The sequence below is a fragment of the Panthera pardus genome, unplaced genomic scaffold, assembly GCF_024362965.1.
Source record: "Panthera pardus isolate Hobbes unplaced genomic scaffold, ASM2436296v1 HiC_scaffold_2, whole genome shotgun sequence".
Taxonomy (NCBI): domain Eukaryota; kingdom Metazoa; phylum Chordata; class Mammalia; order Carnivora; family Felidae; genus Panthera; species Panthera pardus.
This window is the reverse complement of record NW_026526765.1, coordinates 4,915,086-4,984,624: the sequence shown is the minus strand read 5'-3', so window position 1 is coordinate 4,984,624 and position 69,539 is coordinate 4,915,086. Positions and strand designations below refer to the sequence as shown.

At 51.0% G+C, this 69,539-nt stretch overlaps 2 protein-coding genes and 1 long non-coding RNA gene across 4 annotated transcripts in view; 2 read left to right on the top strand and 1 right to left on the bottom strand.

Annotated features, from left to right (window-relative positions):
* Positions 1-7,622, top strand: part of LOC109267839 (uncharacterized) — an 11,487-nt gene extending 3,865 nt beyond the window's left edge. The window contains exons 2-4 of one of the 2 annotated variants that reach the window (XR_008423651.1): positions 4,148-4,354; positions 6,139-6,729; positions 7,532-7,622. This is a non-coding gene — a long non-coding RNA (uncharacterized LOC109267839). Of the gene's footprint in view, positions 1-4,147; positions 4,355-6,138; positions 7,489-7,531 lie in introns of those variants that run through there. The other variant, XR_008423650.1, reaches the window with a different exon arrangement.
* A 4,070-nt stretch (positions 7,623-11,692) lies between these two features.
* Positions 11,693-36,956, bottom strand: SRD5A1 (steroid 5 alpha-reductase 1). Its single transcript, XM_019450822.2, has 5 exons — positions 36,606-36,956; positions 24,895-25,061; positions 20,913-21,014; positions 19,293-19,443; positions 11,693-13,521 (listed from the first exon to the last, which is right to left on the bottom strand). Exons 1-5 carry the CDS (start codon positions 36,884-36,886, stop codon positions 13,455-13,457), a joined length of 768 nt encoding a protein of 255 aa, XP_019306367.1. The 5' UTR covers positions 36,887-36,956; the 3' UTR covers positions 11,693-13,454.
* Positions 36,957-37,166: 210 nt separating this feature from the next.
* Positions 37,167-65,613, top strand: NSUN2 (NOP2/Sun RNA methyltransferase 2). Its single transcript, XM_053906867.1, has 19 exons — positions 37,167-37,489; positions 37,607-37,764; positions 38,367-38,471; positions 43,990-44,095; positions 46,411-46,482; positions 47,221-47,305; positions 48,392-48,584; positions 50,676-50,750; positions 51,818-51,948; positions 54,036-54,109; positions 54,690-54,820; positions 55,439-55,535; positions 58,245-58,396; positions 58,651-58,743; positions 59,480-59,615; positions 60,289-60,369; positions 60,631-60,769; positions 61,864-61,903; positions 64,846-65,613. The coding sequence occupies exons 1-19, from the start codon at positions 37,400-37,402 to the stop codon at positions 65,135-65,137; spliced, it is 2,250 nt and encodes a 749-aa protein (XP_053762842.1). The 5' UTR covers positions 37,167-37,399; the 3' UTR covers positions 65,138-65,613.
* The last annotated feature ends 3,926 nt before the right edge of the window (positions 65,614-69,539 follow it).

Genomic DNA, 69,539 nt, shown 5'->3' with positions numbered 1-69,539 from the left:
ACGGTTAGTTCCCTGTTATCTTGACAAGGAGGACAGGGGTACCCAGATATTTGGTTCAGCTTGATTCTGGGCATGTCTGTGAAGGTGTGTCTGGATGAGACAGTATTTGCTTTGATAGACTGAGCAAAGCAGGCGGTCCTCCCCAGTGCGGGCGGGCCTCATCCAGTCCCGCGGAGGCCTGTGCAGAACAAAAGACAGAGTGAGAATGTCTTTCTCTCTGCCTTTTTCGAGCTGGGACATTGGCCCTCATGCTGTTGGCATTCCTGGTTCTTAGGCCTTTGGATTCAAACTACTTGGAACCACACCCACCGCTGACTTTCCTGTGTCCCGGTCTGCGAATGGCTGGTCGGCTGCGAATGACTTCTCGGCCTTCGTAATTGCGTAAGCCAATTCCATATACTAAGTTCTATACATATGATCCTAGTCGTCTGTGAGCCTAGCCTAGCCTGGTCACATGAGCCTAGCAGGAGGGAGGGACTGCGGGACTGTAGGTGCATCCTACAACCACACGTCTTACAGAGCTATTAAATACTGTACTTCTGCAGGGAGAAATGTCATTTTCAGAGCACGAGACAAGGAGGTAAAGGTGCTCACTGTCCTAAGAAGGAATCTAGCTGAGACCAAGAGGCGGACAGGATCCTTCTCCCGAATGGGTGATTTCAACAGCATATGGGTGCAGAGTCGGAGGCTCCATATTGGTATTCTCCAACAATGCAGACGTTATTTTTTTAGTATTTATTAAATATGTCCATGTGCCCAACAGTGTCTGAGAGCTTTCCAAATGTTATTTTTTTTAAGTTTTTAATGTTTATTTATTTTTGAGAGAGAGAGAGTGTGTGAGCAGGGGAGGGGCAGAGAGAGAGAGGGAGACAGAATCCGAAGCAGGCTCCAGGCTCCGAGCTGTCAGCACAGAGCCCGACGCGGGGCTCGAACTCACGAACTGCGAGATCATGACCTGACCTGAAGTCAGACACTCAACCGACTGAGCCCCCCAGGCGCCCCTTTCCAAGTGTTATTTTACATAATGCTCACGCCTGTGCCAGGTGGCCAATGCTATTACCCTTTTTTGCAAACGAGGAAACGGAGGCAGAGGATTTGGATGATTTGTTCCAGGTCACATGGGTAGGAGACTGTGGAGCCAGGGTTCAGCCCGGTGTTTTCAACTGCTCTGCATGTCCTAACTGGTCTACACTAAGGTGGAGGTAGCCTGTGGCCCGGGGACACGTGTCCTCTAGTGAACAGGTTATCCGTGCCCCTAAAACTCACACTCACGGGGCAGGTTGGGACATGATGGAAGGAAGAGGCAGGGATCCGGGGGAGGAAGAGGCCTGGCATCAGGGCCGGGAGAGAGGCAGCTGAGCCTGAGCGAGGTCCTACCAGTGCTAGAAGCTGGGACCCACAGTGCACCAGGTGGCCCGAGACACCTGGACACCGGGTGGTGCATTCAGTGTGCGGCCTCGTGCTGCCTGCCTGGCACAGCGGGGGCAGCGACTCGTGGCCGGGGTGGGCTGGCCTGGCACCATCCCTTGTGACGAATTTGGTGAAAGTCTCCAAGGAGTGAGGCCTCAGACGGCCAGCACGGCTGGGTCCTCAAAGCAGCCACCACACGTCTCCAGAAAAGAAGCAAGATGTGACTTTCCCTCTTGTGAATTCTCCATCTAGTGGCATCGTATCTGATGTCTTTTTTCCCCCAACTGTTCTAAACAGTTTCTGAACAATGGATTTCTGAACAAGGGATTCGAATCTAAGTTTTGTAAAATCTTGATTCAAAGGAGGTGGGTTTTTTTTATGTTTATTTATTTTTGAGAGAGACAGAGAAAGACAGACACGGAGTACAAGTGGGGAGGGGCAGAGAGAGACAAAGAATCCAAAGTAGGCTCCAGGCTCCAAGCTGACAGCACAGAGCCCAATGTGGGGATCGAACCCACAAACTGTGACATCATGACCTGAGCCGGAAGTCAGACGCTTAACCACCCAGGCACCTTGACTCAAATGAGTTTTTTAGAGCTAAAGTGCTTTCCCTGACTCCCAGCATCGACTGCAAATCTCAGAGCGCAGGGTGCAAGTGTGCCTCGGGGGTGGGCTTGGTCCACAGGACCCCCTCCTGCTCCCCTCCAGGCTGGCTAGGGGAGGGCGAGGCTTCCCCTCAGGAGCTGGCCCCTGACGTGCGGCCCCTCCTGCACTTCCCTTCCTGTAATGTAGAGTCCTACCCACCAGGATCAGCGATTCTCGAGATGGAATCGTGGGACAGCGTCCCAGAACCCAGAGCAGTAGATGCCCCTGGATCCAGTCAGTATGGAAGGACCTAGAAGGGTTTGAGGAAGAATGCACCGGGATGAAGCCTGTGCTTGCTACAAGCAGGACACAGGGAAGTGTGTCCCCAGGAGGGCGACAGTGGGAGAGGGCTGGAGTGCACTGATCAGGGTTTGGCCACCACAATGGCCTGGGATGGACCGTAAGCCCCTCACTTGGCCTCGTGTTTATTTCTGTCACTTTTTCCTACCGGTCATTATTTTAGCTACTTACTAGTTTCTTGCGTTTCATGGCGCCTGGGCGGGGACTGCTTCAGCTGCCCATCCGTCAGAGCATCTCTGACGGCGCTTGGCACGTAGTCTGTGTTCAGTAAATAGTGCTGAGTGCAGTCCTGGCCCTGGAGAAGCGTCCCGTGAGGAGGACACGGGTCCAATGAGTCCCCTGCCTCGTTGCAGTTTAACTTCAACCAACATGGCCAGTGGGTGAAGTCCTCCCTAGAAGGCAGCCCACGGCACATCCCCAGAGAGCAGGTGACCTTGCCCAGCGGCCTTGCTGAGCGAGGAGCGAGGAGCGAGGACACGTGGTTTGGGTGAAAAGCAGGTAAAAGGTGGGAGGGCGGTCCCCGCCAGATGCTGCAAAGCCCAGTGGGGAGAAGCTTCGCAACGGAGCCCTCAGGGCACTGGAGGCAGATGCTACTGGTGACTGGTAGATGGTGACGACCTTGGGATGTCCTCCAACTTCCACCCCTTCCTGCCAGGCCAGTCCCTCCCCCCGCCCTGCAGCCCGTGCAACATCCCAACTACAAGGCTGACGTCACGGAGAAGCTGGGTTGCAGAGGACAAGCAGGGGAACCTGCCTCCTCCAACCCCGGGGACACCGAAGGGTAGAAGGAGGGGCTCTCCAGACCTCGGCCGGAAGCAGGAAGAGGGTCAGAACGGGTGGGAAAGTGCTTTTGCCTCCGCCCCAGCCCCAGGTGCTGCCACAGCAGAGTAATTTTGGCAGAGGAAGGCAGGTGTGGGGACACAGGAGCTCAGAGGGGCCTCCAGACTCAGGGGGGTGTCTCCAAAGGGAGCAGAGTGATGGGTGGGGCTCTTGGATGCACCCACTTCCCAGAGGAAGGCCTGGGGGCCACCACCCTGACAAGTAAGGCTGGGACACAGGTCCCTGAGGAGAGGCTGCAGCCCCAGCAGCAGGGCCGTCTTCCTACGGAGCAGCCTCCTGCCCAGCCGGCCCTGGGGGACAGGGCGCGGGGCCCACGGTGGGGTGGCGGACCTGTGTTCCCACACGAGAACTGACGAGGCAGTGGGTCCTCCCCGGGGGGAGTGGAAGGCCGCAGGGCCAGGAACCACTGAATCGTACTTAGTACAGCTTCTAAAGTCATGATTTCTTTGGTGATCTTGGACTTCATTATAGCCCAAGGAAACTGCAAATGTCATCCTTGGCAAAGCCAGTTGGGGCTGAGGGAGGGCTTTGAGAAGGAGGTCAAGTAACAGGAGAGGCAGATGTAGGGGCTCAAACTGGCCTAGGGAGAGGCTTTAGCTTCTAGAAGTTGCTTCTGCCCCACAGGGCCCCCTGACGGGACACTTCCACAGCCACCCCCATAGGCATCCACGACTGTCATAGGTCTGAAAATACACAGGCAGTTGTGTGTGGCAGCAGACGTGAATGGCCTTTAGCCAGAGGCAGAGAGCGGCACAGTGTTGCAGACTGTCCTCCTGAAAGCCACCAGCTCCCCGCGGGACGCTTCGGGACCCAGAGTCTCAGGCTTTGTTGCCATGTCCCCGCTCTCCCTGAAGCGTGGAGCTATTCGACCTTGGCCCTCTCGTCCAGCTGAGAGGCAAAGTGGAAGTCGTTCTCTTCGTTTAACAATTTTGAGCCCGGACCATCATTCCAGGTTCCCTACCGGGTCTTCTCGTGGTCGGTGGCGGACAGTGGGTGTAACCGCGGAGGAGGCCGTGCAGTGCTCGCCTCGGATCCTTGGCGGCCGGCCTCCGGGGCCCTGACCAGCTCGTGTGAAGGGAACGCTCTGGGTGGTTTACTGCTTAGGATGGCCGCTAGCACGCTCTTCAGGCAATAACTTGAGAAAATGCCAACGTTCGAGGTAAGTAATTAGCGTAGAACCAACCATTCAACATCTGCACAATTTAGCATGTTGACAATCGACCTATTGGTTCTGCTGAATGTGTGTCTGACGGTCCATACACTCTCGTTACCGTCACATCTTCTGCAGATGCTGTGCTGTGTGTCAGAGGGTGACGGAGTGAGGGATTCTAAGGCACAGAGTGGAAACTAAGATAGGAAATTATTCAGGTCTCTTTCACCGTGATTGGGCAAAGGGCCATCTTTATGGGATGAGGCCACTTCTGGACTAGTTGTTTTTTTTTCAATTTAAAAAAAGGCTTAAATTTTTGTTAATTAAAATTGATATTTTTTGTTAATAATATTTCCCTTTTTTTCTGGTCCAACCAGTGAAGGTTCACTTTGAGCAAACCTGTAGTTTTTAAACTATGTGATGTAAATGTAAAAATATTTAATGAAGTATTGTAACTTAGTATAGCATATATAACTATAGTATACACACAGAGTATAGTAGTATGACTTATAGTATATACACAGCATATACATGCTATATCCATAGTATAGTTTCTTATAGTATATACATAGCATATATATGCTATATTCATAGTATACCAGTGTCTTATGGTATATACATAGTATATCGATGCTATATCCATAGTACAGTAGTATAAATTAAGTTATGACTTTTGAGTGTTACTGGGAAAATGTTCATATTTTGGTAACTGGCATATTTAGAATAAATTTTTATAGATTTCAACTTTTACCATCTGAGAGTTCTATGTAAAGCCAGCTACTGTAAGAGCCTGTGAACTCTCGGGTTATGACTCATCAAACGTCTTCCCTGCTTGACCAGCTGCAAGTTTCTCGAAAGAGTGAAGTGGGGCAAGGGTGTGGTAATGATTCTTGTGTGCACATTGCATTCTTTACAGTGTCAGGCCTTTGAAAGTGAAATTAGTTTTATCTATCCGAACTGAAATTTTACTTTCTTGTTAAATACAGAACTCTAAGTCTCAATGATGTTTTGCCTGTCGACTGGAACTGGAATATCTGACCGTATTACAGTCTACACTCAGCATGTGACAAACCGTTTCCAAATCCTCTAATAACAGGCTTCTAATTCAGTATGCCACGGGATAAATACTGCATGCAGATCTTTGACACTGAAGGAGAAAACTTTCAGTAATTTTAAGTCCAGGGATGATGAATGTCAGAAACGTAATTTCTAAAATTGGTAGTGGTGCTTTTATTAAATTCAATTCACACCGTGAATGTCCTTCAAAGAACATGCAAAAAAAATGTTTTTTAATCCAATTATTGTTTATGACTAAAACCTAAGTTTCAACAGAAATCCAGCTAAACTTTGAAACTCAGAGTTAAAACATTAAGAAAATGTTCTGCTCTTGTGTATGGATAGATGATAATGTTGTAGACCAATAGCGTTTGCCGTTTGTGACCAAATAGTGGTAAAAAGTAAGGCCATGAATTACTGGGCTTTTGATTAGCATTAAAATTCTGAAAATTAAAAAAAAAAAAAGGTGAGAGGGAGAGAGAATGAAAAAATGAAAGGAAGGGAAAGAGAAGAGGAAAGAAGGGAAGGAAATCAGAATTTGGAAGTTCCCTCGAGTGGCCTCACTCTCTCACGTCCCCCCGTGATGCAAGGTGACGGTTTGGGCGGCTGGGGCCCCCCGCCAGCACTTGGCCCCTTCATTTCAGCCCTTCTGCCACCTGTGTGGTACATGGTAACGGTTTTAACTTGAGTTTTCCTAGTGAGTAAAGAGGTTAAACATCGTTTCCAGAACTTCTCAGTCGCAGGTGTATCTTCTTTAGTGAAACGTCTGTTCGAATGTTACGCTCATTTAAAAATACAGCCTTCAACTGCCAGCTCCCAAATGGGGTTCATATTCACCCCCTCCCACACTCTCTAGTTCCGATCCTCATTTTCTCTTATGGAGACTCCCTGCCCGTCTCCCAGCCACGGCCCGGCCACCTGCACTGCGCCCCCGCCACGCTACCAGAAGAAGCACGTCCACGCGTGGGGCTCACGTCCTCCCGTGCAGGCATCGCCAGAGGGTGCCGAGCGACAGGGTCTTTCCATCGTCCTTCAGCTGCCACGTGGGCACCTTCTCGATCTGCTGCTCCCCTGTCCGTTTCACCCTGGCGCCCATCCCCTACCCCCTTCTCACTTTATTTTCACCAACATCAGCCTAAATGCAGCCCCGGGAAAGCCTCCTTGGAAGAGCAGGGGCTCTCCCACACTTTCGGCCCCTACAGGTATGACTTCCACCCAGACTGTTTCTCCTCGAGTCATACTGGAGCCACACTCTCTGAGCAGACTGGAGGTCCCTCTGCCCTCATAATTTTCCATAACGCAAACATCCCATTGTATTCTCATGGTACGTCTGTCTCCACACTAGACCGCAGGTCTCCTGAGGACAAAACTACGTTCTGCCTTTGACCTCTGTCATCTGATGCGAGCCTGACCACTGTGGGCCACGTATCGGGTGACCTGCCCCTGTGCTACTCCCCTGGGTACCAGGGCTCGGGGGATATAGTGTTGATCCTGATAAACTGCCCCACCCAGTCTGCAGGAACTGTCATTGGACTGAACTCCCTATGTGACCCCCAGCCCCAGAATAACAACTGATGACAGGAAAGAACATGGTAAGACTCTCGGTCCTAAGGACACAGTGGCAGCCACAGGTGCCTGCGTGGGGCACTCCAGGGCCCCACCCTGATTCACGACACATTTTCTCCCTTCCGATTTACATACTTTCCTCACAGTCTAGGCTCCACGGCCTTCTCTATATTCTTTTTATTTTGGTTAAGAAATAAACAATACATAAAACTACAAGGTATAACATAACCACCCAGTATAAATAGTAACATCCAAAAAACCAGATCTGATCTATTTGCTTCAGTTTTCTCAAACAAGAAGAAATGCCCATCACAGAACGTGACAATCACCTAGATTCCCTCTTCAGTCCCCTCATCTTCAAGGACAACCACAGTCATGGGCTTAATGAGTCTCCAATCCATATTTTCATACTTTTACGACACTCGCTCTCTGCATGTGGTGTTGGTAGTGTTGCTTTGGGTTTCCTCACGACGGCAAACCCTATATTATTCTCCAGTGAACTGTTCTCCCTCTTGCTTCCTTCCTTCCTTCACCTGAAGGTCAACTTCAGACCTTCAACTGAAGGTCTTCGGTTCTGGTGAGCCCACCCTGTCTTGAGGGTCACCTCGAAGCAAACCTCTGATGAGCTTTTGTGGAGAGACGTGTCCGAAATCACCAGGCCAAAGAAATGCTGGGAAGGGTGCTGTTCTGTGACACCCATGTCGGGCTCCCACACCATCTCGTGTTTCTTGCTTCTTGGACTTTTGTGATTATTTTCTAGGATAGACTTGATTTCACCTTCTATCTCTTCTACCACATTTTTGTTCTCTCATTTCCAAGAGTCACTGTCCTCGGATAATTTTGCTTTCATGGCGTCCTGTTGTTAATGTGGGTATAATAAACTTATATTTTTAAAAACAGCTTCATTGAGGTGTAATGGACATTCAATGAACCGCATGTATTTATAAAGCGTATAATGTGATGCATACAGATGTGAAACCATTGCACAAGCAAGATAAGGAGCATCAACCCCAAATGTGTCCTCTGGTCCTTTTGTAAAGCCCCACCCGAGCCCCCACCCGCAGGCAAACGCTTCCCGTACCCAATACAGCATGTGTTCTTTTTTGTCTCACCCCTTTCCGTCAGCATGGTGACGCTGAGATGTTATTTTCCTGCTACTGTTCATAGTTCATCTCTTCCTGCGCAGTAGTATTCCATCGTATGGATATACCACAAGACAGTCATTCACCTGCCTACGGACAACTGGGCTGTTTCCAGTTTGGGGCTGTTGCAAATAAAGCCGCTATGATCATTCACGTAAATGTCTCTGTATACATTATACGCTTTCATTTCTCTTGGGCAATTACCTAGGAGTGAAATATTTGGGTCATATAGCAAGTGTATGTCTAACTTTTAAAGGAACTGCCAGAGTGTTTTCACCATCTCACATTCCCACCAGCGAGTGTGTGTCAGTTTCAGAGTCTCTGCTTCCTCACCAAGCCTTCGTTGGTCGTTTTCTTCGATTTCAGTTATTCTAAGGGACGGGGAGCGTGGTGTGATTGGCGTTTCCCTAATGACTAGAGGTGGTAAGCGTCTTTGCACCTACTTACTGGCCTGCCGTCTGTATGTATTCTTTGATGAAGAGTCTGTTCAAATCTTTTGCCTGTGGTAAAGATTGTTCTGAAGTTTTTATTGTTGAAATTTGAGAGTTCTTTGTGTATTTGGATGCAGAACTCTTATCAGACACGCGATTTGTCACTCACACTAGCAGTCCATTCCTGAACATTGCTGGGTCACATTCCAGGGCACCGCGTCCTCTGGCCACTCACCTGCCGAGGCCCAGTCTCCCCTGATGTTACAATTTGTTTCTAGAACATTTCCCTTTTGCTTCTGGAATGATGTTTTCTTCAGAGGCATTTGCTTTTCTTCCACGATGTAACCTTTTCTAAGTATCTGGCGATCCCTGACCATCAGTGCACATTTCTGAAAAAGTTCCAGAAGAGCTGAGTGGGAGCCTGTGACTGCGGGGACCACGCCTCCTGGGGCTCTCCTGCCACACGAGGCAGAAGGTGGCCGGCTACTACACTGGTGGGTCCCTAAGAACTAAAATGTGGATTTATTTTTTTCTGGGATGCCAACATCTGCTTACTCTGGCTGTACCCAGAGAGCTAGTTTTTACTTAGCTCCTTCCCCGACCCTGCTCCCACTGCATTTTCCCCAGAAATGGGTGCAGAGCTCCTGGGGCTTATGTGCTGTTTGTGGGGAGCAAGAATGGAGAGGGCACTGTTGTCGGCTCTGAGTCCAGAGCCCAGATGCACAGGTGCACGGCCTCACTTCCAGGGGCACACCTCACCTCCCCCTCTGTCAGCCGTGGCAAGAGGACCTGCCATCTCAGCAGGGCACACCGTGGGCTCTCCAGCGCCACGGCCCCCTGCCCTGCTTTATCCCTCCCAGCCGTGGGCCCTTAGATTCCTTCACAGCGATTGTAACGGCTCAGGACCGGGAGGGGGAGGAAAGGCACGTGTTCAGTTCATCATTTTGAATTGAGAGAGTTTAAATGTACTCCTGAAAATATAAAAACCATTCCTAATGTTGCCTTTTTTAAAGTTTATTTGAGAGAGAGAGAGAGAGAGAGAGAGAGAGAATGCACGTGCACACACAAGCAGGGGGAGGGGCAGAGAGTGAGGGAGAGAGACAGAATCCCAAGCAGGCTCAGAACTGTCAGCGCGGAGCCTGATGCGAGACTTGAACTTGTTAACCGTGAGATGGTGACCTGAGCCGAAATCAAGAGTCAGACACGGGTGCCTCTTTAAAGGAAATATTTCTCTAAGTCACTACAGAAAATTTTTTAAAAAAGGAAGTTACAAATACTAAAAATAGAAAACACGATAAAAGGACATTTCAGTATCGCAGTTAATGAGAGAATCTGAGCCAGCTTATTCCACGGCCAAGTCTGTTTCTCGTGTTGTTAAAGAAAATGAAACAAATCTGAGTGCTTAGAAGGGCCGGGAAACGCCGGGTGAATGTGCCAACGAAAGCCGTAGCATGGCAGTATTCGGAGCAAAGCCGGATCCCAGGAGAGCAGCACTCAGTGGGAAGATTATCTCACATTGATAACAGGGTGGATGAAAAGTTTTGCAGAATGCCGGCAGCAAAACACAAAGCAAAAACTATTAGACACACAAGGGAAATCTGACACGGGAGAGAAATAAGGTTGCAGACAAGTTTAACAATGGGGTCAATATCTCTGAATTAACACACGACAGAACAAACAGCATCAGCTTTGGAGAACGGCCTTGTTATTAAGAGCTTGAGGCCACAGAAGGAAAACTCAAAATCTGCGCGGGAGAGATTTCACAGAAAATGATCTCTACTGTGTCCACATGTGTCAAAAAGAAGAAAAACCTTTCAATGAAATCTCTCAAACGGTTGAGAAGAAAAAAAGCACCCTTTCAAACCAAAATGAATTTCCTAGAAATAGTGAGATTGAGACAAACCTAACAAGTACAGCTGGAGACTATTTAGGGTCATAATTGTAGGAAGGTCATTAAACTCTAGGAAGTGCAGGGGCGCCTGGGGGGCTCAGTGGGTTAAGCAAACCACTTTGGCTCAAGTCATGATCTCACGTTTGTGAGTTCGAGCCCCGTCTCGGGTTCTATGCTGACAGCTCGGAACGTGGAGCCTGCTTCAGATTCTGTGTGTGTGTCTCTCTCTCTCTCAAAAGTAATTTAATGTGTTAAAAAAAAAACCCTGCAAAACCTTAGGAAGTGTCACGTAGCAGAAACACACAGCCTTAAAAGCTACAAATACACCTGCTAGGCAAACAGATGACTGAGGTAGTCCTCCCGAGCAGTTATGAGCACGATGAAAAGATTTCCCCTAAATTAGAACAGTGAAGATAAGCAAATCGGAAGTCAGGAGACACAGAGGAAATCACCATCATAAAGGACACGCAGAGAACATTTAATGAAGAAAACCCACAAGATCAGCGTCCCATGTGGGTGTGTTCTCAGTTCGCCTTCCCCCTCTGCACCTGACGGAAAGCCCTCTTTCTCATTTCTGATGTGTATGCAGTCCCCTTGAAAATCTCAAGAGAAATATTGCAGATTTTTTTTAAAGCAAAGAAACAATTCCATTGGCTCCAGTAGAAAACAGACCAATGACCAAGTAAGAAAATAAAAGAAACGTTCCAAACCGTAATCTCACAGAAAGGCACTGCTGTTAAAATCGCACAAGAATCCTGACGATCCCCTTTATTATTCAGCATTGTTCTCGAATTTCTTGTTACTATAGGAAGCAAGCGACAGCAGAAACAGCAGCCTCAAGTACCCCTAAACAAGAACGTGACAGGTTTGCGGATGGTGGGACGGTGACGCTCCAGAACCGGAGCTTAACCGGACAGAATGGCAGGGATGCACAAAATGCCCCCAGAGGCTGGGCTGGCAGGACAAACACGTGAACACCGATGGTGCTCATTTACCCTCGTTACAAAACGTGCTTGGGGACGCACTGTCATCCACAACGAGCAAACCATCAGATACCGAAGAACTACCTGAACAGGCAGGCACGGCATTTACAGAGTGTCCCTCAGCTCCGCCGAGGACCGGAGACGCGTCTTCGTGTCTGACACGATGGAATGGGGACATCGAGGACAAGCAGGTGTCCGGGCTCAGCACAACGGTACGGCGTGAGTTTGTGGAGTGAAGGCGTGCCGGGACACTGGAGTCACCCTGAACACAAAACGACTGGGCTTGAAGTAATTTTATTAATCTCCTTGTTATGATTAACACAGAAATTGATGACAATTTGCTAAGTGGCAGTTTTTAGGAAATGGAGGGAGGGCGGAGAGACACGATGGAAGGTTTGTTCCTATCAACCGTCCACCCAGTGCGGGCGGGTGAAAGCATGAACCACACACCAAAGCCTGAGTCAGCCCAAGCATTCCTTCCCTCGGGCCGTTCACAAAAGGAGGAAAACATCACAGCGAGCTTCTCCGGCTCTCAGACTAGCATCCTTCTCCCGGCCGCGTGCGCCTGCCAGAGCACAGCGGCCCAAATCCATCGTGACTTGCTTGGACTTTTGAGTTCTCCCGAGGCGATCCAAAATATTTATTGCTTCGTGTTCTCAAGTAATTGGAAAAGGCTCAGAAAAAGGAACGAAGTGCATTGAATACCAAAATTTCTCTTCAAAAACGTTCTGTCGCCAGTTACAATGAAGCATAGTTCTATCAGAGACGTTGGCTGCGTAATTCTGAAATCAAACGAAGACTCCGCAAATCACTAACACCGAGAACATGGCTTCTACATAAAACCTCGAGAGGGGCGAGACCGTGGCTGGGAAGGTCAGCCAGGAGAGGGGTCGGGGAGCCCATGGGGGGCTCTGGGGCCGCGCATGCTCTGGACGCCCCCAGCCACCCACCTAGCAGGTCAACGGATCGGAGTGAACAGTCTCCTCCTTTCCTCCCCTGCTCCTGCAGATTCTGGCTCCACAGACGCGGTGGCCACTGAGGCACTGCTGCCACAGCCAGGAGGGGACCTCCGCCACGTGTCCCACCAGAGCTTCACAGAGTGGCCCAGAGATTTAGTAGCCTTCTGTTAGATTTCTTTTACAGATTCTCAGCCTCCTGAGATATCTTTTACATATCAGGCAGTATGTGGTCCATTTTATTCCTATGATTTACCTCCGCGGACCTCTCAAGGGCATCTAGAGTAAGACATTCTGTTTCAAGATACTGTTTTGGGATACTGAGGCTACTGAGAAAAAAGTGCTTTAAAACTTGCTATTTCTACCTGGAAGGAAGAAAAATCATCTTAAACCAGAGACTGCTGGTGCCTGTGGTGATCAGCACAAGGGGCTCCCTGCTCCCACCAGGGCCTCCAAAAGTCCTCTCGGTGGGGGACAGAGCGCCTTACCCCTTACATGAGTGCACACAGTCCCCTGCCTTGTAGTCTAGTCGCCCGGGGAGCCAGGATGCTACAGGTGCCAGAGGCCTCTTGTCCAGGCCTCAGCTGGCCCCGTGTCTCCTCTCTCTGCCCCCTGGCCTCGCTGACCCAGCGGGGTGAGTAGGACCATGGAGACAGTTCTGCCTTTATCAGGGGAGGGGGCAACATCACCTCCGGCCTTGAACTGATGGTTGGAATGGGTAGTACAGGGGCAGTGACATGTTTCAGTCCACGGAGGCCGTCAGAAATGGCTCGTAATCCTGGTCTTGTGCCCACTTAGCTATATGCAGCCAAAAGAGGAGACTCCAAAATCAGAGAAGTGGTCAGCTGGAATGACCCAGAGCTGCAGATTCTCGAGCCGGCATGCAGCCCACTACTCCAGCCTGCATTTCAGTCTCATTAGCTTGGTGTTAGGCAGCTTACGCACTTACCAGGAACACATTCCTAGAGCAAATCTTGAAACAGATGAAGGAACAGGAAAATGACAGAAAGCAATTCATTTACACGATCCCTAGAGAAACATCACTGAAATGCAGCAAGTCGGAGACCATCCACTGACAACAAATTTACAACAAAAACGGGATTATAATTTTCCTGAACTTTGGATAATCTTCAAATTTCTCAAGGTACCACCTAAAATCAGACACACAAAAAAAAAAACACACTAAGAAAAGGAAATGATTTTGTCACTTTTCATTATGCAGGAGTACAGAGATTTTTAAAAGTAGTAATAAAAAGTTAGGCATTTCAGGTACACAGTTTGATTCTGCCTGTGTCATGAAAGCAGGATTCTTGCTGGCCACGAAGGTTACTGGCGTGTGAGGGTGCCGATCAACGCAGCGGGGGGGCAAGGTCTGCAGACCCCGGGAGCATGCAGACTGGGGCAGAGGACCGGCACTTGTGGTGACTCAGATTCCCGCAGGAAGTCTCCCCAGGAGAGGACGGTGCCTCCAGACCGGGGTGGGGGAGATGTGCACCCAGCCACGCGCCCGGGGGCTCTCAGACAAAGCTGGGAGAACGAAATGGGACCCTGCTCTCGGAACAAACAGGTATTTTCAGTTTTGATATGAATGACACCAGCCAGGCTGACGCCCGTTGGTTCCGCGGGTACTGGCTGGCTGGGGAGGGTGGCGGCTAAGTGGATGGAGTGAAAACTTCAAGTAACTTGAGGAGATGGAGAAATGGGCAGAAGAGAAGGAGTTTCCATAAACACAGCAGATAAACTCACGGTGGAAAGCGACTATTTGTTTACAGGGCAGAAACAGGTGGCAACAGCCAGCAGCCAGGGAATCGGCAAAATCTGCCCGTTTCAGGTAAGTTTCACACTCCGTCTGCAAACGGGGAGCCCCAGCGTGTCTGCCTGCTGGGTGCGCTTTCAATGGCCGGAAAGCCACCAAATGGGAAGCTGATGGGTGGACTCTGGAGCAAGCGTCACTTCTGTCGCGAGGCCACGGTCACAGCCCTTCTCTTCCACATCAGTGACCTGCCTGGAGGCAAGGGCGCCTGCCTCTCAGCGTGGGACGCTCACGACTGCAACGCCAAGTACGAGGAAAGGTGCCACATGCTCTCTGGTTACAGAGGTTCATGCGGGCCTGTGCCACCGTTTGCACATGTCCCCCGCCCCCTCAAATTCATATGTTAAACACCTAGTGCCTAATATGTGGCAGTATTAGGGGGTGGGGCCTTTGGGAGGTGGAGCCTTCAGGAATGGGATCCTGTCCTCCGGTCCGATAAAAAAGCCCCCCCACCCCCCACCCCCATCACGTGAGGGCACAGAGAGACGGTACCCTCCGCAACCCAGAGTGGCCTTCACCACAACTGCACCATCCTGGCCCCTGACCCCAGGCCTCTGGCCTCTAGATCTGCGAGAAATCTACGTTATTTAGAAGCCGAATGGACCAGGCCTGCCAGGACCCGGGACCTCCAGCAGCGCCACGCACTGCGCACGGGAGCAAAGGGCCGTTCAAAATCCGCGAAACCAGGGCAGCGAGGCCCACGCGCGCCCACGGGATTGTCGCATGAGCGGCTGAGCTCCGTAGGACGTCGGACTGCGTCAGACTTTTCTCCCCCGATGAGGACGGACGGGTTTGTCAAATCTGTTAAATTCATCTCACAGAAACCATCATATAGAAATAAAATTTACTTTGTTAAAATGATTCAGCTTCTCTCATTCGCGTACATCCCTGGGATCTTAAATCCACCTCGAGAGACTGTATCTTAAGATATATAGACGTGCGTAGGTATCAGTCTTTTTAAAGGGAGGGCAGCACCATTTCTACTCTTTTTCTCCCTTGTTGTTCTGTCCCTAGAATCGAAGGTGTCGCTTAGGTGACACTGACATGAATTTTTTGTCTTGATTTTATTCTCGCTGAGCCTGAACTAGGGTGAAAAGTGAGGTGCCCCTGACGAAGGGATGCCCACTGCATCACATTTGGCGTCTACTGTTATTCTTTAAAGCATTGACTGTTTTTCCGGCTCACAAACAGCCAAAGTGTCCCCAAGCTCCTCTCGAAGAAGTCTTCCCCTGGTGGACACAGGCCACTGACAAGACAGCAAGCGTCCTGCAAGTGCTCACAAGTCATGTCATCTGTTAAAGTCTGGTGATGGGAGCTGTGAGAGGGAGGAAGTCTTTCATAAACATATTCTGGTGTGTCCTTATATGTTTAGGTCATTATGCCATCTGTCATAGTGTCTTGAAGACGTGCTGACTTCATTTTTCTAAGTGACATTAAATTTAATGGCATGAGGGCACCTGGGCGGCTCAAAGTCCAACTTCGACTCAGGTCATGATCTCATGGTTGGTGGGTTCGAGCCCCGAGTTGGGCTCTGTGCTGACAGCTCGGAGCCTGGAGCCTGCTTCGGATTCTGTGCCTCCCTCTCTCTCTGTCCCTCCCCTGTTTGCAGTCTCTCTCTCTCTCTCTCTCTCAAAAATAAATAAACATTAAAAAAAAAAACTTACTGGGGAAACACTGCATATTTCCTTATTTTATTTCAACAGAGTCCCTTCTCCAAGGCTGCCCTCGACGGCTGGCCTCCAACTTGCAGGACTTTGGTGTGAACAAGCAAACATCTGCACACAGGCTATCACACTTGGCGGGACGCAGCAGAAGCTTGGGCACCAAGAACGTCACTCCACTAATGAGCACGGCTGCTAGGGGCTGGCGGGGAAGAGAACGGTATGAAAACAGCCGTCTTCCTAATTCCTTGACATTCTGCCCTCAAAACAGTTTGCTAGCAACTCGGCACAGCTGACCCGATGTTTCCGACCTAGAGCTTAATTATCGGTAAATTATCTGTGAATTTAAATCCCTCACATCTAATTATAGAAATAAATTCGTTTAGTAAAATACTGCTTTGAGAACATTATAATAAATCAAATACAGTGCTCGGAAGGGCCCCATGGATTGTTTTCTTTTAGTTTAATTAGCTGGGTTCATTGGATTATTAAAGGAAAAAAAAAGGATAGCTTTTATTTTGTCCTCAGCTTATAAATCCAACATTTCTGAACATACTGCCACTAAGCTGAATTCATTAGTTTTTCAGCAATTAAAATCGGGTTTGCACTGACATCAATGTAAGTAGCGAATGAATGAAAAAGAGCCCTTTCAACTCATGAAGCTTTCCGCCAAGAATACATTTGGGTTTTTAGTACCCTAGACTTTCATTTGGAAAATGAAATGATTTATTTCTGTTTCTATATGTTTCCTATTCAAATGTTGAAGAGAGATTTTCCTGTTTTCATTTGAGAAAACATCTTTACAACTGACTTGGCATGCTCTTTGTTCAATCTTCCTCTGATCCAATTTCTTAAAATATCAGTATTATCTCATGTGCTTCTACTATTAGAAACTAGCCAATGTTTGCTTCTTACTGTCTAATGTAACAAACGTTCGAGAATAGCATCTTCCTCCAGAGGTGATGCTACTCATGAGAAGGTGGTCTCGGGCCCCTGCCAGAGGAGAAGGAGGGAGGGGAGGAGGGGGAGGAGGGGGGGAGGAGGAGGAGGGGGAGGAAGGGGAGGGGGAGGAGGAGGAGGGGGAGGAGAAGGGGGAGCAGGGTGGGGAGGAGGGAGGAGGAGGGAGGAGGGAGGAGGAGGGGGGAGGAGGGAGGAGGAGGGGGGAGGAGGGAGGAGGAGGGGGGAGGAAGAGAAGGAGGGAGAGGAGGAGGAAGGGAAAGGAGGAGGAAGGGAAGAGGAGGAAGGGGAGGAGGAGGAAGGAGGAGGGGAGGGGGGAAGAGGAGGAACAAGGAGGGGAGGAGGGGAGGAGGGGAGGAGAGGTCCCCAGCAACACAGGACCATCAGACTGGGCCAAGATCCACTGACTGTTGTGGTCACTGTTATTTTTCTACGAGATGCTTTCTACGAAAGACGCATTCTGCATCAGCACGAGATCTGAAGGTATCCTGGTGTGGCATCATCGGCAGAGGAGGAAGGAGGGCTTCAAAACTCATACGTGTTGCCTTCAGTTCTGGCCCAATTGATTTTAAATGGCTGAAAGGCTGGTGTCCCATTTCCTGGGGCTTCTGTAACAAAGGACCACACCCTGGGGGGCTTCAAGCAACAGGAATGTATTCTCTCCCAGGTCTGGAGGCCAGAAGTCTGAGGTGGAGCGGTGGGCAGGACTGTCCTCCCTCCCAAGCTCTGCCTCTTCCAGCTTCCGGCTTCTGGCAGCCTCAGTTCGTGGTGTCAGCGCATCCCCTGCCTGCACCCTCCCATGGCCGTCCACGTGTGTCTTCACGTGACCTCTTTGTGTGCGTGTCCTGACTTCCCTCCTGGTAAAGTCACCAGTCCTACTCCAGTGTCACCTCCCCTTAACGAATTACATCTGTGACGACCCCTATTGCCAAATAAGGTCACTCTCGTGGGGTTAGGATGGCAACCTATTTTGGGGAAGGGGACACACAGCTCAAGCCATCATAGAAAATCATCCTGTTTTCGGCCACTTTTCACAGTGTGTCCCCCTCCTGAGCCCTCCATGGTGGGGGCTCTTCTCTGCCCCCGTCCTTCTCAGCAGCTCTGGATGAAGACGGGTCCTGGGCCCAGGTCCCTGCTGACGGTATGGGGCACAACGGAGCACCTGGCCACGTGGGGTAGTGCTCCTACGATCTCAACTCGCATGCTTCTGGGGTAATGTCCACAAATATTAGCTAAACCGACAGTCCGGTTCTGCCCGTTCTCATCAGTGTCTCCGGTAATAATCCTCTGCATCTTTAAATACGTGGTGAGCCTGGAAAGAAACCTGGGAATTCTGACTCTAAAAAGTCTGTGTGTTTTCCACTATGCCATGATACCAATCTATTCTTCTGTTGGCTTTTTCCTTCTTCCTCATTCCCAAGCGGTGACAAACGCCATGAAGGAAGACAACATTGCATCTCTACGGATGCCTGCCAGCATCAAAGGCCTCCAGGAAATGTTTTTGGGTGAATGAAGCCAGGGAAGCAGGGCAGCGCCCTGTCTAGCTCGGAGGGCACGAGCGATCGACGTGGGCACCAGGGTGAGTGCCTGTGCCTATTTCCATCATCGCTGTGGCACCAGGGGAAGGCCCGAGATCTCTCCCTTCTAATCTTTTGTTTTGTTTTGTTGAGAGAGAGAGAGGGAGAGAGAGAAAGAACCTCAAGCAGGCTCCACACTCAGTGGAGAGCCAGACATGGGGCTCAATCCCATGACCCTGGGATCCTGACCTGACATCAAGAGTCGGATGCTCAACCAACTGAGCCAACCAGGCGCCCCCCGAGATGTCTCCCTTCCAAGAAGCCTGAGGCTTCGTTCACGGAGCCTCATCTCTTCACGTGTTGGACGGACAAGGCGCTCCCTAAGTTCACGTCAGCTTTAACAGCCTTGGACCGTTTTATATGCGTTCCTGTTGGTCAAATGGTGACAGGCCCTTCTGGGGACTGGATAGAGGTTATGGCCCTGCACTTTGGAAAACAACGTGATTTCGAGGGTGCACAGAGCCCGGGAGCCTGACAGGGACCATGGGGCTGCAGGGCACAGGACGCTTGTGTGAAGGAGCCGGGTGCATGGCCAAGTCAGGCTTCCTGAGCACGGCACTCCTCTGCGCCCTGTCCCTGGCGGTCAGCATTCTCCACCGTAAACCGCGGGTTCCCAGTCAGACCGCGGGTCCCCTGCCTGACATTTCACTTGACTATCAGGCCCAGTGGCAAAAATTCGAGGAGGCTCAGAGTAGGGGCGGAGCAAACAATGATGCTGACATGTACCTGTCGGTCCCTCGGAACAGGTTCCTCTTGGGACGTGTGCGTGGTTTTGTGCTTGGTCGGCTAACCCACGGTATACGCTAGGCTTTGGCAATTCAAATGCACATTAACATTTCAAAGATAGAACCTGAAAATTGTTAGAATGAGACCCGAGAACAGACGCAATGTGCCAAGAGTGTTTTAGAACTTACTGGTGATGCTGCTGTGCTCGGGAGACTAAAATACAGAAGGTAAAGGCCGCGAAGGCCCCGCCTTGAACGGACCAGCTGGCCAGGGCGTAGCCACACCACTCGACCACCTCCCCAAAGTAGTTGGCTGCTGTTACGTATTCAAATAAGCCTCCTGCAAAGACACACAGGCAAGTGGGACGTTTCCGACAACGTGATACGTTACTGACCTACGAGGCAGCAGTGGATACGTACCTGGAGAACATAAATCCAACTCCGGGAAAAACAACTCAGAGAATTTGCGTGAATGAAACACCCAACATTACTAGTTTTACTGTCTCATATCACACTTTCTGGTGGCATAAACCTGTATGAATAGCTATGCATTTATCTGAATATAAAAAACTACCCTTTTAAAATCCCTTCACTAGTTCATGAATCACACTGGTAACACCCAAGTAAACACAGGGAACATAGGATAACAATTAACGAACCAGCTTAAGAAGACGGACCTGTACAGGGCCCTGGACCAAAAGTGGAAGAAAATAATAATTTCTAAGGGCAGATTCCTTCCTTCCGTCCTTCGTTCATTCCCTCCTCAATGTTCACAGACTCTTCAGTCTACATCACAGACCAGGCCCTGCTCTAGGTGCTCGGGGTGAACCAGGACAAGACCCTGCCTCCTGTTCTAGAACATTAAACCCCAACGTGATGCACGAGGAAAGCGTGGCATACAGCAGGAGGTGGGCCGTGAGGAGGACCAGAGCAGGTGAGAGGGGCCAGAAGTCAGACTGGGGGTGGAGACAGTCCTGGTCATGGGCCCTTGGCATTTTAGTTTTACTTCCTGAGTATTTAACGTTTCTCAGTTTCAGAAGCTGTCTTGCTTTCTGTCTTGTATCTACTTAGTTCTTTCTATCGTATATTAGTCCTTTCCTCATAATTTCAATCCCTCTTAGTTATTAAACAATTAAGTAATCACTTTATGATCTGTTTCTATTAACTCTAAGATCTCGTGGTAGCACATGTTCTCGTGGGTTCTGCCACTTTTGAGTGTGGCCCTTACTGTGTGGCATGTGGTCCATCGGGCTCCCTGAGGCGTGGGTTAAAGGCAGGTCCCCTCAGGGATCTGGGCTTGTACAGGCTACGTGCATGAGGCACCACCTCCCTAGGGTCACGTGGGTCCTAATTCATGGCTTGAGGTGCACGTTTGGGCCACAAACCTACGTGAGGGCCGCTGGTGGTTATGGACTCTCACGAGACGTGCCCTGGCCTCCAACATTCACCCAGGTTTCGCCCTCTCGATGATTATTACTTCCTTTCCATCATCCTACCACGTGGATGCATTTTAAAAGATGGAAAAAAAAACACCTTTACCAAATGATTTTAATTGTTTGCGGAGAGAGGACTGGTTGTCTAGTCTATGCTGTCGCACAGATAGGACTAGTTTCCTTTTTCCTTAATAACCGTTCAGTTAGCCAGAATCTGATAAAACAACGGTCATAGTGATTGCTATCAATAATTGTGACTCATGTCAAAAACCTGCGGCCAATACTATGCTTTAGTTATTGGATCCTGACAAAACTGCAACAGCAAGGCATCGTGTGAAATGACTTGAGAATCAGTTCTCCATTTTTCAGGACGTACCCCTTGGTATTTTATATCCAGTCTCCCCTGGTTTCCGGAGATTCCTCAGGATATGGTCGGAATGGATGTTTATCAGCATGCCTATTAACCATAAGCAGAAACCTAAAGATAAGAAAATACATAAGAGTATTATGACCAATAAACTACGAAATTCACAAACCCAAGCCTGAATGAACGGTGTTACTATAATCTGTTCTATTCATTATTAGCAAACCACGTTAGCCACAAAGGACAGTAAAAATCATTATAATTAATATGATGTTTCATTTAGAAAAATAATTTATACAGCACTGTTGTTAGGTCTGCTAAATAGAGTTCTGTTTTTCATTAAAAAAATTTTTTTAACATTTATTTATTTGTGAGAGACAGAGAGAGAGCAAGAGTTGGGAAGGGGCAGAAAGAGAGGGAGACACAGAATCCGAAGCAGACTCCGGGCTCTGAGCTGCCGGCACAGAGCCCGACATGGGGCTCGAACTCAGGAAGTGTGAGATCATGACCTGAGCCGAGGTCGGACCCTCAACCGACGGAGCCACCCAGGTGCCCCTAGAGCTCTGTTTTTCTAATACCACTACTGTGTAATCGAACCTGCCCTAAACACGTGGACCTCGTGACCCACGTCTAAGGGCTGGCATGCTTGGACATGACCTAGGACCCCGGCACAGGGCTCCTTTCCAGGGAGAGGTAGCGTCACCATCCGTGGGGCGGCCCACAAGATTCACTCGGTCCTCGCGGAAAACACGTGCAGTGTGGCCGGCCTCCTCGTGTGGCACACGCTGCCCCCGCCCCCCGACGGGCTAGCTGCACACGGGCTCCCGGGGTGGTGGTTCCCTGTAGCTCGTTTCCAGCACTCCGCTTTTCTTTCTCTATAGCCCTGTTGGAACAGGTTCCTGCACATCCACGGCCTCGCCTGCCACCCCCCTGCCCACTCGCCAGTCACACCCCCAGGTCTCCTCATGTGCCCCAGCTCCCCACACCATCCTCTGCTGCTGGCTCCACGGCTCTCCCTGGACATCCAGTAGCGTCCTGGGTGTTTCCTCGCTGGCTCTGAAAAGCCTTCAGAGGTTGTTCATCACTTAAAAAGGAGATTTATTGGGGCGCCTGGGTGGCTCAGTCGGTTAGGCGTCTGAGTTCAGCTCAGGTCATGATCTCGCGGTCCGTGGGCTCAAGCCCCACGTCGGGCTCTGTGCTGACAGCTCGGAGCCCGGAGCCTGCTTCGGATTCTGCGTGTCCCTCTCTCTCTGCTCCTCCCTGACTCATGCTGTCTCTCTCTGTCTCTCAAAAATAAAATAAAAACATTAAAAACAATTAAAAAAAAAGGAGATTTATTAGTATCACGTGTCTTCATTCCAACAAGAAGAGGTAAAATGCCCAATAGTGTTTTAGAAAAGGAATAACTTGGGGCGCCTGGGTGGCTCAGTCGGTTAAGCGGCCGACTTCGGCTCAGGTCACGATCTCACGGTCCGTGAGTTTGAGCCCCGCATCAGGCTCTGTGCTGACGGCTCAGAGCCTAGAGCCTGCTTCGGATTCTGTGTCTCCCTCTCTCTGACCCTCCCCCATTCATGCTCTGTCTCTCTCTGTCTCAAAAATAAACGTTAAAAAAAATTTTTAGAAAAGGAATAACTTGACTTAGTTTGATCACCCTCTGACACTAGAGAATGCGAAGGTGGGACGGTGCTTATTGGTGGAGTTCAAGTCATTGTCAAGGAAACATACGACTGGAGTAGCCTGGTCAGTAATGAGTCCCCAGTCATCCCAGTGGCATGGAATCATCTGTCAGTTACAACAGGGACACGTGACACATTCTGGTCCACAGCCAGGACCAGAAAATTTCTGGAATTTTCTGGAAAATTTCTTCCTTCCGATTTCACCAATTGTAGGCAGGTTTTTCTACAGAGTTCATACCAAATTTTGCAATATGTATTATAAGTCACTTACTAGAGCCATAAATTTGTAGTCGATTCGATACCTGTCTTGCATTTCAGTATGTCACCTCCAGGTAACCTGTCCCGCAGTTTGTGGTTCCAGAAAGAATTATGTTCTCACAATTCCATGTTTGACTTTATTTCTCTTCTCGGAGATAAGCTCCCTTTATCACCCAGGTTGGTAAAGAAAGCCAGTATTTGCGCTCATCTAAGCTACACATTTAACTCTGCTTTTAGGAATCATGAAGTCTTCGTATGTAATCTTTTACGTTAACCACTTTCACTGCTCTGAAAAACTTTCTGTTAGGATATTACTATTATTGCTATTTGCTTAGTTCTTCATGGTAAGAATCATAAATGCTGCTAAATATTCACGTCATTTCATGTTTATCTCCTTACAAAAACTATAAACTCTATGAAATAAATATAACACCAAAAAAGTAGCCCTGTTTGTTTCCCAACCGGTATATATTTTTTTCATTTCTGATTCCTTCTGTTCAACGGTAGAGAAGCTGAGAGGTTTGCATACAATTTAGTGGAGTCTTTAATTTTAGACCAGCTTCGGCGACACCTGCAGGTGATGGGGTCTGTCTGCCCTGCTATTGCAAACGACACTGAAATTCACATACCAAGAGGATTCTTTGCTTTGCCGTGGTTCATCAAAAGTAGCCAAACAACTCATCACAGAAATGATTTGCGGGAAAAACTCAAATAAACGTTTAAAGCCCGTATCCCTTCGTTAAAACTTCCCTTCCCTTGTCCCTCACCGCCTGCTCTGGGGGCACCAGGACAGTGAAATGGTTGAACCCCGGGCTCCGCTATTTACTCAGTTTAGATCTTGAGCAGGTGTTTAGCCATCGGATCGTCCCTGTGCGTGTGAAAGGACCCTAATCTCTGCCCTTTCAGGAACGTGGGGTGGCAGGAAGCATGTGTGTGGCCCCTGGCAGAGAGCAGGATCTTCTCCACAGGGCGACCACAGCGACCACAGCCCATTCTTCCTCCTTCTCTTGCTGGTTGGGGCAGACGGAAATCAGGTAGTCAAATGGCAGGTGAGGCAAGGAAGCATCTGGGGGCACTGCACCCACAACATAACGTGGGTCTGGCATTTCGTGGAGGCACAGGCTTGTGGAGCTGCCGAGCCCCTTGGGGACTCTCTTGCCCATCCTTCATCTGGCAGGGGGTGGGGGGGTGGGCACATGCCCACGGCCATGATGCCCAGGCATGATGAGCGAGAATTTCAACTCACAGAAAAAAATACGATCAGAAACATAAACAGGCCTCGTCATCAACAAAGCAGCGCCCCCGCGTGAGGCTCTCCATGATCAGACATTCACGCAGACAGAGGCCAGCGGACAGGGGAAGGCCGTGTCACGGGGCTGGAGCCGGGAGCCACGGGGCGCTCTGAAACTTAGAAGCAATCTCCTTATACACAAGAGCCTCGAGAGGGCGTATTCTTTCACACGCTTGCAAATCTTTTTGACTGCTGCTGTTCTATTTTCCTTTTGGCTCAGAACTTACGAGGTTATAATTAGGACTTGAAAACGTACGGTAATTTACATTCACCGATAAGGACGGTAAAAAATTGAAAACTTCGCAAACCTACGAGTTTATTCAAGTTAGTATAATCAGAAAACTCTTCCTGCCTCGTTGGAAGGCGGCCCGGTCTGACTTCTTCTCGTGTTCTGGAGGAAACCGTGGGAAGCTTGATATGACAACTCTGTTGGATGACATGGCCAGTTAGCGTCCACGCCCCACAGTCGTAGTCTGCTGTTCTCTCTGCTGGAGCCTGTTGCCCGCTGCTATTTTCAGGCTCACTTTAGGGACAGGTATCTGTGCTTTTAGTGCCAAGAGGGCGATGGTACCAGGCATTTGTGTCACAGGCTGCTGCTGGGACCGCCTGACTCTCCCTCCGGCGCTCGGCCTTCCTGCCGCCAGGTCATGGACCGTCACAGACTTTTCTGTCGCTCAACAAGTGTGGGCTTTCTATCTAGGAGCCACCGGGACGTTATAATCCGAGTTATGACTCGAACCATGGAGTGCATCACCGGGGCGACACTCACCTAGTAGAAATCGGGGATCAGTGACCCAGTCATCCGCATACACCGCATACTGACTCAAATATCTGCTCTGCAAGTAGCCGTTATAGACACAGAACATGAACGCCAACGTACACGTGTACAGGGGCATCGGCTTTCCTCCTCGGATCAGAAGCGGGAAAATCAAGGACCTTAGGAAACATGAAACAGAAACAAATTTAAATAAAACACAGACCGATGGTCCAGAACATCATTTCCGCAATTCTCTTTAAAGTCTTGGGTTTTTCATCTTGCTTCCTTCCTTGTACACAAGTCATCGTCAGTACTACTGGTCCTCGTTTACTGTGTTCAAAGCAGAATTGCTCAATCAAGAATTCACCATGTTCCAGTAATGCTCATCATGGTGCGCAAACTCAGGATTCTAATGATACAGGATGGGAAACAGACATGCTGAGAGAGAACCGAAGGCTTCCACAGGCTCTCGGAATGTGCACGATCCTCCCTTGCTCTAGTCTGAGCAGTGGGGTGTGGGGACACCATCATGTCATCAGTCAGCACAGTGGCTGTATTCAGTGAGCACTCACCACCTCACTCACAGCACTCAGAGACGCCCGCACAGGAAACACCATTACACCTTCTTGGTGGGGGCGGGGGGGAGGGTAGGGAGATAGAACGGACTCACAGCGGTTAAGCAATCGGTCCAAGGTCACAGAGCTCAAGTGTAAACCCAGGTAACTCAAAGGCCACATTCCTCTGTTCCAGCACACTACTGAAAGTTTAGGGAGAGAAAACGTAAGGACAAGAAAGTGACCCTTGTGAAGAAAAGAGGAGGCGATGCTGGAGTGTGAATTCCTTCTGTAACATCAACACGTAATACACTGAAAGGGGCCGTCACTACACATCCCACGGGCCTTAAGAGGATAGTAAAGAACTGTCATCTACAACTTTATGCCAATAAATGTGACTATCCGGACAGCATACACAAAATCCTTAAAAGGCACAGGCGACCAAAGCTGACCCAAGGAGAAATCGACAGGCTGAATAGCCATCTCTTAAGGAAAGAAACGGAAGCAGACTTAGGAAGTTCTAACAGGCACAACTGGAGTCAGGGGAGGGGGATGGCTTCGGAAAGGCACAGGGACATTGACGGGAAGGCAGCCGTTCTGTATCTTGAATGTGGCGGTGATTACACGCGGTGTACAATCCTCAAAATTGACCAAACCACAACATGGCCACGGTCACTTGCTTGGGTCCTGCCTGGGGCTGCTCACCAGCTAGGCCTGCAGACCCGGGGACGGGGGGAGGGGCTGGGGGGGCACGCGGTCTGTGGTGCGGCGTCTCGAGCCTCACCTGTCCGTGTCCCTGCCCGGAGCGCCGCAAACCCCCGTGTGGCGGCATTCTGAGTGCCGCCTGTGTCCCTGTACCGCACACCTTATTCTCTTACCAGCGCGCACGTGTCCCACACAGACAGGGAAGAGGGCCCTTCGTGCTCGGGACGCACGGTGGATGGTGGCCAAGTTTATTACTGCTCTGGACAGCAAAGCGGTGTGTGGTTCGCGATGACACCTGGGCTCCCCCGGGAGACCACACCAGATGTTGGCACGACGGGACTAAGAGGTCACCGCCGCGTTGTCCCCGACACACGGGAAAGTGACGGTCAGAAGAAAACGGAGAATTGGAAACAGAAACACGTGACACAATTTTACAGAAGAAATGCAAATGAGGCCGGAAGCACCGAAGCTGCCCGGCGCCCCTTCGGTTAGCCGAGGAAAGCCGCGTGCCAGCCCCGAGCTCACCGCCTGCGGCCAAGAAGCACGTTCAGATGGCAGAATGGTGTGCTGCGTGGGATCGCCCTTCGGTGAGGACGGCTGCTCCAGGAGTCTGGACGCCAGGAGTGAAGTTCAGCAAACTGTCCAAAATCAAGGCCAACGTTTGAGCGAGCCGTCTTCCTGGTCCCGGGTGTCGCCCGTACCGCTGAGCGGTGGGGGCCGAGGCCGAGTTGGCTCTAAATGGTCCTTCAGCAGCGACTGATGGTGACAGTGCCTCCGCCATTGAGGAAACACTGACTCGGTACAACCCGTGGTGGGATCTGCTAGGGTGTTGTAGCTGCTGGGGGTGGAAACGAACTTGGCAGACTTACACAGCCCGTGCCAAGGTCAGGTGTTGAAAGCCACCCTCTGGATCAGCAGGTACTTTGCCTCCCCCCTGCCTCCCGGCAAAATCTATTGCGTGTGACTGAATTAACAGTGCCAGCAGTGAACCTGATGGTCCCTCCTTGGACCTAACCACCATTTTCAGTTCAGAGCCAAGACTGAACGTTTTCTTTATGAGAAAAATGGCCCTCGACCACTATTACTGCGTTTCGAAGGGCTCTGGAAATGAGCCTTTTTTGCTGCAGAGTTGATAGTGTTCCTCAGGGAATTCGACCTAAAATTATAAGGCAAAATACCACTTTTGTGCAAAACCTATGCTATGTTAGTCACTTCAGCAAACACGGACGTTGTCTGAACCACAGGTCATGCCAGACTACTTTCTGTGCCGTTGGAATCAAAACCGGCAGTGAGATCTCCATTCTCACAGAGACTTGAAATGGATGTGATTTCTCAGCTCAAACCAGAGCTTAGAAATCCAGTGTGTTTTGAACATTTCAAAACGTATTTCACTGTATAATTGAGGAGCTGCCACCAGCCAAGTGGAAGAGACTCATCTACGATGTAATGACGCATGGAAGGGCAAACCTCGGCAGAAGAATCTAGAATTCGGAAGGACAACCCTCGGCAGAAGAGTCTAGAATTCGGAAGGACAACCCTCGGCAGAAGAGTCTAGAATTCGGAAGGACAACCCTCGGCAGAAGAGTCTAGAATTCGGAAGGACAACCCTCGGCAGAAGAGTCTAGAATTCGGAAGGACAACCCTCGGCAGAAGAGTCTAGAATTCGGAAGGACAACCCTCGGCAGAAGAGTCTAGAATTCGGAAGGACAACCCTCGGCAGAAGAGTCTAGAATTCGGAAGGACAACCCTCGGCAGAAGAGTCTAGAATTCGGAAGGACAACCCTCGGCAGAAGAGTCTAGAATTCGGAAGGACAACCCTCGGCAGAAGAGTCTAGAATTCCGGAGATGCCTTTCGAGCAATCTGAATACATTAAATTAAAATCAGAAACTTGTCGGGGCGCCTGGGTGGCTCAGTCAGGTAAGTGTGATTTCACCTCTTGATTTTGTCTCAGGTCAGGATCTCATGGTCATGGGATCGAGTCCCGTGTCGGGCTCCATGCTGAGCGTGGAACCTGCTTAAGATTCTCCCCCTCCCTCTCTCTATGCCCCTCTCCCCCCTGCTCGTGTGCACTCACTCTCTAAATAAATAAATACATAAATAAAGTGAGGAACTTGTAGACCGAAATTAATATTTGGTAGAACCCACACACGTGAAGACATTTTCAAAGCTAAAGTCTCATTGCCCATCAGCAGTAAGGGGTGAATGCTTACTGTGGGTATTGGGAAGCATGCACACTGACTCTGAGGCCAAAAAAGGGAATGTGACCCCTCCCCCCCACCAAATAAAGAATTCCATGCTTCCCATCACACCTGTGTTACAAAAATTACACTAAGGTAACAGAGTGTGAATTTTACAAGTATACATACGTCTTGTGAAATATCTCTTTCTCAATACCCCTTACTTTGTCCCTTGGTCCATAAAGCTTAGAAAAAGCACTATCTGGCCCTTTCCAAAAAAGCAGTTTGACCTCCAACTGAAATGAAAATAGGAGTTACACTCTGGAAACGTCACTTTGCCTTCCTCAGAAAGCTCGCTTCCTCCACACCCCAGGACTCAGGTTGCAGGCAGCCAGCCCCTTGGGTCTGGGGTCCGTCTGGGCCACGAGGTGGGGACAGCACGCCTGTGTCCTCAGCTACGCAATGGGAGAGAGAGTCACACTGATCTGCTCCAGAGAGTGTCCTGGGGGAGCCCAGAAAGGACGTGCGTAAAGGACCCGGGGAGAGGATTCACTTCTCTCTAGTCTCAAAGAAGGTGAATTTCAGAAAAGTGGCAAGGACTGGAAATAGGGCCTCAGAAAGGTCGACACAGACCTCTCCTGTTTCTCTCTTATCTCTGCCCTTGAGGGAACAGCAGTGACCCGGACGTCCACAGGCCTGGCCATAAAACCACCGAGGTCAGGAGAACACGTTGGCTCAGGCGATGCGGCCTATGCTTTCAGACCTCAGGCGGGGAGATAACATCTTCCTTCCCCCCTCCCCCCACCTTCCGAAAGGCTCCGTGCACCAGCGTGGGTCAAGTGCTCCTGGCCCCGAGGTCTTCAGATGCAACGCACCTTCCCAGGCGAACCACTCTGCTCGATCTTGGTAGTTTTTGGATTGTCTTTCTCCTTTTAGGCTATTCCTTTCAGCTTTACTTCTTTTGCCTTGGAAGTCCATACAGCATGTCAGAAAGGGTTTCCTTTGTTTTAAATAAACGTTTATTCATTTTTGAAGTGGGGAGCAGAGGATCTGAAGCAGGCTCTGCACTGTCAGCACAGGGTCCGATGTGGGACTCGAACTCATGAACCTCAAGATCATGACCTGAGCCAAAGTCAGACCCTTAGCCGACTGAGCCACCCAGGGGCCCCTAAAGGGTTTCTTTGAATTGGGCCCACTAGGAACCAAAATGGTGGGTGGGTGCGGGGGCTTCTGGGCATGAATTTTATCCGAACCTTCATCTAGTCTCTAGAGGGACAAGGGCAAACCAAGGGTTGCAGTGGACCCGAGGCACTTGTCGCGAGCCGGTGCTCTGGAGCCCAGGCCGCCTCGGTGATGACAGGCCCGCGCGTCAATAGCCCTTCTCACGTGGTGTCTCATCTGCGCGCACAAGCACCCTTCCGCACGGAACCGTGGGGAATGAACACTACCCCTCTTCGAGAAGAGGTGTGAAGTCAGAAATTGAAAATCCCCGAACACCGAAATCATCTGCAAGACAAACTGTGACGTGCTCAGACTTAAAAATACTTTATTTCGGTAATGTGTTACACAAATCCACGTTCGGTTCTGATAATGAGCTAAAGGATATGAAACGGTAAGGTCCCAGGGAGCTACAAAGAGATTCTGTTTTCCAACTCGTCAGATGGAGTGTGGGACTGAATCTGATGCTTTGTTCTCCACCATGTTACAATATCCTATTTATCTTCTTTCTTTCTGTCCCGTGTAAAGAAACAGTACTTACTTTCCATCAAGTTGTGTTTAGCCCCGGAAACGTGCACATCTCTGTGGCTGTCGGGCCACCAGGGCTGTGGGACACGTCTGACGAGGGGGCTGGACAGGGAGCTTTCAGAATCTGTGGGGCTCCTGTCTGTCTCCCACTTGGGCGAGTTTACAGGCTTGGGCATAGAGCATGATGTACGTGTTTCTCACCGTTCCCAGTGAAACGTTCCTAGTAACTCCTAAACCTATACAACGTGCTTTTTTTTTTTTTTAACTTTTCAAACCTGTTACTATTACCCTATTTAACAGATTGGGACCCGGGGGGCTCAGAGGAGCACGGTGACTTCGGTGACAGACCCACTCAGGCAATGTCACCTTCCCAGGTGTTCTATCTGCTGCATCCACAGGACACACTGAGAAGCAGGACTGGGGTGCCAGGGCCGTCCTTGCCTGGCCACCCCGCGGCACATGACATGGTCGTTTTCATTAAGTGTTTCTACTGAGCCAGAAGGACACTGCCGTTATTATACTGATTGACAAAGGGAGGGGGTAACAAGATTGTGTGTTTATGCCTGTATACATCCTTACTGCTTTGAAAAGACAACCCCAAACCTCCTAAAGACAATGGCAGACGGGGGAAAAGGATACACTAGAATTCTGTCAGCGTTTTAAGTGATGCAATTTCACGTGGTTTTTAATCGCTTCCTTCGATTCTAAGTCTTCTACGAGGAGCACATACTTCGACTGCAGGTTTATTTGCATGTGATACCAGCATGGATTGCAAGTCCCGGCCCCTCATACATATGGAACAGACCAGAAGAGTAAGAGGGAGAGAAGGCTTCCCAGGCTGAAGGTCTGTGATCGCCATCGGAAGAGCTCAGGGAGGATCGGGCAAAATTAACTACAAGTAGACACGCAGGGTGTCTGCAGGCAAGTTCCCGGATGTTAAGGAAAACAGAAAGTATTCTGTAAACACCTGGGAAGGGAAATGGATTACCAACAAGAACAAAGGTCACCAAAGCTAGCCCGTGTCACTGTGCTTGCTGCACAGTGGTGACCAGAGCTCCGTGCTCCTCGCCCTCTCAAGCCCTGTGCTGCATGGAGTGTTTTCTTGGGCTACGAGCCAGAGAGACTGAGGCCGTACGAAACCCAACTCACTGGTCAGTAACTCCACACCCGTGTGCTAGGTGTGGTCTGCTCGGAGGGAGAAATACCTGAGGGGAAGCATCCCCATCAGACGTCAACACTTGGGCAACAACTTGGAATCACGATCCTTTAAACTTTTAAGGTACGATTTTCAGGTTTCTAAAATGTTAAATGTTTCTTTTAGGACATAGTTATTTACTATTTTAATAGTTTTAAAGTTTTATTGATTTGTTCATTTGAAGAGAGAGAATCCCAAGCAGACTCCGTGCTGCCAGCCGGGAGCCTGACGGGGGTCTCAAACCCACAAAACTTGAGAGCATGACCCGAGCCAAAATCAAGAGTCAGACGCTTAACCGATGGAGCCACCGGGACGCCCCTGATTTTCAGGTTTCCGAATCCAGATATGAGCTGTGGGACCACGTAATTCACAAACTGAACTATGAGAATTATCTCCTAAAATGTTTTCCCACCAAACTGGAATAACAACATGTAGTTATTTTTGCAAAGAGAAACAGCATGTTCATCCAGCAAGTGATTTGACTCTCGAAATAAAAGCAATTGGACATCATGTCCCAGGTACAACAAAACACCCCTTTTGGTGATTTGGCAGCCATTTAGGTAACGGTCGACTTAATCATTTTAGACGTTTAAAACTGAGAATGGTTGTTAATTTTAATAACAGGCTGTCACCACTTTTTTTCTCAACAATTCGACGTCACTGAATTCTACAGCACCTCCAAGATGTGGATCAGTTCCTGTTTGGGTTTTTTTTTTGTTTTGTTTTCCCCTCTGTAACACTCTTTTGCAACGAACTGCACAGATCCCTATAAGGCCACATACTTAATTAAGCTCTGTGCGCTTTTAAGGCAAGGTTACAGACACGATGAATATTTCACTACCTGTAATTCTATACTTTTGTATAAAAGGTTTTTTTCTCTCAAATTATTTGCGTCCACAAGGCGAGGGCCAGGGGTTCGGTGTTTCCCCCACCTCCAGTGTTTCCTGACATCTTCTAACATCACACACACCATATGCCACGTTTATTTACTTATTTTTTAAATGTGTATTTATTTTTGAGAAAGAAAGAGAGACAGAGTGCCAGCTGGAGAGGGCAGGGAGAGAGAGAGACACAGAATCTGAAGCAGGCTCCAGGCTCTGAGCTGTCAGCACAGAGCCCGACGCGGGGCTCGAACCCACAAACCATAAGATCATGACCTGAGCCAAAGCTGGATGCTTAACCGACTGAGTCACCCAGGTGCCCCACCATATGCCACATTTAAAAGTGAGGCTAGGGCCTGGCTCTCCCCAAGGGGCCACCAGCAGAACAGAACAGGAGAAAGGATGAGTCGATGTAGGTGAGATTCTTTGGGGATCATAATCAGGGGTTAACAACAGAATCAAGGTCCTGCAAGGTCAGATCTGGCTGGGCACAGACCTTGGGGGAGGGTGTTAGGATGACGAGGGCCTTGTGGGCATCTGGAAGTCTGCCCTCCGGGGGCCATCCAGCTCTCTCCCTCTGCCTCAGGGTAAAGGTGGTCACTGGGGCCTCGGTGGTCACCAGCACCATGTGCTCAAGTGGGACTTCCTGACAACGGTTAAACGGGCAAGCGAATGAATGAATCCAGCAACTCCCTCATTCACTAACTCACTGCCACGTGGGAAGCGGAAGTTCATGAGCAAGGGCAGCCTTCAGCTCAGTGAATACTGAAAAAACCTGCTTGGCAGGAGAGAGAGCAGCAGAACAGGAGGGCCGAGGGCAGTCTAGGGAGCCATACCGAGGGACTCTGCAGACGCACGGATGCTTGGTGAGTGACCGCAGGGAACCACTGCCAATGGCCAGCACGCGCTTGCCTGCAGGACCCCAGGCACCGCTCCACGCACAGCAAAACCAAGGGTGGTGTGAGAAGATACCACCCGAGCCCTCAAGGACCCAGAAGCCCTGTGATCGGTGTGGGAGCTCAGTGCAGACGGGATTCAGGTGCACACTGTAACCATCCAGGGCTGTGGGACTGTGCTGTCTGCCACGGATTAAAAATGCACCTACAAATGTCCTTTCCTGCCCATGGGGGAAGTGCTCAGGGCCCCGGGACGTTCTTTCCCACACCTATCCCCTCTTCCCCTCCTTCTCTGACTCTTCTGCCAAAAAGATCCTGTAGATTCTTCTGTCTTGCGTTCCTGCACTCCTTAAGGAAGTATCTTGTCTCTACATCCCCAGTAATGAGTATAGTGCCAGGTATGTTAATCAATCTTCAGAAACGTGTGCCGAATAAATGCATGAAGACACATGGGCTGCCCTTCTCCCGTAAGCAAACACCCCCTCTCCCACTGACAGTGGGAAAGCCTCTGCACCTGCCTTCGGTCCTCCCCACTCCTTCAAGTGGCTAGAACTTCCCTGGGGCAGGGCCCTGCCTCCCTCCTGGGTGATCTCAGAGCTCAGCATAGGGCCTCCGCAGCTCACAGAGTGTCTGGTCTTCCTCAGTCCTGTGTCCTGGGCAGGGCCCCGTGCAAATGGCGGGGTTGCACAAATGCTGGCTGGGTTGGCCGGATGCTTTACAACAAGTGCTAAATGCTGTTTGCGTTTCTGTTCGGAGCTCTCGCTTAGGTCAAATGACAGTTTAATAAATTAGTTGCTTGAGTTGAATGGAAAATGTTGATCTTCCCTATTTGTAAACAAATGTCCCAAAACCCACAGGCTATAGATGTACTATAACATGTAGGACTTGAAAATATGGGCTCTGTGCTGACAGGTCAGAGCCTGGAGCCTGCTTCAGAGTCTGTGTCTCCCTCTCTCTGCCCTTCCCTGGCTCGTGCTCTCTCTCATGCTCTCTCTCTCTCTCTCAAATAAACTTAAAAACAAAGTTGGGGGGGGGGGTCGGGGTGTGCTCAGGAGGCTCAGTCAGTTAAGCATCTGACTTCAGCTCAGGTCATGATCTCACTGCTCATGAGTTCGAGTCCCGCATCGGGCTCTGTACTGACAGCTCAGAGCCTGGAGCCTGCTTAGGATTCTGTGTCTCCTTCTCTCTGCCCCTCCCCTGTTCATGCTCTGTCTCTGCCTCTTTCTCTCAAAAATAAATGAACTTTAGAAAGAAAAGAAAAAAAAAAAGAAAAAGAAATAGCCCAGCTGGTTAAAAACCCATGCCTGACCTAGCAAATTCTCTGGAGTCGTTTTTAAAACCACTGTTTTTGGAATCAGGGCTTAGTCTCAACACCCTCTTGTCCAATAGCCTCCGGTAAAACACCTGAATTCTGAGTCTCAGTGGCCTCCCCTATCTGAATGGTCTAGTCAAGCTCTGTCATGCTCAAGGTGACTCTGGCCCTGGGGGAAGCTGCATTCAACCAGTCTCCCACTACAGTGAGCTCAGAAACAATTAAACATAACGTTTTAAGTTAAAAAGCTCAACACAGGCTTTCAAAGTTCTGTAAAGTGTTCCCTTTACACATTTTCAGTGTCACGTCTTCAGAAACTTCTTGTTGGTACTTGAGACTGGCCACAGGCATCCACGAGCAATATCTGGAGTACATGTACATGTGCCCATCTGCACAGGGATATGGAACGGGGTTGCTAACTGTCTACTGAGCATTTAGATTTGCCAGCACTGTGCAGGCATTTTATGGAGTTGTCTTTATTTAAATGCATGCCGGTCCTGCGGGCTGGCACCATCACTGTGCCCATTTCATTGATGGGAAACCTGGTGCAGAACAGCTTTGTAACTTATCCCACGTCCCCCGGTGATGTGGTTGGGATTTGACCCGACCACATAGCAGTCTGACCCCAGAACTTGCTTTTGGCCATTAGAAAAATGGACAGACACGTGTTCCAGCATGTTTATGGAGAAACGTAGACAGACATGAGAACTGTACCGACGTTCAAATTGCAATAATGCTCAAACATGTTACAAAAGAAAACTAGCAGTCGGACGACAATTTTGCTTATGGGAATAATCGTGGAGAGTCAGGAACACAGGACTCAGAAAGCCTCTGTTGAACATTTGACTCTGCCTGTTTAAAGCACCTGCATAAACGCAGATGGGGAACACACTGAACCAGGGACTCCTGAAGCGAGAATAGTCCGGAAGAGGGGCACATACGGATGCTTCCTTTTTCCTATTTATCAAGTGGGTGTTGTGAGGTGGGACCCAAAATCAGAGAGGTCAAGTCAACTGCCCCCAGTTACAGAGTAAGTGAACCCAGCTCTCTCAGATGCCGAGAACATCCTTTTAAACTGTGCAGCTGTTTGAAGTCTGAATGAAAATTAAAAAAAAAAATTAATGTTTATTTTTGAGAGAGAGATATCGCGAGATCGCTAGTAGGGGACAGATAGGGAGAGGGGGAGACACGGAATCCGAAGCAGGCTCCAGGCTCTGAGCTGTCAGCACAGACACCAATGTGGGGCTCGAACTCATGGACCGTGATCATGACCTGAGCCGAAGTTGGACGCTCAACCGAGACACCCAGGTGCCCCTGAATGAAAAATTTTAAATTTTGAGTTGAAACTTTTGTTCAGCCATTTGTTTTAGCTGTGTAAAAGTCAACACTTAAGAGCTGGAAAGAGCCCCAACTTACTGGGAGACCTGAAGATTTCAGGCACAGCCATTTTAAATTACCAAAACATTTGGAAATCCCCTTAAAGATTTTATGTCTTTAAGGTCATTGGCTGGAAAGCTACTCCCACAGTCTTGGGACCCCTTGCACAATGTAGGGGTGAAGGTCTCTGCACATGATGCTTCAAGTGCATGCAGTCCATGTATGGTAAAGGGGGTATCACCAAGCATGCAGTTCTAGAAAACTAGGCTTCCAGCTTGCAGGTGATCACTTGGCTAGATAAAAACAGCTCCACCCACTACAATGAGACCAAAATGGAAAAAGCACAAAAAGGAGCCAAAAACCATTGCTTGAGATAATTTGAGGTCATCTGCATTCACCTTTGGGTCAGAGAATCTCGTCTTCATAGAAGAGAACACGGACCAGTCTTACCGTGTAACACACCCATTTCTCGACCAAAGTTTTGCAAAACCAAAACCAAAACCAAAAAAGCCCTTCTCTTCTTTCCAGTCCTCTTCCCTTTCCAGTCCTCTCTACCCGTCTCCCCCACTCTCCCAGACTAACAGCGCTAAAGGAACCGTCCGCACGCACCGGGGAAGGAGCTGGAAGATGCGGGGTAGAGGGCGAGGGCAGCAGGGACGGAGAGGGGGTCCAGGCGCCCGAGAGGACACCGGGGAGGGGACAGCAGGGAGACGGCACGGGAGGGCGAGCGGAGAGGTACGGCAGGGAGGGTCGGGGAAGGAGGCACCGGGCGGAGGAAGGAAGGGACGGGGACCAGTGAGGAGGGGACCCCGGGAGAGGGCGCCGGGGCTGGCACAGGCGGCGAGCCGGGCGGAGGGGCGCGGGCCGGCCGGCGGTTACCGTTGCGCGTAGTGGACGAGGAACATGGCCAGGAGGACGCGGTTGGGCGCGTGGCGGAGGCGCTCGGCAGCCGTGCGGGCGCACACCCAGAGCGGCACGGCCAGCGAGGGCAGCTCCTGCAGCGCCCAGGCGGCCCGCGCCGGCACGCGGCAGGCGGGGCGCGGAGACGCGTAGCGCCCGTAGGCCGAGCGCACCAGCTTCAGCAGCACGGAGCCCAGCAAGCCCAGCGCGCACTCCAGGTAGGCGAGCGCGTCCAGGTGGGAGCCCTCGGCCGGCTCCATCGCGGGGGACAGCGGGCGCGCCCCATGGCCCGGCGTCCGCGCCGGGCAACTTATAGGGCGGCGGCGAGGGGGCGGGAGGTGCGGTTACCTGAGGCCGGCGCGGGCCGCAGACGCCGGGCGCCGAGCCCCACCTCCGCCCCCCGCGGCCCGGAGGGCAGGCGCCCTGCTCCGGCAGGTGGGACTGGACGCACCGCGCCCGAAAGGCCCCGCCCCCGCGGCCGGCTCCCCGCCCCTCGCCGCTCTGCGCACGCGCGACCGCGGGCTGTCCGCGGAGCTGCCGGAGCCGGGACTGGCACCCTGGGGGCTGCGGTTCGGAGGCGCCTCCCCCTCCCCCTAGCTCGCGGCTCTCCGGGAACCCGGGGCCCGGCGCTTTGCGCTTCGGCCCCGCAGGCCCCCGCAGGCCCGGGGGCGGCGCAGGCGCGGAGCCGGGGTCCTCGCGCGCCAGCCCGGAAGTCCGCGCGGTCGACGGTGGCGGGGCGCTGTGTGCGGGCGGCGTGCGCGGCCGCGTGGGCCATGGGGCGGCGGGCGCGGGGCCGGCGGCTCCAGCAGCGGCCGCAGGGAGCGGAGGACGGCGCCGAGGGCGGCGGGAAGCGCCGTGAGGCGGTAGGAGTCGGGGCGAGGGCGGGCCGGGTCCCCCGTCCGCCGCCCGGCCCCCGAGGCCTGCGGGACGGCGCGGGGCGGCTCCCCCGGCCCTGGGTAGACCCCTCTTTCGTTCCTCAGGGCTGGGAAGGCGGGTACCCCGAGATCGTCAAGGAGAACAAGCTCTTCGAGCACTACTACCAGGAGCTCAAGATCGTGCCCGAGGGAGAGTGGGACCAGTTCATGGAAGCGCTCAGGGAGCCCCTCCCCGCCACCCTACGAATTACTGGCTACAAGAGGTAAGGGGCCGCGCCCAGCCTTCCCGTGCCGGGGGAGTTGGGGCTGGCTAGAGACGCGGGCGCCCCCGTCACCCCGGTAAGTGCTACGGTGCTGGAGAGCTGCTGCTCGTCGGCGCTGTGGACCCGAGGGTCTGCAAACGTAGCACGGAGGAGGGAGCACGAGGGTCGGACGGAGCAGGCCGAGGAGGTGTTGCAAGGTGGGAGGCTAGGATCAGACGTGAAAGTGCGATCCGAGAGGGATTCGCGAGCTGAGGACGCCTCCCCCTTTGCAACGCGTGAACGTTAGTGGCGTTCCAGAGTTTCCTGTGAAACTCCGCGTCTCTGTCCGTTGCATCTTTCCGAGAGGAGTTGCAAGCAAATGAGAACCTGTGGGAATGTTTAGGAGGGAAGGAATGCAGGTAATAGTCCCTTTAGCTTATCGGTTAGCCAAGGAGCGGCGCGGATTGTTTAAACTCTGAAGGAAGAGGAAAAGGGCAGGATGCAAGAATGTCTTCGGAGCTCAGATGATTTTTGTTTTAAAACACTTGTCATCTTAGATTCATTCATAGTAGTCTTTCCGATGGGTTTGAAACTTACTTTTTTTTTTTTTTTTTTTTAAATAGCCATGCAAAAGAGATTCTCCATTGCTTAAAGAACAAGTATTTCAAGGAACTGGAGGACCTGGAGGTGGACGGTCAGAAAGTTGAAGTTCCCCAGCCCCTGAGTTGGTAGGTAAAACAAGTCTTCATCCTGTTGGATGTTTCTTTGGGATTTTAGTCTTTGTCGTTTGGCAGCGTGTTTTCTGGGCAACGTGTTTGTTAGGAGCGTGCGAGAATCTGAATGTACTTTATAGACACCCTCATGTTCTTTTTACGCGGTACTTTTTATCCGTGTTACTTTATACTGGAGTGTATAGCTTTTCACGCGTGATTTGCAGCTGTCCCGGAGTCATTCAGTTCAGTTAATTTTTCCAAGTGCATCAGCCTCTGTCCTTCCATGATGGACACTTCTACCTATTTTCACCTGCACCCCTTGTTTTCTCACGTCAGAACTGCTGCTGTGTGGTTTCTACCTTCAGCAGAAGGATACGGTCCTTCTGACCAGGGTCGCCACAGACCAGTCCAGCTGATTGTGGATTTCCACTGTGTCCAGTGCTGGTGGGGACTCCTGCCCTCCGTGCTGACCCTTTCTTTACTTGTCCTGCAAGTATCCTGTGGGTTATTTGCTCCTCATGGCCTAGTTCAGGTCTCAGTGAAGTGAAGGCAGTCCCAAAGGTCTTGGAAGGCGCCTGGAGCAGTCACGCACAGACTCCAGAGGTGCCAAGCCCAGGGTAATCTGTAAACATAAAAGTCATTGAATTGTTACAGTTCCACATTTCGGATTATCAACCTTGAGGCATTGTGAGTCCTCCCAAAGCGATGATTTTAAACGATTGCTGTAAAAAGCTGAATTTTCTCTTGCAGGGGTCATACGGGTTTTCCGGTGGCCATATCCCAGATGTGTGCAGCACACACAGCTGGAGTGAATGCAGACTGGCCAGACGTTTAAGTCTGCATTCAGCCAGGCTCAAGAGCACATACGCCATTATAGAATGCATTTCTCGGATATGAAAATAAATCTACGGTTTTAAGCCAAAAAAATACCATGATGGATTGTGTACGAAGATTTTAAAAGCTCAAATGTTCTAATGCAGGAAATGACTCGAGTGGTTACTAGTTGCATGGCCCCCTGTACGGAGGTCATTAGAAAAGGAATGTTTTTCCAACTGCTGTACCTGTGACATTGCTAGGTCACCTCGCCTTCGCGTAATCCAGCTTCCTCTGCTGTCTTAGTAACCAGGTTACAGACTTAACTCCCCCCAGTGCCTTGGTTTGGAGATTGGACTGATGTTACTGGTGTCTGTAGCAGGGGCCATCTGATATTTTCAGAAGTGGGTTTAAGGTTGTGTTTGTGTACGTTTCTAATAGTTCTGCATGTGTTGACTGCTTCACATAATCACCTGAAAACATTTGTTCCTTCAGCCTTGTATTTAAAAAAAATTTTTTTTTTTAACGTTATTTATTTTTGAGACAGAGAGAGACAGAGCATGAATGCGGAAGGGTCAGAGAGAGGGAGACACAGAATCTGAAACAGGCTCCAGGCTCTGAGCTGTCAGCACAGAGCCCGATGCGGGGCTCGAACTCACGGACCGCGAGATCATGACCTGAGCCGAAGTCGGACGCTTAACCGACCGAGCCACCCAGGCGCCCCCAGCCTTATATTTAGAAATGAAGTTTTTTGGAAGAGCAAGTCTGGCCCGTAGGAGGAGCTGAAAAGCGTGCATCCTGTAAGGGAAGAAGTGCTTCTGGGTGGGTCATTGTGGGACTTCTCTTCTGCAGGTTCCAAAAGATCTATGAGAATTAGTCTTGCTATTTTTATTGTTTACTGGAAACTACAGTTAAAATTTTGTTTGATTAGCCCTTTTAACGTTTTTTTTTTTAACGTGTACTCATTTTTGAGAGACAGCGTGCAAACAGAAGTGGGGCAGAGAGAGAGGGAGACACAGAATCCGAAACAGGATCCCAGGTTCTGAGCTCTCAGCACAGAGCCCGATGCGAGGCTTAAACTCACAGACCGTGAGATCGTGTCCTGAGCCACCCCAGTCGCCCTGCCCTTTTAACATTTGACAGACACTTTTCCATCTTGAGTGTTGAAGAATGGCGATGGGTACCTGAAAAGGCAGTTCTCCAACATCTGAGAAAGGCCCTGTGGGTTGTTTGGTTGAAGGATGAACGGGAGTGACTCTAGTAACTACCAGTCATTCTCCACTTTCATCTGAGCACACAGCTAAAGGGTGTAAACAACCCCAATACTGCCCTATTTGGGTTCCTTATGGTCAGCTTTTCCATGATCTGTGACAGTTACATGACAAGTGGTACTGTACAGACGTTCAGTCACAGTCACTCGTCAGGTGTAGGCTACCCATAGATCTCTCAGCAAGCAAGCAAAGACACTTCTGGTGGTTTTCTGTATGGTTCGAAAAACAAATAAGTCGTAAAATATTCTAAATTTTTCGGTATATGGTAGAATTAAATTTAGGAAAGCGTTTTGGGGAGTCATGATATTTTATTTTTTATTTTTTATTAAAAAAATTTTTTTAATGTTTATTTTTGAGAGAAAGAGTGAGACAGAGTGAGCAGGGGAGGGTCAGAGAGAGGGAGACACAGAGTCGGAAGCAGGCTCCAGGCTCTGAGCTGTCAGCACAGAGCCCGATGCAGGGCTCGAAGTCATGGACCACGAGATCATGACCTGAGCTGAAGTCGGACGCCCGACCAACTGAGCCACCTAGGTGCCCCGGGGAGCCATGATACTTTAAATGATTTATTAACAAATTTATTTGAGAGAGAAAGAGACACAGGAGGGTCAGAGAGAGAGGGAGGGAGAGAATCCCAAGCAGGCTCCACACCGTCAGCGCAGAGCCCATCTCAGGGTTTGGACTCACAAACCATGAGATCGTGACCTGAGCCGAAACCCAAGAGTCGGGACGCTTGACCAACTGAACCACCAGGCACCCCAAGGGAGCCATGTTTTTCTCGAAGGAATATTAAGTATAGGATGCATAGCTCGGACTGATTTCTTTTTTACCTTTTTGTAGACTCAACTGTAAGAAATTATCCCAAAGTATTTTTATAAAAGCCTCTTTTTGCTGATCAGTTGTTGAGAATACACCTTATTGTCATTCTGTTTGTGTCCTTTTCAGTGTCCGGATTGAAGATGACTTCTCGTAAATGTTACTTTTCCCCTGTAAGAATTCACGAGGCATAAAGACGACAGTGTTGCTTTTACTTTATCTTCAGAAGACACAACAAATTTCCAAATAGGACTTTAAAGACTGAGGAGTTACAGTCAAATTGCGTTAACTAAAAACTAATTAGTTCTTTAAAGATATTTTATTATGTTAAAATCTACAGAGGTTTTGTTGTTTTTTTTTTTTTAATGGTTTTATTTGTTTTTGATAGTGTGCGGGAGAGGTTGCAGAGAGAGAGGGAGACAGAGAATCCGAAGCAGCTCCAGGGTCCAAGCTGTCAGCACAGAGCCGGATGCAGGGCTTGAACCCATGAACTGTGAGATCATAACCTGAGCCGAAGTCAGACGCTTAACCGACTGAGCCATCCTGGTGCCCCTTATGTATTTTTTTTGTGACATTAGTAGCTTTCACAACCTTAATCACTTGGAGAAGAATTTTGACCTTAGTAAACTTAATGTTTTTTAACTATTAGAAATTCAGTCTAAAAGGCACGTAAGGAAATGTTTGCTCTGGCTATGTCTGGACTGTTGACCTATATTTGAAAATGAAAACTCAGCTATTGACGAATAATTATGGCGTGTGGCATTCAAATTTATGATGTGTTGATGATTTGCTACAGCGGTCCCTTGCAAAATTCACTGTCACTGATAGCAGGCAGTTCAGGGTTGCAAGGAATTATATAAAACGAAGTGTCTGGCTCTCCAGTCTTGGAAGGGTTGCGTTGGAACAGCAGATTTTGCAGACCCTGCAGGGGAAGGCACATTTGAATGTGTTCCGCGCTTCACCTCCAAGGAGGCCAAAGGGAAGAGTTCAGACTAAACGCTTTAATTGCCGAGTAAGTATGATTGTGTTTTGGTTTTAGATTTTTGAAGCAGGTTAAATCCTGAAGAAGGAAGCAGGCATAGGAAATAGAGACAAGGTGCTGAGACATTTGGGGGGTGGCCACAGAGAGATTCAGCCAGTTTAATCTTTATTACCTGGTGGAAAGTACTTCTCAAGACACGTCCCGTAGTCTGACAGTTGGGTCGTGTCTTAAAATCTCAAGGCCTGAGTTTCTTTCAAGTAATCACTCTGCTTCATGGGAGTCAGATGTATTGTTTTGCCAGTGTTCTCATTTCACTTTCATGGCTGTCACCTTAGCTGCAACTGACTCGTGGAAGTATTTTCCTCCTGGATTGTTAAATTGAGCTGGTTGTTCCCTTGAGACTGAGCTGTAAGTGCTAAGACCACAGTGAGACCACCGAGTACCATGTTGTGCATAGCTTGGGCCTGGGTCCTTGGAGCAAGGCTCTGTGTCACAGCATTGTGCCTCCCGGAGCCGCTCAGTGATCAGGGCTGAGCCACGTTTGAAGAGGTCTGTGTCCTGGGGCGCCTGGGTGGCCCAGTCGGTTAAGCGTCTGACTGCGGCTCAGGTCGTGATCTCGCGGTTCGTGGGTTCAAGCCCCGCGTTGGGCTCTGTGCTGACAGCTCAGAGCCTGGAGTCTGCTTTGGATTCTATATCTCCTCTCTGTCCCTCCCCCAGTTGCATGCATGCACACGGTCTCTCTCGCTCGCTCGCTGGCTAAAAAATAAACGTTAAAAAAAAAAGAGACCTATTAATCAGCGATGTCATCATCACAGAAAGTTTAAACGCGTGTACGGAAACGGCAGGATAAGTTTCTTCATTCTCAGGTGTGTGTAAATAACAGCCTGGCCGTGCTAGTCAACACGGTGGCGCTAAGGTTTTCTGGTGTGTAAGATAGTTGAGTACGTTATCGGGCTGTTTTGTTTTAGACGTGGTGAGAGATACAGCGGGAAAGGTTGCAATTACGTGTTCGCCAGGCCTGCGTTCTTTTTTTTTTTTTTTAATGTTTATTTATTTTTGAGACAGAGAGAGACAGAGCATGAACGGGGGAGGGGCAGAGAGAGAGGGAGACACAGAATCAGAAGCAGGCTCCAGGCTCTGAGCCATCAGCCCAGAGCCCCACGCGGGGCTCGAACTCACGGACCGCGAGATCGTGACCTGGCTGAAGTCGGACGCTCAACCGACTGAGCCACCCAGGCGCCCCCCTCAACTGCATTCTTTAACGGTGTGATGTGCGTTTCTTCAATTCGTTACGTCTCTTCCGACGGCCTCTCTACCGTCGTTAACATCGGCGGCGGAGAGCAGAGAAGCTCTTTGTCGTTTCCTCTTGCACGTTTGTCATCGTGGGTCCATGGTGATGTTGTACACGTCTCTCTCAAAACCGTCAGCTCTGCTGTTTCTGCCTGGGCCGTGATAAGGTTAGAGCCGGGCTCCCTATGGCCTAGGGGGCCCCGTGCCATGCTCGCTGGCGGCCTGCGAAGACCACCGAAGTGAGGAACCGAGCAGAATTGGGTGTCTCTGGTTGCAGGATCTGTGTGAGCAAGGGGTTGTCAAGAGAGTACTTTGATAGATTTAAGCCGTAAACGCTTGCTTTTCCTTCTTTTTGTTTGGTCAGGTATCCAGAAGAACTGGCCTGGCACACAAACTTAAGTCGAAAAATCTTGAGAAAGTCTCCACAGTTGGAAAAGTTTCACCAGTTCCTGGTTAGCGAAACCGAATCTGTGAGTAGATTTCTTTACATCTGTTGGTTTCCTTAAAGCCTTAGCCGCACGTGACTGTCACGGGTATGTTTTCTCCGCACGCATTCCTGGGAGCGACGAGGTAGATGGGGCACACGGAGAAGCGTGTTTGTCGCCGTTCGTTTCCAGTGATCCACACAGCTGCTCCCTGGTTTGGCTCGTGTCACGGTGGAACGTAGGGAGGACGTTAGGGAGGACGTCAGGGATGCTTGTCCGCTGGGCGCCCTGTCTTCCTGCCTCTCTAAGGTTTTGGCTGCCACCAAAGCGGACGGAGCATGGCCCTCCGCGCAGTAAGGTGTCCTTCTGGAGACAGCTGTCGGTCTGCTCTCGGTGTATCGTCTCTGTTCCTTCCTTGCTCCTGTCTGTACCCCACCTTTGCCCCAAAAAACAGGACCTGAATTTGACGACTCAGGTTCTCCTGTGTGATACCGTGCCCTCGCCCGGTCTCTTTGCCATCCCGAGTCCCTCGATTGTGGGTCAGTGTGTGGACTCACCCTCAGCATCAGACTTCCTCTCCCAAAGTAGCTGTGCCCCTCCTGCCCCACGTGATTAAACAGACACCCCTGGGTTTGGCTGTTGTAAGACGAGCTGCTTCCATCTTGTTTTTGGGAATCGTTACTCTCCTGTTTGAAACCAGGGTTCCCCCTTCCTGTCCTCTAGTCTGCTTTCTCTAGCCAAGGAACCCTCTGTGTTTCCCCAGATGACGTTCAGTTTTGTTCATTCTGAGCTTCCGGGAACACTGGCAGGACCCCTGTGCTTCCCACGTGTCTCCCCTTGAAGCCGTGATCAGTCTAGAAGCTCTTCACCTTGCCCAGTCCTGACCTCTGCTCCACCTGTAGCTCTTAACTGCCACCCTGGCACTCTGTCCGAGGAGGTAACCCGCTGCCCAGGCTTGTGTTGGCCAGGCTTTCCCCCCACCCCCGTAAGGGAAAAAAACGGGTGCTGCCACACTGTTGGCCCTTTCCTTGCGTGGGTACAAGCAGGGACCTTCTGGCTCTACTTTTGACCTAGGTGGAATGTCAGGTGAGGAGAAACTCGGAACAGTTCCAGTGTGAACGTCAGCAGAGCAGAGGGTTTGTGGGGAGGTGGGTGTCGAGTGTGGTGGCGTGTACAGACCCAGTATAGATTTTGGGCCGGGAGTCCGTAGGGTGAGATTCTGCTGGGGTATTCAAAGCTGCCCGCAAACCCCTTCCAAACGTGTATGGAAGAAGTGACTGACTGCCAGGCTGTCTGGTCGGGGACTGTGTGTCCCCATACTACTCAGATGCTTTGAACGAAAACTTGGATGAGGACAGGGCAGGCTTATCAGTATCGTACGTATAACCTGGAGCCAGGAGTCCGCGTGTCTTGAGAGTCGATGGGGAGTCAGATCGTCTTCAGAGACCCCTTGCTGGCCAAAAGATCGGGTTCGGATGTGAGTCTGTATTGAGGTTCGGACAGATGCTAAGTGTGGGGTAAGTGAAGGCCGCCTGGATGGCTGTTCCGGTACAGAAGACCCAGGTTGTAATGGAGCCGAAGTCTACCGGCAGCCGAAGTTTCACGGCTTCTTAAAGTACTGTTATCTTCGAGGCATTCAGTCTTAAGGCTGTTAAAATAGAGTGGTGATTGAGGCGAGTGCTGGACTCCATCGTGAACGTTTGTCCGAACGTGGAGGGGTCGTCACAGGTCCCCTGAGCCACCAGCAAAGACCTAGAGGACCGTTGGCGTCGTGAGAATGGTACATCCTGTGTATCTTCGAGGCAGGGAGATGGGAGTGCTGGTCAGTGTGTCCATGTTTTTGAGGGGCAGTTCTCAGGAGTAGAAAGCAGACATGGGCTGTTCGTAAAACCAGATGAGGACTAAAATGGAAGGTGCAGGTTTAGCTGAGAGGAAAGGCCCTGCTGGGTGGCTCTCTGTCCTGTGCTCGCAGGGATCGCTCTCTCTGTTGCTGCCGGTGCCTTAGGGCCATTGTCCACCTTTGAGAGTTGCTCCCCCCAGCTTCCATTCTTGATGGCGTGTTGGGACCATGTCAGCTTAAATCCTCATTCTTTATAAAATTGAGTATTACACTTGCCTTTCTGATATCCTAACGGTAAGTTTTGCCATAAACCGTCCTTCTTTGGCCTTGAAATAGCAACCATTTACCCACTAGTATGAAAATATGTCCTAATTACATCATGTGCTGTGTGATAGTATTAGCTGTTTTGTTTCACGTATGGTGAATAAATGGTCTTTTTCTGTTGCGTATGAAATAATGCCCAATATTGAAATTTTTCTGCCTTTTTAAACATTCTGATTTTTTTTTTTAATTTTCTAAGGGAAATATCAGTCGTCAAGAAGCCGTTAGCATGATTCCACCGCTGTTACTTAATGCTCACCCTCACCATAAGGTATTGTGGGTTAGAAAGTGCCTTTGTTTATTGACGCTTTTTTTTCTTCATATAATCTTTAGATTCTTTTTTCCCGTTTCCTTTTGATAGAGAATGCTGTGTATTTTGTTTCAGGTTCTGTTTTTGCATTTTTGTCTTATTTAAAATCTACAACCCATAACTTTTCTCCTGTTTTAAGATCTGCTCCCTCATTTACTTACTGCACTGTTTATCTTCAGTGGCCTTGACTGAGTCCATCAGCTTGAAGATCGTAATGCGCACGTACTGAGAACTTGTTACAGGCCAAGCGCTGCTCTGCGCTCTTCTTGTGGATTAATTCATTTTGTTATCTGCACGTCCCTGTGAGGGTAGATGCTGTCACTGTCCTGTTTTTCCAGATGAGGGGAAGGAGGCAAAGGAAAACCGAAGCAATTAGCTCAGGGTCCCGGGCCCGAAGGGGCCGGGCGGAGATTTGAGGCCGGGTAGTTCTGTCCCTCAGCAGGCTGTCAACAGAAGTGCTGCTTGCACTTTGTGGCCTTGTCCGTTCACCCCTGAATTTTTTGCTCCCACTGGTTTCTAGTGCTATTCTGTGCCTGTGATCCCCGGAGATTCAGTATATCACATTGTAGATTCATTCGATAAAGAAACATATTTAGCTCTTAGAAATTAAAATACTAGAATGACTCATAAGATGGTTTTAAAATGAGTGTGGAGTATTTGATATCTTAAAGACGTCAGCCATTTCTTGCTTTTTCATAGATCTTAGATATGTGTGCAGCGCCCGGATCAAAGACCACACAGCTCATTGAGATGTTACACGCCGACATGAACGTCCCTTTCCCAGGTAGGCGCTGGGCTGCCCCAGAGGGTCAGTGTGCTCCTGTGCCGGGGTAGGTGAGGTAGAGTGGTGACGTCACCTGTGGGTGGGGTCCTGAAGCCTCCTGTGACAAGGTGATGGCTTTCTGTCTCTGAAACATTTTGCACCAGTTCCCAAGCCACCGTGCTCCTATGTGGGGGTGGGACGGTGGCGTCACTTGAGAATTGTGTGTCCTCTGTGAAAGCAGGTGGCGTTTCTCCATTAACTCAGTAGTAGGTAGATTGCAGTTTGAGTTTCCGGTGGTAACATTATCACGTTGGGTTTTTGTTTCGGTGGGTTTTGTGATGACTCCCCGGCCGCACGAGAGGCCGTAGGGCGTAGTTAGGAGCCGCTATCAGCTGCCCGAGCTTCCCGCCCCCCCGTGGCATAGGTGACAGTGTTAGCCCTCGCGTGTCACGTGGGCGTCAGGCCCGGACTCGTGGCTGTTCTGAGCCCTCGGAGTGCTCAGGCTGTTGTAACGTTGCTGGGGCTCCTTCCCCGCGGCTGAAGAATGCTTTTGTTACTCTCGTGCCGTTTTACGTCCCTCCCTCCCGGCCTTCCCCCTTTCGTGCAAGCCCCCTGCTCCCTCTGTGTTCTCGTGGGCCTGCTTGTTTAGCTTTGTCCTAGGCGTTCTCTTCTCTGACTAATCGCTTTGCTAAAAGGGCTTCCGATTCACAGGGTCTGCAGTGGGGACCCAGCATACAGGTGCAGTATTTTGAACAGTTGTCAGGTGATTCTTTTGTTTTCCACAGCTTTGTCTCTCCCCTCAGCCTCCATTTTAGTTGTTAGCGAAGATAATGGAAAAGATGCTTTTGGCATGATAACTGGTACAAAACGAATAGTTGTTGAATAAGCGGAAAAATAAATCTTGCGGTTTGGGAATCCGAGGTGACTGGAAAAAGCTACGCTGAGCCACCGTTTTGGACTGCTCAGATAATTCTGGCAAATCTTAAGCGTGGGTGTTACGTTTTGGTGGATTGCTGCTCCTCACCGGCCAACCAGGAGGTTGAGTACTGTAGAAAATTATCCTGCGGGTGCTACGTTTCGCCTGACGCTATCATTTCATGTTCTCAGAGGGGTTTGTCATTGCGAATGATGTGGACAACAAGCGTTGCTATCTGCTCGTGCACCAGGCCAAAAGGCTGAGCAGCCCCTGCATCATGGTGGTGAACCACGACGCGTCCAGCATACCTCGGCTCACAATAGATGTGAACGGGAAGAAAGAGATTCTCTTCTATGATCGCATTCTGTGTGATGTCCCTTGCAGGTATTTGTGTTATTAAGAGGCCAGAAAGCCGGAAATCCACTAAGGAGATCCCATGAGGTGTGGCCTACATTAACTTGCACGCGCGTGCGCACACACACACAACTGTAGGTGCCGTTCTCGGGGCAGCTGGGAGGAGCACGGAGACTCTGTGGCCCTGAACCGTATCCTCACGGTTTTAGTGATGGACAAGCACAGCAGAGATAGGGTCCCAAACAAAGAGGTACAAGGCGGGACGGTTGTACCGTCTCCGCAAGAGTTAAACTCCCCGAGAGAGTGACAGCGGTAACTCTCGCCGTGGTGGATGTCAGGAACGATTTGTTTGACCCCGTCACTCCTCTTCGCACGAGCGGTGACTACGTAAAGCAGTTCGTTGAGGAGCCACCCCTAATCAGGTTGGGTTTTCGTGGCAAGTGTGACGTCCTTCGGCACGCTGCAGTTCGGGAGTTGGCACCTTGGAGGAACCTACTGTTTTGCGTGTGTACAGTTGTGTTTGTGCACTGAAGCCATCTTTTAAGTTCCCAGAGGCAGTGATGTAGGTGTTTAAGACTCTGAACACGTGGATTTGTCTGTCGGAAAACTCCGTCGGCCCAGAACACAGTGTTTTGAGTACAATGGCCGATCTCAGACTCTCTCCTTGAAACCGCGGCAGACTGCCTGCCTGTGGCAGAGCTCGTTGTGAAAGCTGTGGTTGCGCATACTGAGTGTGAGTGCGCTTTCAAATCCCGGAAAGGATGCCCCTGTGAAGGGAAGTTTAACATGGGTCACGAGCCACAGTTGTCTGATTTTCCTTTGGGTCAGTGTTTTCCCATCCCTGTGCTCTTGTGATCAGACACCTAGAATTCCTTGGGGCACCTGGGTGGCTCAGTCAGTTAAGCGTCCACCTTCGGCTCAGGTCATGATCTTGCGGTCTCTGAGTTCGAGCCCCGCGTCGGGCTCTGTGCTGACAGCACGGAGCCTGGAGCCTGCTTCGGATTCTGTGTCTCCCTCTCTCTCTGCCCCTCCCCTGTTCACTCCCTGTCTGTTAATAATAAACATTAAAAAAAGAAAGAAAGAAAAGAAACCTAGAATTCCTGTCTCATGTCATCTTAGGAGAATGTGGTAACCTGAGCACTGAGGCATAAGTTGAAGAAATCTCTAAACATTACGGCAGAATTTGAAGCCACCACTGTGCAGGCAAGGGATGTCATTTGAAAGCCATTAGATCTCTCGGGATGTTTTCTCCCCGCAGCCCCTTCCCCTCAAGACAGATACCTAGATGTCCAAGGGAGATTCAACTTTACACAGAAAGCCAGCAGCTCCAGGAATTACCCTGGGAAAAAATGGGTAGATAAAGTTAGATGTGGACAGGAAGATTAATTCATCAGGTCTGTATTGTAAAATTAACATAGAAGTAATTTCCATTAAATAAAAGTAGAAAATCAAAAATATTTAACTGCTACGCAGAAAGCTCTTAATAAAGAAGTTCCATTGGCTTAATTGAATCCACTGTGGAAAATCCCTGTGAGTGTAAGTTTGTTGTTATTCATGTAAATCTGATTAAAATGCCACCGTTGATTCACCGAATTGTTAAGTAACAGGATCCACACGTCTTCTGTATATTCACGGTTCCACGTCCTGGTCTCAAAATTAGTTTTGCTAGTATTTCTGTCACACGGAAGTGTATGTTTACCTCTTTAAGTTTTGAATGAGGTTTTCTGTTCATATCTGTTGTTTCCTAACTTAATTGCAAATTCAAGTATAACTTAAAAGTTTAATGTATTTAGAGTGGCCCCGAAAGCAGAAATAGAAAGTTGATTGTAGTCTGTGAGAGTTGAGCTGTTCTGTTGGTGTTTATAATAACTGTTTATTATTTAGCTGTTATTATATAGATATACATATACATACATGTATACGTGTACATATATATATACAAAGATGCATATACATATATGTACAGTTATATATATAATAACTGTATATTATTTAGCTGTTCTGTTGGTGTTTATAATAACAATAACCTGTTTTGTAATTTAGCTGGAGTAGGACATAATTGATAAATTCTAATCGTCTACCTGAACAGAGCTGTAAGTTCTTAAATATCTTCCTTTCCAGTGGGGATGGCACTATGAGAAAAAACATTGATGTTTGGAAAAAGTGGACGACCTTGAACAGCTTGCAGCTGCACGGGTGAGTCCGGCGTCGCACAGGCAGGGTCGGGAAGGGTTATCGCCCAGTTTCGTAACTCGGTGCCCGGATCTTGAGTTCACCGGACTCTAAGGGCCAATTAATGGTCATCTTTGAGAGATTTTGCTTACGTATCAGAAGCGGTTGTTTTTGGAACATTTTCGGAGTAGTAAACTGAAGACCATATGCATTTCAGGTACACATTTGTTTAAAATGCTTTTTGGGACCATTTCCTGTAACATTTCAAACCTCTGTTTTCCACAAAATAACCTTTTACCTTAGTGTCTCACTCATCTTCTCTCTGCTTTCTGTTCTTTTGTGTTGAATTATTTTGCTTAACATTTTGATCTCAAATGTTCATTGACTGTCTTTAAAGAAAATTTGGAAAATCCTTAAAAGTAGAAGGAAAAAGAACATCTCATAAGTCAAAGATAACTTCTGTAACGTCTAACGCCTTTCAGTGGTTTTTCTGTGCGTAGGGATGTTAGCCACACCAGTTTGGATTATATTGTCTACAGGACTATGTCTTTTTTTCCTTTTAACATTAAAATCACACATTCGTAATTGTAGACTTGTGGGCGGTGTGCAGTGTCCTAATGAGTATTCACCGTAAATAATGCCGGCGGGAGATGTTTTTCTCTGTTAAATACTTTATCGCTTTTCTGAAGTAGGTATTAGGATTAGAAAGTGCTAAGGGACATGAGTTGTTCGTAGAAAGAAAAGTCGCATATCTGCACAGGTACGGAGGCCTCTTCATAGTGAAACTCCGTAATACGTTGCTTTCAGTCATTAGCTTCGTGCTTTGCTCGTTGGCATGTTGGGAAAGGCTAACAGTAGCAAACGTGTTGTTTATACAGACACATGCTGATTTGGTGAACACGAACCACCTCCTGTGGGTTTACTGTGACTTCATTTGCAGCCTTAAAGAGTTCTTTTCCTGGGGGTGGTTTCGTAATTTGTCGTAAGTCTGTCATGACAACGTGTAACGAACACGTGGTGTGGTAGGTGCCTGTGCTCTGTGGGCCGCACAGACACGTTCGGTCCCAGGGTGACCTGGTGTCCACCCTTAGCTTACAGCTGCGGATCGCCACGCGCGGTGCTGAGCAGCTGGTGGAGGGCGGTCGCATGGTATACTCCACGTGCTCGCTGAACCCCATCGAAGACGAGGCGGTCATAGCGTCTTTGCTGGAGAAAAGTGAAGGTAAGAGTCTATATTCTCGTGGACCGTACCCTGGGCATTTGCTAAATTACACTCTAAACCCTACGGTGAGGTGCCCTGACTTAAAAACACGCTTATGTGGCGGATGTGTCGTAGTTAATGAATTTCGAGGATTGTCCAGTTCATATGTTTCGTTACCTCTCGAGTTTGAAAGATGATGTCCGTCCTTACCACGGTGGTTTTTTTGAAAGAATTGTAGTTGTGGTAAAACACTCGCAACTTGAAGTTTTACCACCTTAACTGTTTCAAAGCCTACATTTCCGTCGCATTAGGAACACGTGGTCGCGTAGCCGGTCTCTAGAGCTCTTGGTCTTGCAAAACTGGAATTATGGACCCGTGAAACCAGTCCCCACTTTCCTGTTTGCTGTCTCGAGTCTGTCTAGGGATCGCTAGGGATCTCCCTGTGGGATCATGCTGTGTCTGTGACTGGCGTATCTCACCCAGCACACTGTCCTCAGGGTTCATCCACGCTGTAGCAGGTGACAGAATTCCCTTCCTTCAGCCTTCAAGGCTGAACATCTCCCACGTCAGGCCTACACCACATTTTGTTGACCCCGTTCATCTGTCCATGGACGCGAGTTGCTTCCTCGGTTTAGCTGTTGGGAACAGTGCGTCTGTGACCCCAGCTGTACACGCTCAGGACCCTGCTTTCAGTTTTCTTGGTGAGTATCTTCTGGAATTGCTGGATGATGGTGGTTCACTGCTCAGTTTTGGAGGGCATTCCCGCCGACGGTGCACAGATCCCGACTTCTCCACGTCCTCACCAGCCCTTGTTATTTTCTGTGTTTGTGACGGTAGCCGTCCTAACGGGTGTGAGGTCTTACCACACTGCTGGATACGGGCAAACTGGACAGGTGCATAAAATGTTTTTAAACCAGTTTTCACAACGTTTTGTCGTAAAATATTTCTTCCTTTGTGTAAGCTTTTACTGAAATGTTAGCTTTTCCCGTCATCTTGTCCTTAAAGGAAATAACGAGGAGTTTCAAACTAACTACGATCCAGAATAAGACACTTCCAAACTTACCACATGCACGTGTATGAAGTAGCTTGAAACCTGACTGAAAGCCAACTGTCTAGGCTTCCAGTTACCTTGTTCTCAGTGCCTGGTTGACCCGTGCCGTGGGGTCTGCCCTTAGTTGTTCACCCCTTCGGAGTCCTCTCGATTGGAATTTTTGTGTTGGGTTTAGTTTCCTCAAACCTGCACTAGAATTCGGTGTTTGCTTTTAACAAAGTGAGAATATTCAGATAGCGTAGTAGAAGTCAGGGCCGTGCTTTTGTGGGGGGTTCCGTACCGTTCCACCTCGGCCTTGAGGATTCTTTTGCTTCGTTTTTACGATCGTGTACGTTTTCACAGCTTCCGTGGAGCTTTGTTGGACGTTCCCCTTCTGTGAGGCTGTCCAATCTGTATCCACGATCTGTGGATGGAGGTTTATTTGAAAGGATCCCCGGAATGGCCCCGTCTTACAGCCTCTTGTAATGTTACCGTAGACACGATGTCCTCAAAGCTGGACCGATGCCCTGCTGGGCATTTTTAGGAAACTGGCTTGGGCCTGACACAGAACGTTTACAGATGTTCACAGTTCCCTTTATATGTTGCTTTCTGGTTCTGGGGTGTGTGTTAGACACGAGGGCACGAAGACCGTGTCCTCCAACTGGCGTGTGTGTGTCTAGAAGCCAGGGGTGGAGCGGGCACGGTTGCCGTGGGCTCCCCTGGGACACGGGCGGGACGCTGCCGCCGCCTCGTTTCTGAAGCTCCGTTTTGCTGTGACGCACACGCCTCAGCGTCCCCCGTTGTAAGGGTATGACTAGTGACCTCACGCGCATAGTCCTCCCGCGGTCCAGTCCCCGGCCGTTTCGGTCCCCTGCCCCCCCCCCCTCACCCCCCCGCCACGGAGAGCTGCCCGCGTGTGGTCACTGCCTGTGCGGCCCACACCCCCGACCCACTGAGGTGCTGTGTGTATGGAATTGCCCTCCCTGGGCATTTCGTAGAAATAAATCACACGGTGTGTGATCTCGTGCACCCGGTTGCTTTGGGTATAAGGTGAAGAGGTTTTATTTTTGGTCCCCAGGTGCCTTGGAGCTCGCTGACGTGTCTTCCGAGCTGCCGGGACTGAAATGGATGCCTGGAATCACACAGTGGAAGGTGATGTTTCTGGGAGGAGCCTGGTCGTGGGAGCACGTACCGCTGAGCAAGCAGGCGCTTTGAGAGCGTCCGTATTTGGGTGACTTCTATAAACGCTGCTTTTAGTTACGCGGTCAGTTTTGATGTAGAATTAACTTCAAAACTAGATATAATGACAAATGGTACACGATTATACAAGAATTTTTCTCTGGCAGTGGAAAAGTTTCCCTGTCTTTATTCTGCAGTTAGAAATCAGCTATTTATTCTTATCCCTGTAAGTGTAGCTGTGCTTTATTTTTATCATTGGCTGGGGTTCAAGCTTCATTTCCAATATGAAACAATTCACTTTTCAGTTTTGAACCAGAAACACTCTGAGGCTTGTTAAAAAAAAAAAATCTACACGGAAAATGCTGTTTTATAAAATGATCATCGTGTTTTACGGAACACGAGATTATCGCAATTTTACGTGCACACACAGTCTCAGCCTCGGAGAGAAATGAGACTCGCCATTTATCGTGTGGACAGCATTTACGTCAGCACCGTGTGATTTCTTACTGTTGGATAGTGCTGGTAATGCAGAATTCCGCCATCGTGTTCATAGGTGATGACAAAAGATGGACAGTGGTTTTCAGAGTGGGAGGCCGTTCCTCACGGCAGACACACCCAGATCCGGCCCACCATGTTCCCACCAAAGGACCCGGAGAGGTTACAGGCGATGCATCTGGAGCGGTGGTGGGTTTGTGGGGCTCTCAGAGGCTTGGGGAGGGGGGGGACTTCGGGCCCCCGGCATTCCTGCGAGGCCTGGGCTGTGCCCGTGGCTGACCCCAGGCATGTGAACTTCCCAGCAAGAAAGAAGTTCTCATTTCCTATTGGCTGCTGGCATTGAGCATTTATAAATAACGGAAGCGGAAAGAACTTACACGGTTGTGCTCTACAAACCGCACGAACTTTCTACATGTTACACGCTGGCCGTTCCACATGTGAGGGGGGTGTGAATATTTGCAGGGAGACGTGACTTCTCTGTCACAGATCACCTTTGCAGCTTTTGTCTTAGTACTAGAAGAATGTATTTTCTTTTTTTAATTTTTTTTTTTTTTTAACATTTATTCATCTTTGAGAGACAGAGCGTGAGTGGGGGAGGAGCAGAGAGAGAGGGAGACAAAGAATCTGCAGCAGGCTTCAGGCTCCGAGCTGTCAGCACAGAGCCAGATGTGGGGCTCGAACTCACAAACTGTGAGATCGTGACCTGAGCCGAAGTCGGACGCTCAACCGACTGAGCCACCCAGGTGCCCCTAAGAGAATGTATTTTCAGTTAAAAAGTTTTCGCTGTGTTTTTTTTTTTTTTTTTAGTCTTAGAATATTACCACATCATCAGAATACCGGCGGGTTCTTTGTGGCAGTATTGGTGAAAAAGTCTTCAATGCCATGGAATAAGCGTCCACCAAAGGTAAGTGTCCTCTGAAGTGACGCAGCATATCACGAGCTCTTTTCGTGTGTTCAAGGCAGACGCTGACCATGGCCACTGGGATAGTTTTTGGGTGTGGAGAGCAGCTGTCCATGAGCGTGTGTGTGGCAGGCGCAGGGATTCATCTAAATTTTTACTTTGCAAAAAAGCGGCAGCGTCATAAAGGGATAGGTCCCTGGAGGAGGCAGAGTTGGGCAAATACGCTCCTTCTGCATCTGAAATGCAGATCGAAAAGACACCATGACTGTTCTGTGGCTCAGAGTGCGAGCCCCCCGAGCTGGCTGTGGTGCAGTGTCCCCCGAGAATCCGAGCCCCCCGAGCTGGCTGCGGTGCAGTGTCCCCCGAGAATCCGAGCCCCCCGAGCTGGCTGCGGTGCAGTGTCCCCCGAGAATCCGAGCCCCCCGAGCTGGCTGCGGTGCAGTGTCCCCCGAGAATCCGAGCCCCCCGAGCTGGCTGCGGTGCAGTGTCCCCCGAGAATCCGAGCCCCCCGAGCTGGCTGCGGTGCAGTGTCCCCCGAGAATCCGAGCCCCCCGAGCTGGCTGCGGTGCAGTGTCCCCCGAGAATCCGAGCCCCCCGAGCTGACTGCGGTGCTGTGTCCCCAGAGGTTGCTTCCATTCGGCCTGTCGCAGGTTGATAGAGCTCTGCCAGCCTCAAGGCGGCCTGTCTTCAACGGTGGCCACGAGACTTTGTCCAGGCCTGGCTGAAAAGGAGATCGAGTAGGCCCGGCCTGTCTTCCTGAGTCCCCTGCCTCCTGGATGCTGTAGGAGGCCCCGAAACAGGGAGGTCGGTGAGAGGGCGGCCTTTCGAGTCTTGCTGCGTGTGTCCACTCTTCTCTGTATCGACGTGACCTCTCTTTGTTAGTGCGTACCTCAGCCTGCGTCGTGTCAGAATGTAGCGGGAATCACAGTCTGAAGGTCAGCATTTCCTTCAGATCAGAGCTTACGGACGTGGACAAATGATGCTTAGCCTTCGGAGAAGCAGAGAGGAGACCGTCCCTGGGTCGTGGCTGATCCAGATGACTGTGTGCACGTAGAGCCCGGCACAGCGGGGAGCCCGCACCTCTGGGCACCACTGTGCTGCCCGAGTTAGAGGCTCGAGGGCAATGCTCGTGGAGCTCGTCTTCTGGACTCCAGGCCCCCCGAGTCCCGGGGCGGGAGCTCTGAGCACTGCCCTCTCAGACCTGGAGCGCCAGCTACACGTGTAACTTCCACATTCTTGCAGCCGCTTTGAGACGTGCAAAAACCAAAGCGAAATTGATTTTAGTAATATTTTATTTATCCCAGCGTAAAGGTTTATTCTGTGGTAATCCTACAACAAACTATGAATGAGTTATTTTACATGCTTTTGTGCGGTTTTTAAAACCGTGTGAACTTACACTCTGAGATGCCTCTTCCCTGCCCTGGTCACCTCTGAAGTGGTGAGAAAGTGCGCGTGGCCCACGGCCGCGGCGCTGTGCAGGTGCAGGGCCTGTCGTGTGACACGGTACGTGGCCTCGCCACGTGCCGCGTGGACACTCTTGTGCCGGCGCAGCCTACGTGGATGGGCGTCGAACTCGCCTCCATTCCGCCTGCTCCGGCGTGGCATCACTTGCTCGTTTAGCGTTACTGCTGTTTTCCTTTTCTGTTGTTTTTTCAGTTCCTTCTTCCTTTTCATTGAGTCGCTGTGTTTCGTTCACCTGCCCTGCACACGAGCACAGCTCAGCGCTGCTGGGGCCGTGCTGAGGACGCCGGTGCCTCGTCCTCAGGCGCCCCGGTGTAGAAGTGAGGCCCGTAAACACGGCTGGAATCCCAGCCAGGGCAGGTGTGCTGGCCAAGTGAGGCTCGACTCGAGCGTTGACAGTATGCAGAGGTGGCCCGTGGGGAAGGGGCACTTGAGACAGGCTGTGAAGGGCAGGGCCGCGTTTCCAGGAGCCCAACAGGGGTGGGCAGGGCATAGGCAGCCTGGGCAGAGGGTTTGGGTGGCTGTTTTTTTACTTTCTTTATTTTTTATTTTTTTTTTAACGTTTATTTATTTTTGACAGAGACAGAGCATGAGTTGGGGAGTGGCAGAGAGAGAGGGAGACACAGAATCCGAAGCAGGCTCCAGGCTCTGGGCTGTCAGCACAGAACCTGACGCGGGGCTTCAACCCACGAACTGTGAGATAATGACCTGAGCTGAAGTCAGATGCTTAACCGACTGAGCTATCCGGGCACCCTTGTTTTTTACTTTTAAATTAAACATTTTTCTGGGCGGCAGTGTTGCACAGCATGAGTCCCACCAGCTCGTCTGCTTTAGAGCTTCGTGAATTTGGGGGGCATGTTTTTTAAATTATTTTATTTTTTTTAATGTTTTTGTTTATTTTTGAGAGACAGCAAGAGAGAGTGCGAGCAGAGGAGGGACAGAGAGAGGGAGACACAATACGAAGCAGGCTCCAGGCTCCCCAGTGTCAGCACAGAGCCTGATGCAGGGTTTGAACCCACAAACCATGAGATCACGACCTGAGCCCAAGTCAGAACTTCGAAAGAAACCATGCCCGTGAATTCTGTTCATCATAGCAAATAGATTTCAGATTGTTACAAAAAATTCTCTTGTCTTTCACATATAAAATGCTGTAGAAAAACAGGATGCACCTCGGGTGCCGAGTGTTAGTTTTCCTGTGGCAGTGCAGAGTGGCTTGCCCTCGGAGTGTAAACACACTTGTGCCCGTTGCAGCTGCAGGGCGAGCCCAGAGAGCCCGTGCGGTCGGGCCCCACGGACCCCGCCGAGCTGGAGAGTAAACCGGTCGGTGGAATTGACGACACAGAGATCACGGAAAGAGCTGAGAACGTAGAGAACAACGGAAGTAAGAAAGACGGAGTGTGTGGGTAAGAAGAGGGCATCCGTCTGGTCCCTGACGTCCTCGTGTCTTCCCGGCCCCTTGGCTCACGTGGCCTCCTGGAGGTGGTGCAGTGTGGGCTCCGCTGTGCTTGACGGGGTGCGGGTCCCTGCAGAGCCTGTGTGCGGGGGGCCCGTGCTGCGCAGGCCGAGGAGGAGGGCTGGGCGGGGGGTGGAGAGTGGGCTGCTGGCGTCCGATGCTCCCCTCCGACCTGGGTGGTGTTTCTCCTGCCTCTGTCTTCAGCCCTCCTCCATCCAAGAAGATGAAGTTGTTTGGGTTTAAAGAAGACCCGTTCGTGTTTATTCCTGAAGATGACCCGTTATTTCCACCGATCCAGTAAGAATTAATTCAGGCTTCTAAATTCTCATCATAAATGTGTAACTGATCGCATTTCATCGTGCCTTTTATTTAGTCGTGTGTAGTATCTCCTTCCACGTAACCGCACGCTAGAGCCGGGTGAAATCCTAGGGAGTGTAAGCGGCCAGCGACCGAGAAGTGCCCGGGGCCGGGGGGTGGGGGGCACTGTGGGCCCCGAATGTCCGTGACCCAGCTAGGCTTCCAGATGGGGGGGCTGCCTGCCTGGGCCCCCGTGTGGGAAGGGGAGAAGAGTGGGTCTGGGTGGGAGGTTGGGGACCCTGATTGGAAACCTCCAAGCGGAACAGAGAGGAAAGGTTGAGGGTAAACAGCTCCCGCCGTTCATCTTCCCGTCAGTATACATTTCCCACGGTGGGCACTTGTGCTGCATGTGGGTGATCGGTCCTCCTCTTGGGTCTGCCCCTTAGGGCGTTTCTCAAGTAGCAGAGGTGTTCTCTCAGGTCCTGGTCACTGGAGCAGCAGGTGACGGAGAGGCCTCGCACTTGTCTGCCCACGTCCCTGGTCTAGTTGTGCCGCAAGTAAAACTTGCCTGGGGTTTTGGGTGAACTCGATCGAGCTTGGGAGACGGGACCGCACAGCAGAGCGAGTGCCGTAAGCCACAGTCTTGAAACCGAATTCTGTCGGGGAAGAGCATCCTGCTTGGAGACCGTCTGTCACACTTGAACCGAACTCGTCAGCAGCTCTGTCTTGTGCGTAGGAAATTTTACGCATTGGATCCTTCGTTCCCAAAGATGAATTTGTTGACTCGAACCACAGAAGGGAAGAAAAGGCAACTCTACATGGTCTCCAAGGAGCTGAGGAACGTCCTGCTGAATAACAGCGAGAGGGTGAAGGTACGCCGTGCGTGGGACTGCCGGACGGCCCGGCTGTGTCCGCTTCCGGGGTGGCTCGCACAGGGGCCCTGAGCCTGGCCCAGCAGGTGCGGGCTGCGCTCGGTGGGTGTGTCCTTGGGACGGAACAGGGCGTCCACAGCTCCGGCTGCTGCTCCTGGGCGCTCTTGCTGTTACGGGCCCTTCTGTTCTCCTTCGTTTCTCTGCCCCTAGGCCCTGCCTTCATTGCTCTGCTCTTTTCCCAACTGCTTCCTCCCTGGCAGATCTCCAGGTGTGGTCTGGAGGTGCACGACATCTAAATTGTTTCCGAACCAATGCTGAGACCTCATTTCCGCCCCTTCTACTCTGCTCGCTTGGGTGTCCCCTAGTGTTTTCCAGGGCGACGGCCTCCTTGCTCTTGACGGCCCATGGAATGTGTGTGTCGTGTCCCTGTGTTTTCAGAGCTTTTCCTGGTTTTAATGTCTGTTGTGATTGTTAGTCGATCTAAGCCACCTAAAAGCAACACCATTTGAGAGCGTCAGGCTAGGAGAACCCCTGCTCCGACCCCACGACTTCCACAGCTTTGCCGTGCTCTGTCAGCACGTCCTCGCGGCTCTGCCTTGTGCTGGAAGGGAGTATTTTAATCGACTCTTTGGCTTTTGGTCATACGTGTTTCGTCTTGTGTCTTGACCGACAGGTTATAAACACTGGGATAAAAGTCTGGTGTCGGAATAACAGTGGCGAAGAGTTTGACTGTGCTTTTCGGTTAGCGCAGGAGGTAATTTGGGAAAGAGGCTTGGGTAGCAGCAGCCGTGAGCTGAGCTGCCGTGCTCTGTGGCAGACAGCTGTTGCTGAGCTAGTCCGATGGGTCCGGGCGAATAGAGCCCTGCCGGCTTCTTTGACTCCCCTGGGCGCGTTCGCTTACACCTTCTCCAGGGGCTGTGGTGAGGGGAGGCTTGGGCGTGGCATGTGGAAAGGCCCTGGGGACGGTGGGTGATTGTTACTGTTCATAATGGTGGCGTCTCTTTATTCCCCACAGGGAATATACACGTTGTATCCATTTATTAATTCAAGAATTATCACGGTGTCAATGGAAGATGTTAAAATTCTGTTAACCCAGGAAAACCCATTTTTTAGAAAACTTAGCAGTGAGACCTACAGCCAAGCCAAGGACTTGGGTAAGCAGTTTAACTTGCATAGAAGCATAATTTGCTCTTATAAAGACAGTGAGGATGTCGGTGTTCAAGCTGCTTAGATCTTCTTCCGTCTTACGTTTAATACAGTGTGGCTTTCTTTTCACTGTCGTTTTCCAGAGGGCTCTGTGGAAATGGGATTGGTGTCTTAGCACCCGAGGGTCAGAGGCATCCGTTACATCGCCCTGCTTCCCCAGGCCTTCATGGGGGGAGGGAGGGCGCTCTGTGGGTGCTGGGGCTTGGCCGCCCTGTGCGGAGGCACAGGGCACTCACCAGCACAGGCCGTCAGGTTCGTTTGGCATTGAATCAGCCAGCTCGAAGCAGGCTGCTTTCCTAGCCCGCCAAAAAGGGTTGTTGGTCATGTTGTTTGGGTATTTCATAAACTTTCCACTTCAAGTTATAGTGGTGATGTTTTCACCTAAGAATAAAAATAATCCCACCAGGGGTGCTAACTTTTCTTTTCATTCTTGTTGTTTATTACGTGTTCACTGTTTCTGGCTCAGTTTGCACACACACTGCACCCACGAAGTTACTGTGGTTCTGGGGTTCTGTGTTTTCTGTTCGGAACGGAAGGGCGTAAAACGTGCTGGGTGGACGCGGTGTCCCGTGGTCTCGGGCGAGAGCCGCACCTGAAGTTGACGCGATCGCAGGGACGAGGGCACCGTCTTGTTTTCTTCTTCGTCTTCATCCTGCAGGGGGGTGGTGGCAGTCTCGTTGTTGACGGTTTTCACGCGTGTGTCATGCTGTTTCTGGAAGTTGGAGCAGTTACGTGTTTCGTCTCAAATTTTGAGGATTAACCCGTAGTTTTCCCCATCCCCCTGCTGCTGAGAGTGACGGAGAGGCTTCCCGGAAATGCCTGAGGGTCCCACCCGTCCTCCACCAGGCTGCGTGGACCGCCCACTCGGTGCCGGGCTTGCCAAAGGCTCTGTGTGTCCGGGTACAAAGAGTCCCCTTCTCCGCACGGAGGTCCTCGAGGCCAGGAGTGCAGGCTGTGTGTTGCTGGCCGTCCACAGAGCCAGACACACAGACGGCGTCCGTTGACCGGCAGCCTGGCCCACACTTGTCTGTCTCTTTTCCAGCCAAGGGGAGCATCGTCCTGAAGTACGAGCCGGACCCCACGTAAGTGCGGGAGCTCCTGTCAGCGGAGGGTGGGGGGGTCTGTGGGTGGCCGTGGGGCCTGTCGGGAATGTGCTCCTGAAGATGGCCTTGTGGGAACTTGAGGACAAGTGTTCCGGTACGTCATCTTCTCCTAGAACGTTCAGCTTCTACCTAGAGAATTAAAGGTATAGAACTTTCTCCCTGTGCCTGGGAAATCTAGCTCTGATTTCTGTCTCCCGCAGAAGGAGCATACAGGTTGAACAGTCAGGAGACGTGAAGTCCTGTCTCTACCGAGGGGTCGGCCAGTCTGCGGGTTTCTTGTCACGCGTCAGGCAGCGTTGTTTGAAGGCAGGGTGTGGGGTTTCGCTGAAGCAGACAGACAGCTCACTCACTGACTGCTGTTCCTTGGCGGCCCTCGGGTGCCCGTGGACACTAGGTCCCGTGGGCAGCACTTGCTGGAAGCGGGGCGAGGAGCCCAGGGGGCGTGGCCAGCGCGCCTCGCTAGGTAGAGGGGAGTGAGGATTTGCACCCAGGGCCGCTTTCTCAAGTAAAACCCCTCTTCCAGGAGGAGGAAGAACACGGGGCTGGAGAGGGGTTTGCAGGAGAGCTTAGGTGGGGCCACGGGCCGTGTTCGGGGAGGTGGTGTTTGGCCTGACTCTGGGTGGTGACGAGGCGGAGAAGCACCCGTCCTGGGGATGGAACGGGCCGGAAGGCAGCCTGGGTGGAGCTTGCAGAGGTGGGGCAGGCCCCAGCACCCTGCATGGTCTCCACGGCCTCCGGCTGCTGTGAAGATGGTGGCCCAAGCATGTGCAGCATCGGGCAGCAGGGGAGGTGGGAGGCAGGTGCTGGGGACCAAGGGTTGGTGCGTCTGGGGCTGGTGCAGACAAGGTGGGTTGTGGGGGCGAAGGCGTGGGAGCTCGTGGGTTGGCTTCTGGCTTTTGACGGGGCAGGTGTTGTCTGATGAAGGGGGAAGCGAGGGCAGAGCTCCCCTGCTGGGTCGGAAGGTGCTGGAGACGCTGGCAGGCCGCCGCTCACACACTTTGGGAAGCGAGGGGACTCAGAGTCCCAGGTGTGGACCTTCGGGGCCCGAGCGTGTCGATGCCGCGTCCGCCACAAGCACGGTGCCAGAGCTCCGGGGGGTGGTGTAGACGGGAACCAGGGTTCGCGGGCTCTTGGGCCAGCATCCGAGGTCCACATCTGTGAAACGGGGACAAAAGGGAGAGGCACGAAGCAGGACAGAGGAGACCCAGGCACACGCCGAGCCGCGGAGCGCCCGTGTCGACCTCACTTGGCAGGTGTCTTCTGTGCACGACGGAGACGGGCTTTCCTGGCGCAGCCGGGCCAGGAGGTGGTTTAGGTGGGGGACGCCTCGCCCGCTCCCGGACCCCCGGAAGGTCCACGGAAAGGAAAAAGGGCGGGCCAGCGGTGTCAGGAACAGGGGGCGGTTTCGCAGAACCGCTCAGACAAGGACCCAGATGTGGTCTTTAGCAGTAGTGACGCCAGGTGCTTCTCCCGTACTGACCTGTTGTAAGAGCGGAAAGACAGCTGCGGGAATTACTGGGGAGAAAGTACAGAAAAAGCAGGTGGGAGTTTGGGAATTCCGGTCGATTCCTCTCATCCTTCTTACCAACGTGCTGTCCACGTTTCCCCGCCCCCCACCACCCCCCTGGAGAGACGGACACGGGTGTCCTTCCCTCTCTTGGTAGTGGCTTGTGTCTCGTGTTGGTTCAGCCCCTTTTTCTGTTTGTTTGTTTTTATTTATTTTTCGATGTTAATTTTTGAGAGACAGAGCACGAGCAGGGGAGGGGCAGAGAGGGAGGGAGACACAGAATCCTAAGCAGGCTCCAGGCTCTGAGCTGTCAGTGCAGAGCCCAACGCGGGGCTCAAACTCACGGACCCGTCAGATCATGACCTGAGCCGAAGTCAGACGCTTAATCGACTAAGCCACCCAGGCGCCCCAATATTTATTTTTGAGAGAGAGAGAGAGTGAGCGAGCAGGGGAAGGGGAGAGAGAGAGGGAGACACAGAATCTGAAACAGGCTCCATGCTCTGAGCTGTCAGCCCAGAGCCCGACGCGGGGCTCGAACTCACGGACGGTGAGATCGTGACCTGAGCCGAAGTTGGATGCTCAACTGATCGAGCCACCCGGAAGCCTCCCTGTTTGCTTTTTTAACCTAGAGTGTGTTTCTCTCTCTGCCCACGTCACTGATGCCTGGCGTCGCACGGCGGTGGGACGTGGGGTTAATGGAGCGGGGCTTTAGGAGCCACAAAACCAGACCAGAGTCTCGTTTGAAAGGCAGTGATGATTGCGTAGTGCTCGTCAGGGACACGGGGGCGGGACAGTCACTGCCAGGTCAGCCGAGGAAAGGCCAGCGGGTGGGCAGGGGTCTGAGGCGGATCCCCGGACTGCAGGAGGCGGTGACCCAGCGGGCTGGAAACAAGTGAGCACGGTGCATGGGGGCCCCACGCTGCTCTGCGGGGTCGGGGGGCCAAGGAGACTCGGGGTCACCTGGACCGAGGTAGGGGAAGCGCTGAGGGTGGCGAGGAAGGGCTGTGGGCTCCAGGCCCGGCTCTGCAACCTGCAAGGAGCCTCGTCTCCGACGATGGGCGGGGAGGCCCCAGGCAGCCGTGCCTGTTGTCGGTGGTGTGAGGTGTGACCCGTGTTCGCATTTGAGCAGCTGGAAGAATCTAGAGATTCTGGCATCGGAAGTGTGTGTGAACTCTGGACTTGGGGCTTACTCCACTGGGAGCTTGTAGAAAGAAAAACCGGCCAACGCGAGGATGTCGAGGATATTTAGGACGTGAGGAAGTTGCTGATCGGCCTTTGAGAAAACCTTCCGTAGGATCACAGACTAAAATGCCCCCCCGGGGTTTAGGCATGTTGTTTCTGGAGAGGCTGCGTGTTCCCCTCTCTAGATGAAGGTAGGACGCTTAACGCTCACGCACAGCCATCTTGTTCGTAGGAAACCGGACACCCTCCAGTGTCCCATCGTGTTATGTGGATGGCGGGGAAAGGCCTCCATTCGGACTTTTGTGCCCAAGAACGAACGGCTTCATTATCTCAGGATGATGGGGCTGGAGGTGCTGGCGGAGAAGAAGAAGGAAGGGGCCGTCCTGGCGCCTGAGAGCGCGGGTGGCTCGGGGCCGCCGGAGGCCGAGGAGGCCGGGGCCGAACACGACGTGGAGCCGGCCGCCAGCGCCAGCGTGGACGCGGCCCCGGGCCCCGACCCGGCCGAGGGCGCCCTGCCCCGGTGAGGAGGCCTCCACCTGGGTGTCCAGAGCCAAACCCGGAGCTTCTGACCCACAAAGTGCATACTTTTGAAAACTGGTGGAAATGATAGAACAGTCTGTAAATGACCTCAGTGCTGCTTTCACGATACTTTTTTAGCCCGTTTACGGTTTCTTTGGCAAAGCTGGTCCATGGTGCGTGTTTCAGGCAGTCGTAGACTCTCACCGTTAAGGTCTTAAACTTCTATCGAGAAACAAAACTGCCCTTGAAGGAATTTTCAGGTCCCTTTTGTTACGCCTCTATTGGGCTTAATTATTGTTTTAATTATTATTTATAGAAAGAATCTAACTCCTGAATCGTTGGAAGACCGTTTTGTAAACCTTAATAGCTGTGAAGTTGCACGTTAACAGTGTGACGTTCACATGCGGTGGGCTAATATCTGAAGCCTCAGATGACTTGTGTGCCTTCGTAATAAAAGTCAAATAAACTTTTCTCAGAGGAAGAGCTGTCTCGTGGGCTGTGGTACTATGAGAGTTTTGTGTGCTTTTATTGAACGGGGGATGTTGCGGTTTTAGTCTTTAAATGGGGTTGGGATCCTTGGAACGTTTAAATAAATCGTTGATGATGATGTGTATGTGCGAATGACCCGTTTCAGTCTTCAGGAGGCGGAAGGACTAAACTTCCTTTCGGGCAAATGGAAATGGTAGAATTCACGCATTCTTAGCTGGTCAAAGGACTTGTAGCGTGAAGGTGTCACAAAGCGTTCCTGTGGGCTTCGCCCTCCTTGTGCCAGAGGGTCCAGTCGGTTGGGTCACAGGAGGTGTGGGCTTGGCTGGGGGCTCACCTGGGCCCCTGGGGCACCGTGGTTCCCAGCCTGCAGGTGATACACTTCAGGCAGGCGCTGCAGGGGACCCTTTCCCTCAGTCGCTTCCTGAGTTCCTGCCACGTGCCAGGCAAGGTCCTGGGGCTGGTGGCGAGGGTTTTCCAGAAGTGTGATGGTTGTGAGAAAGGAGAGTGCGGTGTGGAGAACCGTCAGGTCCCTGCCCCCTCGCTGGCCCAGTTGTTACCATCTTAGTTTATCAGAGCCCCTGCTGATTCCCCTCCCCCACCCACCTCTTTGAATCACAACTCCAAGACGAGGACCTTTTTTCTTTGTGGCAAATGACCCCGTGTCCTCCTGCGGCACCTGGTAGGTGGTTGCAGCATAAACGTTCGCGTTGACGTTGACGTCAGATGACCCTCAGTCCTGGGCCCCCGTCCCGCCTGTCGGCCCGGTCCAGCTGTCCCGCCTTTCGAGTCCCTTCCGATGCGGAGCGGCTGTCTGTCCTCCGTGATGGTGACATTTTCGGGGGTCACAGGTCAGTTACCTTGTGGACTGCTTCGGCTTTGGTCTGTGTCCTGTGTTCGGCAAGAATACTGCAGAGGAGCTCCGCTCGCTCACTGGGACGTGGGACGAGGCCCTCGTGGACTTGTCCGCCTCCTGGTGGGTTTCACGTGGTTTCCCGTGGTTTCCCGTGGTTCGCGTGGCGTGTGCTGGCCTCGTGTCTCCACGAGAAGGTCCCGCACTCTGCTGGGAGACGCCGCAGGACTGCGTGCACCTGTTCCGTACCAGGCTTCCCGCTGCAGCGTCTCCGGGCGGTCCGTCCCCCACCGCTCTGCCACGTTACTGGTTTGTCCTCAGCGTTCCTTGTTCCTCCTCCTCCTCCTCCGGTCACTTCACGTTCATTTATGTATATCCCTGATGTTGTTGCCCACCTTGTCCCCGAAATGGCTGCTGGGAGCCGCTTCCACTTGGTCCCCCTGGCCTTGCACACGCACCCGTCATGCTGCTTTCTCATACGGTGAGATGCCAGGTCCTGGAGTCACCCCTGGGGAGCCCCCGCTTTCATGGAGCACGGTGGTTGGAAACCAAGATCTGGAGGTAGGTGTGTGCATAGCTACTGAGGCGTCATTTCTTTTTTATTTAAAAAAAAATTTTTTTTTTATATGTTTACTTGTTTTTGAGAGAGACCGAGAGGGAGAGGAGCAGAGAGAGGGGAAGCGGAATCCGAAGCAGCCTCCAGGTTCTGAGCCGTCAGCACAGAGCCTGATGTGGGGCTTGAACTCACAGACCGTGACCTGAGCCAGAGTCAGATGATCAGCCGACGGAGAGCCTCCCAGGCGCCCCACGAGGGGTCATTTCTTACGAACCACACAGAACTAGGAATTAAATGTGTCTGTGGACACACGCCCTGCACGCATACAAACACACACACGTCACACCGGTACAGCAGATGTCAGCCACCCCCCCTGCCCCCCCGGGCTTCTACTGTCTGAGTGCGTCACTCCCAGTGGAGAAGCCCGGGGACCCAGGGCACCACAGCCCAGAGACACAAGGCCAGCTTCCTGCGGTATCTCTCTGGTGCCCCCTACAGACCCACTGCAGCACGGGGCCAGCTGGCAAAGAGCATTTCAAGGGCGCAGACCTTTGGATGGAGGGCAGTGACTGGCGTAGAGCCCTGAGACCCAAAGTGATTACTAATTCGTGGCTCATTTAATCCAACAACCTAATAGAGGTGGAGGGGTGTGACTAACCTTACTTACAGGTAAGAAAACTGAAGCAGTAATGTCACAGGAGAAGTGACAAAAGACAGGAGTCCAATTTTTAAAGAAGTCTTGACCAGCAGAAGTAGAGCCAGTTGGGTCTGTACGTGGGGGTCTCTGCCTTGAATTACATCCCTTTTAACGGGCCGTCCGCAGTGCAGCAGCCACGCTGTCGTGACTTTCAAGATTTTAGCCGCTTTTCGAAATTGCCAGAAATGAAGGAATCTGCAGAGGGACAAGTGTCGTACTTATATGTGTATGGTTTTGTTTTGTTTTTTAATTAAGGCTATTTAAAATCTCTTAAGTTTTTTTTGGTCGCGTGTAAACTTCACTTTCGTCAAAGCACAGAGTAATTAGGGTCTGTCTGGGTTGAGATGTGAATTGAATCCACATGTACAATTTTGCTGCTTCCCAAACCCGAGGACAACTACACGAACGGAATTAAACGCAGGGAAGGGGAGTGCGGCACGGTGCGGTTCGGGAAGCTGGCAAGCAGATGGGCAGGTGGTTCCGCAGAAGCAAGGGCACAACCCCGGAGAGGCGGTCCCTGCGTCCCACAGAGTTCTAAGTGTCAGACCCGGCCGGGTTTGCGAGCGGCCGGTTCCGGGGGTCCCTCCTCCGCACTGCTGGCCTGGGGGCAAGCGGCTGTCTGCACGCCCCTCTTCCCTCGACTCCCAGCATGCTTGGGGCAGCCAGAACCTCGCTTTCCCAGCTGACATCATTGGAAGACGCTGTTCTGGAACCTGTCCAGCTCCAGAGAAAAGACCTAAAGATAGTGGCCTCCCTGCCGCATCTCTCAAGGTACAGCCTGTCACATCCCCGCAGAGAGGACGGGTTGTTCCAACTCAGTGCTGCTCATCCCGGATGGCACGGAGCCCCCCTCTTCATCAGGGCCAGACGGCCGGGATCGGGGACACCTGGCAACAGCTGCTGGCACTGAATACGGGGATCAGAGCAAACAGGGAAAAGCAGCTAGGAAGAGGCACAGACGTGCAGGGAGCAGGAACGTTTTTAAAAATCCCTGTTACTTAGGGGCGCCTGGGTGGCTCAGTCGGTTAAGCATCCGACTTCAGCTCAGGTTATGATCTCGTGGTTCATGAGTTCAAGCCCCGCATCGGGCTCTGTGCTGACAGCTCGGAGCCTGGAGCCTGCAGCTTGCTCTGGATTCTGTGTCTCCCTCTCTCTCTGCCCCTCCCCTGCTCATTCTCTCTCTCTCTCTCTCTCTCTCTCTCTCTCTCTCTCTCTCTCTTTCACTCTCTCTAATATAAATAAACATTAAAAAAAATTTTTTTTAATTTAAAATCCCTGTTACTGAAAAATAAGCTGGACGAAGGCTGATGAGACCCTTTAAAAAAAAAGGTGTTGCTGACATGAACAATTACACTGAAGGTTTTTCCTCCAATTTTAATCAACAATGTGGCAGCACGGCTTCTCCCGAAAGAAGGCATTGCAGGTGGCAGATGTGGCTGAAGAAGGGCTCTCGTCCATGGACCGCCAGGTTGCGCAGGCCTGGGACGCCTCTGGATGGACCCACGGGCCAGGGGATCGCTGTTCTTGCAGGTGGGCCGGAGGACAGATTTTTCACTGAAGACCTTCTGTGCCCTTTGAACTTTGGAATCCCTATTGAGACGAATAAAAGAAAGTTCCTAAAAAAGGGCGGCAGATGTGCAACATGCGTCCCCAGTGCCATTCGCTGCGACATCGTTTACGGTAGCAGAAAACCAGGAAGACCCTGGATTCCACGAGGGGCTCTGGTGAAACGAGCATGGCGTAGCCACCGCTGGGCACGTGCTAGAAATGAAGGGGTCGCCAAGAAACGTAAGAGACGAAGGCCGGGTGCGCGAA

What these genes read in the sequence shown, in the direction of transcription:
- SRD5A1 (XM_019450822.2), bottom strand. Translation starts at nt 36,886, where the DNA reads ATGGAGCCGGCCGAGGGCTCCCACCTGGACGCGCTCGCCTACCTGGAG. An exon ending in TGATCCCCGATTTCTACTAG is followed by an intron (nt 21,015 to 24,894) that starts GTGAGTGTCGCC and finishes TCTTATCTTTAG; the next exon opens with GTTTCTGCTTATGGTTAATA. An exon ending in TGGATATAAAATACCAAGGG is followed by an intron (nt 19,444 to 20,912) that starts GTACGTCCTGAA and finishes GTGTCTTTGCAG; the next exon opens with GAGGCTTATTTGAATACGTA.
- NSUN2 (XM_053906867.1), top strand. Translation starts at nt 37,400, where the DNA reads ATGGGGCGGCGGGCGCGGGGCCGGCGGCTCCAGCAGCGGCCGCAGGGA. An exon ending in GGAATAAGCGTCCACCAAAG is followed by an intron (nt 55,536 to 58,244) that starts GTAAGTGTCCTC and finishes TGCCCGTTGCAG; the next exon opens with CTGCAGGGCGAGCCCAGAGA. An exon ending in AAGAAAGACGGAGTGTGTGG is followed by an intron (nt 58,397 to 58,650) that starts GTAAGAAGAGGG and finishes CTCTGTCTTCAG; the next exon opens with CCCTCCTCCATCCAAGAAGA.